This window comes from Nannobrachium achirus, assembly GCF_963921795.1.
Source record: "Nannobrachium achirus genome assembly, chromosome: 11".
Taxonomy (NCBI): domain Eukaryota; kingdom Metazoa; phylum Chordata; class Actinopteri; order Myctophiformes; family Myctophidae; genus Nannobrachium; species Nannobrachium achirus.
Genome location: NC_137820.1, coordinates 13,625,289 through 13,687,470, shown reverse-complemented (window position 1 = coordinate 13,687,470; position 62,182 = coordinate 13,625,289). Strand labels below are relative to the sequence as shown.

Here is a 62,182-nt window from a genome sequence, read left to right as displayed (position 1 = left end):
GAAACATGTCTTGCTGCGTGGTGATTGTGGGTTAATATGGACACGACAGGCTGATTATTATTTTAACCATGATGGATTCATCAAAAACATCCGTCTTTTTTCTGCCCTCCTAATACATGAGCTGGCCGTGTTTTTCGATAACTTTTTTCATTTATTTTAATAATCTTTTATTGTATTAATTTTTCTTTCCATTTTCCCCCAAAATAAAAAAATAAAAAATGAAAAAAGTTATCGAAAAAACACGGCCAGCTCACGTCTTAGGTAGAATGAGTCACCAGAAAGAGTGTCAGTAAAGAGTGTTGTTATCTGTTCTGTTGCTGCATGGAGAATGAGATGTGCTCACATGAGTCATGCTGCGAGAGAGACAAAGTCCGCCTTACTTTGTAACTAGCCAATCAGGGGCTACTCACGATTCTGGAGCGACATATTTGAAGAGCTAGCACTCGAAACTAGACCATCCCCACCTTGTTTTAACATGGGTGGATTGTTGTCTCCACCAGCCGAAGGCATGGGGGAGAGTATGTTTTCCTCTCTGTCCGTCCGTCCGTCCGTCCGTCCGTCCGTCCTTGTGTGTGTCCGTGCGTCCTCGCAGTTTGTTACCATCTAATCTCAGTCGCCGTTGGCCCGGTCGCTGCCAAAATGAGCACACACACTCCCTGCCCCAATTTTTTCAAATGGGCCTGTTGTAGCGCCACCATGAGGCCGATGTTTGCAAAACACATTTCTGTACACTACTCTTACAGATTTTGTCCACAAATCCTACAAATCGGTAGGCAGAATCTCGACAGTCATGTGATCGACACGGATCTGTCCGATTTTGCATATTCCATCCTGATTGGCTAAGATTGGCTTCCAAAGTTTGAGCCGTTTTGAACAAAATGCCTCAAATCACAAACGCAAAGTGCAATTATCATGAAATCGCACACACACGTTCCCACTAGGCCAAGGAAGAAATGCCACTTATTTTTATTTTTTAAATCAGCCTCATAGTGGCGCTATAACAGGCTGATTTGTGGTTTTACCTATAACTCCACCGATCAGTTTCAGACTTTGTACACGCACTCCCTAGAGGCCAAGGATAAACCTTTGCCCTGCATTTTTCACATCAGCCTTTTATAGCACCACCTTTGGGCCGACTTATGTAAAACACATTTTTGAATATTACTCCTTCAGATTTTCTCCAAAAATAACACAAATCAGTACACAGTATCTCTATAGTCATGTGATCAAGTCTGATCCGTCTAATATTTCATATTCCATCCTGATTGGCTAATATTAGCTTAGTTTTTGAACAAAATGCCTCAAATCATCAACGCAGCTTGCGATTATCGTGAAATTTGGAAGAGCACTGCTTCTAGTTTAGCTGTGCTAGGCTACCCTGGGGCGTGTCTGATAAAATAAATATCATATATCTAAATACTAAATCAAGGTTTTTTTTTTAAATATCCCTTTGTGTGATACTGAGAATTTACATTGGCCGTTCGGGAGTTTCCCCACATTTCCCAGTGACCGGCCCAGGCAACCAGGTCGATGCCACGTCACTTATGCACAATATGTATAACAAGGCCGTGTGGCAGGCTGTCTTGAGAGGAAAAACTATGTTAGACAGGCTGACACAGATCGGTGGGAGGGCAACAAAAACGCCAACAAAAACAATATTCATCAGGCAGCGGAGACATGCTGACTCCTAGAGGCAAGGGGTTTTCAAAGTGGGTGACGGGGCACCCTGGGGTGGCGGGGCACCCTGGGGTGCCGCGACGGCAGTCCAGGGGTGCCGCGAGATCATTGATAATATTTGGAATTTATTTGGACACTTGAAAAAATATTTAGTATCAGTACAAAGTTATTTTCAGTCAGTTCAAAAATTGCTGTTATCTCAATGTTTTCCTCGCTGTAATCTCAATGTTTTCCTTGCAACATAATCACTAAAATATCGTCACTGTCGGGCAGAAATCTCCGTATCTCCAAGTTTCAAATGTGTACGTCTTTTGGTAAAGCAAAGCCCTGCTTCATCATACAAGACTGTCGCACAAAACTGGTGAAAACAGCCGATCTACAAGCACACAACGCCTCGCATCACTGCTCAGGCTGTTTTTTAGTACATTTTATAGATGATAAATACAAAACGACCGGTTTTGGACATACCGGTACAAGGTTTCCACCCGACACGACGATATGCTATAAATATAAGGTGCTGGGAGTAAAAATTATAATGTAGGGGTGCCTCGGTTAAAAAAAATATTTATGGGGTGCCCTGAGACAAAAACGTTTGGGAACCCCTGCTATAGGCTACCCAATATGAGGTTACAAGCACATACACATGAAAATACTTTTTTTTTAATAAATCAGATTGATTGATTGATAAATACGTATGTAACACTCCCCTTCCCCCTCAATGACCACCATACATGAAGCTAGATAGCATTTTTAGGTTTTAGAAACGTTTTTTTTTTACTGATTAGGTGCACGGTCTACCTACAGTATGTCATATGTCATTGTTTTTCTAGATTGATATTCCTATGTATTGTTATATTGTTGTTGATGTACAGCCTTTCTTTCAACCCAGAGTTAAAACCAACAAAGGGTCAAACTCTTTTTTCTGCTATACCACCAAAATGTGGAAAGCCTTACCGAAGGCCATAAAGGAGTGTGGATCACTAGCATCCTTTAAAATTGCCCTGAAAAACCACTTACAGGCAGCAGCCGTTCGCAACTGGTAAAAAATTAACCTAGCCCAACCCTACCCTCCCCTGCCCCTTCTTTGTATATACTGTTTATTTTAGACTTACTGTATTTTTTTTGTTTTTCTTTACATATCTACTGCATAGTACTGTGTTCTATTTGTCTGTCATTCAATGTTATATGAGATACTTCAATGGTTTCCAGTGGAAATAAGCTTAGTCTTTTCATGGATCTCCTTTTAGTAGACCTTGTACCAGTGAACTGTACCGTCATGAAACTGTACCTTTTCCTATGCAAACTTCTAATAAAGTCTTCAATCAATCAATCAAAGCCATAGTATCTTGCTGATTATATTGATGTATTACCTGCTTATTGTAAGTAGCTTTGGATTAAAAGCGTCTGCTAAATGCCTAAACTGTAAATTGTAAATTGTACGTCTCAATCTATCAACAGGACTCCAAGATGTTCCTCCTGATCACTGCTACGCTGGACCTGGAGATGTGGCCTGTGATGTCTGCATTGGGAGGAGACTGAAAGCTGTGAAGACTTGTCTTCAGTGTCTGGTGTCTTACTGTGACCCTCACCTCCAGCCTCACTATCAGTCTCCTGCCTTTAAGAAACACAATCTGGTCAAAGCCTCCGGCCAGCTTCAGGAGAACATCTGCTCTCGCCACGACGAGGTGAAGAAGGTTTTCTGTCGTACTGATCGGCAGTGTATCTGTTGTCTGTGCTCCGTGGAAGAACACAAAGGTCACGATACCATCTTAGTTGCAGCAGAACGGACCGAGAGACAGAAAGAGCTCGATTCGAGTCTGCAGAACATCCAGAAGAGAATCCAGGAGAGAGAGAAAGACGTGAAGGTGCTTCAGCAGGAGGTGGAGTCCATCAAGCACTGTGCTGACAGAGCAGTGGAGGACAGTGACACCATCTTCACTGAGCTCATCTCTTCCATGGAGAGAAGAGGATCTGAGGTGAGGCAGCAGATCAGAGAGCAGCAGGAACGTCAAGTGAGCGGCGCTGAAGAAGTGAGGAGGCGAGTGGAGCAGGAGCTCTCTGAACTGAGGAGGAGACATGCTGAGCTGCAGCAGCTGTCACTCACAGAGGATCACATCCACTTTCTACAGCGTTTCACCTCCTCTCTCAAGGATCAGTGAATCTACACACCCAGTCAGCAGCCACGTCCGTCCTCTGAGATACTTTGAAGATGTGACCGCGGCCATGTCCAAGATGAGGGACAAGCTAGAGGACGTTCTTACAGAGGAAGGGACAAACGTCTCAGAGACAGTGAACAGGGATGTTTTACTGTCAACACCACCAGAGCCCAAGACCAGAGCTGAGTTCTTACAATATTCACGTCCAATCACACTGGATCGAAACACAGCTGATCAACGCCTGTCTCTGTCTAAAGATCACAGGAAAGTAACAAAGATGGACAAATCACAATCATATCCTGATCACCCAGAGAGATTCACTGGACGGAAGCAGGTTCTGAGTAGAGAGGCTCTGACTGGACGCTGTTACTGGGAGGCAGAGTGGAGTGGAGACTGTGTTGATATAGCAGTCTCATATAAAGATATCAGCAGAACAGGGTCTTATAATGAATGTGGATTTGGATCCAATGATAAATCATGGTCTTTACGGTGTTCCAAACAAGATTATCATTTCAGACACAGAGGCAGTGTAACTCCCCTCAAAGGCTGTGTCCCCTCCAGAGTAGGAGTGTACGTGGACCACGGTGCAGGTACTCTGTCCTTCTACAGAGTGTCTGCAGACACCGTGACTCTCCTTCACACAGAAGAACACAACACCTTCACACACAACCTCCATGCTGGATTTAGGCTTTATTTACCATATGGATCCACTGCTGAGTTGTGTGACCTAGAGGTCTTCACGGGTCCAAAAAAGCAAACGGAAATCGAAATGGACCGTCAAATTTCGTCCGATTCCGACCGGTTCCGAAATAATAATCACATTACAAAACCAAACCCGAGTAGCCCCGTAACAGTCTCGTCCGATTCCGTCCCGTTCCGACGTTCTTTCTTTTTTGACAGACCAAAATCATTCTTTGTCCGAGGTTCCGAGAGACTAGGGTTTTCCGATTAATCGATTTTTAATCGAAATCGGGATTTTTTCCTTTGGGCGATTTAAAAAATAAGAAATCGTAAAATCGATTTTCACTTTAATTAGGGTAATTCTTACTCATTGGAGCCTTGCACGGGGCAAAAAGTGCACAGTCCGGTCCTCCTAAAGCAGGACGACAAGGTCCGACACCGAATTAATACTACTTTATCTCTGATGTGTAATTTCTTTGATGCACGTGCAGCGCACGTCAGATTGGGCAGGGCTCACCACATTAGATTTTGCTATTTGGCTATATAAAAAAATTAAAAAATAAAACAATAAAAAAAAAAAAATCATGTCCTTGCATTTTTTAAATGAAAACAACATAGTTGAAACAATGTATTATTCTTTTACCAAAAAATCGAAATCGGAATCGAAAATCGACTTTTCTGAAAAATAAATCAAGATTTTATTTTTAGGCCACATCGAACAACCCTACGAGAGACCCGACCATTAAATCCCACAACTCATTTGCTGCCAAGCCCGAAAATCCCGGAAAAATCCCATTGTACCTCCCTGCCAAGCCCGTAAATCCCGGAAATTTAAAAAAGAAAAGAAAAAGAAAAAGAAATTCAATTTTTTTTTATTTTTTTTTTAAATTTTGACCCCAAAAAATGTTGTAGGCATGATAGCAATCGCGAAATTGCATGTTTAACCCCCATAGCAACCCCATCTTTCAAGCATGGCAGCCATCTTTGTTTACATTTTAGGAAAACATAATGGCTGTTATCTCATGAATGCCTGAACGGATTTCCATTCGGATTTTTTTGTTTGAAAGCTGTGAGCAATGTGGACACACGTGGTGCATGATCTAGGCATGGGTGTGCATGATCCGTGCACTATGAATTACATGGAAGTCTATGGAGACTTATGGCAGGTGGGAGTACGAAGGTATTGTTAAATGGCAGCAGATGAGTTAATTAGAATCGCCCCAAAAAATAGTGTGTATGTTTGTCCGTTTGTCCATCTGTAACTCCACGTTCAGCAGTTGTTCAATTGTCTAAAAAACATAATACAAAAATCAATAACGCATGTACCTTGCCCAACATCAACTTTATCACCTTCAGATGTGTCTCTACTTCTCATAATCCCCAAATGTTTAAAATATTTTCCCAAATTTTGGCCTGTAGGCGGCTGTCCTGTGATGCGATTTACATCACAAATGGGCGTCACCAAGCAGCACACTCCCAGTCCGGGGGCACTTCCAGAAAGAGCAACATCACAGTCTGTCTGCTTCACACCAAGGGGGACTAACAGGCACACACACAAAGGGGCCAGGCCCCCGCAGGGGGCTGTAGGCTAGTCATTATTAAAATCCCCTTTCATGTACCGAGATCCCTCACTCACGGCGGTTATACACATGATGATTACAGTCCCGTGTTCCGAAGTGTTTCGAGGGAAATGCGACCGTTTCCAACCCGGCTCCGAGTGATTATGATAAAACACTGACCGAACCGGCTCTCTCGGGTCCTCGGGTAATTTCGGGGTCGGGGCCCCCGTGAAGACCTCTAGTGTGACCTCAAGTAGATCACACTGCTGTTTAGTCTCTCATGTCAGGAGTCAGGAATCGTTTCTTTATTATTTCACTGTTTTTCTCACAGCCTGCTTTGTGAGCTTGTAGATCAGCTATTTTTGCTATGGGTCGTATGATGAAATATAATAGGGGCTTAATAATCTATTTTAATATTTTGTTGTCTTGTATTCATACACCTTCTTGATTTGTTGGATTTGATATTCCATGTGAAATATAGATTTTATTTTTCCATATTTTCTTATTCTCAAAACAAAATGGTTGTTTGTTTGTTTTCCTGTTGTTTTGAGTTATTTTGGGTTTATTTTCTATACAGAGGTTATAAATGTTTATTTACAGTTAAACACCCGGTTTATGTTATGCTAAAATATCATCATCCTTTTTAATTGCACTCAAAAGACTGCTCCACGCATTGGAAAGCGTTTCACTTCATACCATATCCCTCACTGGCAAGTCTTTGTTGTTCCACTGCCTTTACCAGTAGATTAAACATTAGTGTGTGTAAATAGTGTGTATTAATGTTTTATGAGTGTACTTTATGTCTTTATATCTGCACTGGACAGAGAGTCAGTGAATGACATGTGATTTATGCTCAGTGGTGTAAAGTAACTGAGTACATTTACTCAAGTACTGTGATTAATGGTAGAGGGTTGGTGATGATCTCTAAAACATTGATTCTCACTCTGTTCAGGCCACGCCCCCCCAAATTAATCATATTTGAACTGAGGACCCCCCAAATTAATCATATTTGAACTGAGGACCCCCCAAATTAATCATTTTTGAACTGAGGACCCCCCACCTTGACAATCACAGCATTTGTTTTGTTTTAATTTGGTGGTATTAAAAAGGCATTTAAAGCTAAAAAAATCAAACCTCTGTTCGAAGTGGAGCTGTGTGTGTGTGTGTGTGTGTGTGTGTGTGTGTGTGTGTGTGTGTGTGTGTGTGTGTGTGTGTGTGTGTGTGTGTGTGTGTGTGTGTGTGTATTGCAGTTGATGCTCAGGGCAGGCTAGACTCAACAGCACCTCTCTGGTCACCCAGGATCATGTGTACCGATTTTTGTGACATTTGAAGAAAATATGTAGGAAAAGGAGCAAAAAGTGTGTTTTGGAGAAAATTCAAGATGGCGGAAAATCTGGCCTATATAGGGAGATGCGTCTTGACCCAAGGAATCCAGGGAAAAAAGAATTTTAATTTTCCGATCTACGGTTCAAGAGTTACGGGGCAAAACGTAAAGTGGGCCGTTATAGCGCCACCATGAGGCCGAGTGATGTAATTATTTTTAGATTCATTCTTAAAATCATTATGGATCTCCTCTCCGAGGTTTGAAACTGTAGCTCCTATGGTTTACGAGAGAAAAATACTTGAAAGTGATTTCTTGCATTGTCCCATTATAAGTCAATGGGGACAATTAAGCGTCGTTTTTTTGCCGATTACGTCGGCATGGTAAGGCGGATCGGAACGAAAGGTAATAGAACACCATTCCCGGCCGAGCCGCACATTTTGATGTATATATTGCGCGAGTGGCGTAAATGGTGCGGCACTAGTTACGCGCCGAAGTTTAGGCTACATACAGACACGGACGGAGACAGACAGACAGACAGACCCACACACACGGCCACGTATAGAAAAACTATTTTGCACTAAGCTAATCATCTTGGGACCTCTGCCAAAATCATGTGGGACCCCCTGGGGGTCCTGACCCACAGTTTGTGAACCACTGCTCTAAGACAGTATAAATAATCATGTGAATAAAGTGAGATTAAATAATAATCTTGTGATTAAAGTGACATTAAATTATAATATTGTTAATAAAGTGACATTAAAGATGAACAAACCAAACATCTCTGATCACTGCTTTGTTTTTTATTCTAACAGTCTGTGTAGAAAGGTTGACTCAGCAACTTTTAGTCTCGTTAAATGAACGTACAAACAACACTTAAAGGATAATATTTTATTTGATAATCTTCATGGCTGCTTTGTCTAGGGTGCAGAGACACAAGTCCAGGACTGCTGCAGAATACTTTGATCACATTTTTTATCAAAAATACTTCAGTTTAACCTCTTAGACTAGATTCTCTAGACTTAGTAAAAGACCAGATTCTTTGTCAGTTTATACAACAAATCTCCATCAAAAATAGCAGATCTACAAGCTGTGTGAGCTTGTAGATCTGCTATTTTTGGTGAATGTTCCCCTCAGAACAGGGATGCTGGGGTTCAGGTGGTTAAAATGTCTAGAATAAAAGTTATTTCCAATCTGTCCTATTTTAATGGAAACTGATATTCTTGTAACAGCTTTTCTTGTAACATTTATTTTAACTTGGGGGAAAGAGTTACACGTTTACATGATTTGTACGTGAGAGCTGTAGCACATACAGTATGTGAATCAACTCAACACTACGACCACAGTGGAAAAGAAACATGGCATCTGTTGAGAACCAAGGAGGGCTGAACTGGACTAGTAAAATATGAGTTATATCAGTTGAGAGAAAGTGTTTCAAAGTGTCCAATTGTAACAATAACAACTACATTATTATAATAACACTCAACGATCATAATCCATGATCCATAATCCAAGTGTCCATAATATCCATTATAATATAGAGAATACTATAATATACTATCTGTCGCTATTATTGCGACCAAAGTTCGCAGTTTACTATGAAAAACGTCACAGCTCACACGGCCACTCAAAAGAAGGATTTATAATACAGAAATGTCACATTTCTGAAAGGTTATGTTAAGTTATGCACTCAGTCAGTACTTGGTCTGGAATACTGTTGAACACATTTCTTCATCGATGGGGCGTGGCATGAAGGTGGTCAGCCTGTGGTACTGCTGAGGTGTTATGGAAGCCCAGGTTTATATTATAAATATATTTATATTATAGTTATAATGGCATGAAGGTGGTCAGCCTGTGGTACTGCTGAGGTGTTATGGAAACCCAGGTTTATATTCTAAATATATTTATATTCTAGTTATGACGGCATGAAGGTGGTCAGCCTGTAGTACTGCTGAGGTGTTATGGAAACCCAGGTTTATATTATAAATATATTTATATTATAGTTATAATGTCATGAAGGTGGTCAGCCTGTGGTACTGCTGAGGTGTTATGGAAGCCCAGGTTTGCTTTGATCCAGGATATTCCACTTTCAAAAAAACTTTTGGTAATCGTATCGTCTAATCAGGCTTTTATGAACACCCTGAACAGATTTTGATTTAAACTCTGAGAGTGTACACATGGAACCAAATGGACCCTTACAGGTCTGTAACTCTGAGAGTGTACACATGGAACCAAATGGACCCTTACAGGTCTGTAACTCTGAGAGTGTATAAATGGAAGCAAAATTTGACCCTTACAGGTCTGTAACTCTGAGAGTGTACAAATGGAACCAAATGGACCCTTACAGCTCTGTAACTCTGAGTGTGTACAAATGGAACCAAATGGACCCTTACAGGTCTAACTCTGAGAGTGTACCAATGGAACCAAATGGACCCTTACAGGTCTGTAACTCTGAGAGTGTACAAATGGAACCAAATGGACCCTTACAGGTCTGTAACTCTGAGAGTGTACACATGGAACCAAATGGACCCTTACAGGTCTGTAACTCTGAGAGTGCACACATGGAACCAAATGGACCCTTACAGGTCTGTAACTCTGAGAGTGCACACATGGAACCAAATGGACCCTTACAGGTCTGTAACTCTGAGAATGTATAAATGGAACCAAAATTTGACCCTTACAGGTCTGTAAATCTGAGAGTGTACAAATGGAACCAAATGGACCCTTACAGCTCTGTAACTCTGAGAGTGTACAAATGGAACCAAATGGACCCTTACAGGTCTAACTCTGAGAGTGTACCAATGGAACCAAATGGACCCTTACAGGTCTGTAACTCTGAGAGTGTACAAATGGAACCAAATGGACCCTTACAGGTCTGTAACTCTGAGAGTGTACAAATGGAACCAAATGGACCCTTACAGCTCTGTAACTCTGAAAGTGTACATATGGAACCAAATGGACCCTTATACAGCTCTGTAACTCTGAGAGTGTACAAATGGAACCAAATGGACCCTTACAGCTCTGTAACTCTGAAAGTGTACATATGGAACCAAATGGACCCTTATACAGCTCTGTAACTCAGAGTGTACCAATGGAACCAAATGGACCCTTACAGGTCTGTAACTCTGAGAGTGTACACATGGAACCAAATGGACCCTTACAGGTCTGTAACTCTGAGAGTGCACACATGGAACCAAATGGACCCTTACAGGTCTGTAACTCTGAGAGTGCACACATGGAACCAAATGGACCCTTACAGGTCTGTAACTCTGAGAGTGTACACATGGAACCAAATGGACCCTTACAGGTCTGTAACTCTGAGAATGTATAAATGGAACCAAAATTTGACCCTTACAGGTCTGTAAATCTGAGAGTGTACAAATGGAACCAAATGGACCCTTACAGCTCTGTAACTCTGAGAGTGTACAAATGGAACCAAATGGACCCTTACAGGTCTAACTCTGAGAGTGTACCAATGGAACCAAATGGACCCTTACAGGTCTGTAACTCTGAGAGTGTACAAATGGAACCAAATGGACCCTTACAGGTCTGTAACTCTGAGAGTGTACAAATGGAACCAAATGGACCCTTACAGCTCTGTAACTCTGAAAGTGTACATATGGAACCAAATGGACCCTTATACAGCTCTGTAACTCAGAGTGTACAAATGGAACCAAATGGACACTTACAACTCTGTAACTCTGAGAGTGTACAAATGGAACCAAATGGACCCTTAGAGGTCTGTAACTCTGAGAGTACAAATGGAACCAAATAGTCCTTGAAATGAAACATATGACTATATTTGTGGCGGGACAGAAATAATATATTTTATAAAAATATGAAATCTGATCTGGTGAAATGTGTTGCTTGTTGAAACACATGAGGCCTCGTCTACTGGTCTACAGCAATGTTTCCCAAACAAGTATATATTGATTGATTGATTGATTGATTGATTGATTGATTGATTGAGTATTTATTAGACAATAGTGGAGAACAGTACAAGTATAGTCAATACATTAAAATAATGTAATACAGTACAAGTACAGTTAAACACCCTGCCTAAAAGGAACATCTCAAACTAGAAAATAGTGTTCCTTTGAAACAATTGTGGGCTTGCTTCAAGCCAGAAAACAATGGCTATAAAAGTACAAAATGTCAAGATCGCAGGCAGTGCTCTCTTTGGCGTCATGCATGATTTGAGGCATTTTGTTCCAAAAATGTGTTATGATCCAGTAGATGTGCATAAATGTCATTCACATATTCAGAACATTGCTCAGGCATGTCCGAGTCCCCTGCATCAATGTCTGGAACAGTGAAAGGAGCGACTCGAGGAGAGGCCTCAAATCTGTCCGACTGTGACTGGGCAACGGTCACTTTCAGGAGCTTTGCAGTGGTCTCGCACCGTACTGTGTCTACGTTGCAGGTGGCAAACCTCTTTCTCCTCCTAGGTGTGCCTGCTGCTGGCTCCCACTGTGTCAGTTTGCTCTTCGCCAGTCCTGGCGGGGTCCTCACGCAGTGTGCAGCCAGCCTCATCGTCCTTCGCTCTCTGGAATTGTTCCAGACCCCTGGTAGGACTCTGAAGTCGCCCACACAAGCGCCGACGGTCAGTTGTGGACCACAACTGACCGTTGGCGCTTGTGGTCTGTTGTTGTTAGCCGCCGTTGTTAATGCAGACATGTTCTCCATCTTAACTTTAAACTCCACCTACAATCGCCACTAGGGGGAGAAAATGACCGAAGAGTCGATTAATCCTTGAATTGTGACGCTGTCAGTGGTTATCCAGTGAAGTAGCTCAAGTATGTCTCAGGTAACTTGTCTCATCAACTCCAACACTGAATGACAGCGCACTGTTCAAACTCTGTTGAATTATACCCGACGCGCATCGTCGGCCATTGGCTGTTCCAAGCAACGCGCGTCCCAATGAGCACGTCGCGCGTGCATCCGTACACAAACACGCGTCCAATGAGCACGTTGTCCGTGTTGTTACGTCAGCAACGGGAATATTTGACCCGGCCACCGCGCCGAAGAGCGAACAGATGCTAAGCTAACCGTTATGCTAATGCTAAGCTAACCGTTACTTCGCTAAATGCTAACAGATGCTAACGGCTAACCGCTACTCCCGCTACACAATTACTGGCAGATCTGGTGTTGTTCTTTGCACAGGTGTGTGGTAGAATACTGGATAAGGGTCCATTTGGTTCCATTTGAGTAGGCCTACTCTATGTGAAATAAATGCTTTTACTTTGTAGATTGGTGTGCCAGAGAAAACGTGTATCAAGGGGATCAGTGGTCTAGTAGTGCAGTGGTTTTCAACTTGTGAGCCGGGACCCCCAAATTATTTTGGGGGGTCCCCAGATGATTAACTCAATTTGTTTTCTCACTGTAAAGTAAACAAGAGAGTATTTGACAAAATTACATATATTTCAATACTCCAAGTGGACCTGTGGTGGTTGTTATAATAACTTGAATAAACAACACACGGTATTCATTAAAAGAGTGTTTACTTTATTGTTTAGTACCAGTACATTATGTGGACAAAATGTGGAAATCACATTTGCGGTTGCCTGACAACCAATAGCCATTCACAGTGCTGTCCCTTCGGGCAATGGGATCTAGACTGTGTGATCCTTGCTGTGGGACAGATGCCAAACAGGGAAGTGACGTCGTTATAGCGACGAGACTGACCACAGCTGCCAGGGGCACGGTGTGTGTTTACAGCTTGGAAACCGCATGCATCTTTTAGCCCACCACCACGACCTACACACGGGCTTACGACCCCCAAACAGGAGAGAGCCATGACGCCCTTGTCGCTGTCCTTTTCCACCCTCTTAAAACACAAGGAGTGTCTGCAAACGCTGTCTGTCGTCTGTAATGTCCTACACCAGAGGCTCTTCAGCCACCCATCGTCCAGTACTCGACTATGGAAACGGGACTTTGGAGTGGGAAATGTGCGGGCACGACCCCAGCAGTCCGGTGCCAACACCGCAGTGCCATGTAGCAGCTCTTCAGGTGGCAGGAACATGAGCGACTGGCTGTGGTCTGTTTACCACCAGACCAAAAGAGAAACGGAGGGTAAGAAAGAAAGAACGTCACTAAATATCTCACTCATCTCATAGGGTCATCTCTACCTAAAATAGATTGCAGTAATAAACTTTAATTTTAGTAGTAGTAGTAGTAGTATAACAATAATAATAATGTAATAACATATAGTATATCATCGTCATCATGATCATAATTTGACCTTGTGGAATACTGTTGATAATTTGCAACTGGCAAGAGCTCACTCAGTTGAAAATGCTAATCCCACTCTGCCACTTTAATTCCTATTCAAGAGGGAAAATAAATGGATGTTGTATATACAGTATACACACCCCTTTCAGGTGTTGGTCTAGAGACACAAGACAGTGTGTGTTTAAATCCTGTGGTGATGTGTCATGGTGAATGGTGGGTTCATTGTTTGAGCCAGAAATGACTGCTGTACAGAACAACATATTCCAACTTATTTTGGCAACAGTTTATGGGAGCTTGCGAAACACAAATATATGGGGCACACGATTGACAGTATGTTGCGATTGGTGTGCCTGTGTAGCCGGACACTCAGCCTGAATTGACATTTCGTTTCACTCCATTAACACAAAATTTAAAGGGGTGGCTAGCGATTCAGGGTCTGGAACTAGGCTAGTGCTTATGTGCTCCTCAAAGGAAGTTTTCATTTGTTCAGTCCAACAATCATTTCTATGAGAATGTTTTCCTTGTGAAGTTTGTGGAAAAGTGGAGATATTTTACTAAGCACAAATGGATATGAAACTAGAGGCAGGCATTGACACTAAGGCTTGCCCACCTGCCCCCGGCAGGTAAATACAACTTTGGGGCAGGTGAAGTTTGCTTTCAGGTTGCCCGACCGGGCAAGTGCTCGTTTGAGAGGGGACGCAACTGTCTATAAACACAACAGGAGATATCTGTCTTCTAAACACCTGAACGTGGCCAGAGCGCTCTGTTTTCTGGCCTGCGGAATGTAAAATAAAAGCACTTTTTACTGTTGCTATGTAGGTATTTGGATAAAAATGTAGGTACTGTATGATTTTCTTTTTCTTTTTACATTAGCCCCAAAAAGTAAAAATAAAAAAAAGTGTTAAATTGAATGGTAATTCAAATCTTACCTATCATTTTATAATGGACATTTTACTTTTCGGGCAAGTGGGCATAACCTTTGGGCAAGTAGAACATGACCTGGACTTGCCCGAAGGGAAAGTGCTTCTGAGACCTTTAGTGTCAACGCCTGTAGAGGACAATATCTGACTCCAAATCACAGGAATAATTGTTGGAGTTTAATGCAGTGAGGATCAGGCTGCTACCTGGGCAAGCATAGGACCGATCTACACTATGGCCTATAGCTGTGTATTTGGAATAAATGAAATGTAGATGTGATATCCCGTCCATTGTAGGGCTACTGCAATAGCAAAGTAAGTAACCATAACTATCGCTCCCCTGTCCTCCCTTGTAGATTTGATTCCAGAAATATCAAAGAATTCGGTTAACCCCGACACCATCTTTGCCAACAATGAGATGAACCTGGACGACATTGAGATTTACGGCTTTGACTATGACTACACCCTGGCATTCTACTCCAGTCAACTCCACACACTGATCTTTAACATTGCCCGTGACATCCTCATCACAGAACACAGGGTGTGTTTGCACGCACGCACGCACGCACGCACGCACGCACGCACGCACATACACACACACACACACACACACACACACACACACACACTCACACACACACTATATGTTCGTGGGAGAGTGTTTTCTGCTGGTGTTTCAGTCCGAGTGTATCAAAATGTGCGTTCGGAAATGCGCACCGGGTGTGTGCTCAGTGTAGTGAGTGCCTAAATCTAACCCTAATCCTAACCCTAACCTCAGTAAAACTATGCCTAAACCCAACCCTAACCCTAACCTTAACCTCAGTAAAACTATGCCTAAAACTAACCCTAACCCTAACCAGACCCGGTGCGCATTTCCGAACGCACCCTTTGATACACTCGGACTGAATCACCAGCAGAAAACACTCTCGCATATGTTCGTGGGGTGAGGTGTAGGTGTGACTGTGTGTGCATTATGTTTGCATTATGGGTGGGTACTGTATGTTCTGCTACTGTATGTACTCTCACTTCTATTTTTACTCTGACACAACACACGCCTCAGCTCCAGGTTCCTGACAGAATCAGTCCTGTTAGCAAAACTGTGTGACATCAAATGTACTGTAAATGATCAAAGCACACTCACAGAACCCCCCCACCCCCAACCCAAGCATCTTTGACAGCATCTTTTTTTGTGTAACATATAATGAGTTTAGCCTAACTACATTATAACCTCAAACTGATTTTACAATCTAAGACGTGTTTGCTGTGTTTCTCCACTGCTTCCCTGCTGGATTTAATCTGCTGTTTATTTTTTTTGTTGGTGCTCATAATAATGTGATTTCATTTTTAATCTAGTACCCAGAGGGCCTTCGGGAGTATGAGTACATTCCTAACTTTGCTGTTAGGGGCCTGCACTATGACGTTCAGAAGGTGAGAATACATCTACACCATTCTCTGTTTCAGTGTTGTTTTTGACAGCAATTTTTGATTTAGTTTTAGTCATAGTCTTTGGAATAAAATGTCATTTAGTTTTAGTCATAATTTTACTCACCTGAAAAGTATTAGTTTTAGTCTAATTTTAGTCAACTAAATATCATAAGGTTTTAGTCGACTAAATCTTCAGTTGATTTAGTCAACTCAAGTATTTTGGCGGGCCTTGATGACATTGAAATGACTGATTTTACACTTGGTTGCGTGCTGAAAATAGCCGTTCTACAAGCAGCGCGATGCGTTGTGAGCTTGTAGATCTGCTATTTTCAGCACGCAAAACCTGAGAGCAACCAAACATAAAATGACTCTCTTCTCCACCAGTCCCTCCCTAACGTTTTAGTCTAGTTTTTATTTTGTTGACGAAATTGTCAATATATTTAGTCTTAGTTTTAGTCATCACAGCTTAGTTTTTACTTAGTTTTAGTCAGTGAAAAAAACACAGTCGACAAACATTTTTAGTCATAGTTTTAGTCGACGAAATCAACACTGCTCTGTTTTTGCTCGAAAAGTAAAACATGGACATTTAAATGGTTCCCGCATCTTCTTGGTAAGAGCGTAGCTCTGTCAGAAGACAGTCTTCCACAAAATCACAAAATTGAGCCATTAACCCATTCAATGACTTGCTCTAGGCTCTACTGATGAAGATTGATGCCTTTCACTACATCCAATTGGGAACAGTGTACAGGTACTATATTTATGCCTGGTACTGAATACAACAGATTGAGCATGCTGTTTGCCTGACATGGTAAAAATATATATATTATTCTTTATTATACTTATTCTGCAGGGGCCTCTATCCTGTACCCGACGAGGAAGTCATTGCCATGTATGAGGGCAGCCATGTCCCTCTAGAGATTATGAGTGATTTCTATGGCAAGGTACAACAACAATGGAACAACACATTGCATACTACTAAAGTGTCACTGAGATTACTAACATTGTTCTTTTATTATTATTGTTACCCTTATTATTATTACTGCAAGGTTAAGGTACTTTTCATTTATTGTGCCAATTCATGTCACAATAAACCATTTTAAACCAGACTAAATCACTGGGTGGACAGTGCTCAGAACCACACAAAATGTACAGATTGTAGCTTTAGACTTTAGAGTAGTGTACCAATAAATCTTGGCCAGCTGATGTATCAGTCACAAACACACATAGGCAAATAAAACTCCAGTATATAATACATTGTCTAATGCAGGGGTTTTCAAAGTGAGTGCCGGGGCACCCTGGGGTGCCATGACGGCAGTCCAGGGGCGCCGCGAAATCATTTTAAAATATTTGGAATTAATTTGGACAAAATATTTAGTATCATCAAGTACAAAGTTATTTTCAGTCAGTTCTAACCAAAATATGGCTATTATCTCAACGTTTTCCTCACAACATAATCACTAAAATATCGTCACTGTCGGGCAGAAACCTTGTATCTCCAAGTTTCAAATGTGTATGTCTTTTGCTAAAGAAAAGCCCTGCTTCATCATACAAGACTGTCGCACAAAACTCGCGAGGCGTTGTGTGCTTGTAGATCTGCTGTTTTCACTAGTTTAGAACATTTTATAGATGATAAATACAAAACAAACGGTTTTGGACATTCAAGGTTTCCACCCGACAATGACGATATGCTATAAATATAAGGTGCTGGGAGTGAAAATAATAATGTAGGGGTGCCTCGGATTAAAAAACATATTTATGCCCTGAGACAAAAAGTTTGGGAACCCCTGGTCTAATGCAGGGTTTCCTGCAGCACTTTACAGGCCAGGCGCCCCGCCCGGCCAGAAAAACCCCCCGCCCCCCCAAGGGTTTAAAAAAAAAAAAAAAAAAAACTTTTTGGACCTCCAACAATGTACTAGGCATGTTGGAGGTCCATACCAACCCTATCTTTCAAACATGGCAGCCATGTTTGTTTACATTTGAAGAAAACATAAGGGCTGGTATCTCCTGAATGCCTGAACGGATTTCCAAGCGGATTTTTTTGTTTGAAAGCTGTGAAAAGCATGTACATGCATAGTGCATCATCTGTGCACGAATTCGTACACCAGCGTGCACACTATTTTTTTAACCCTTTGGTGGCGAACCGGCAATATAAGAGGTCCCACTTTACATATGGCACCGAAGAAGTTGAAGAACAACTTCTTTTTTGTATGTATGTTAATGTATTAATGTATGTTTTGTAGTATAAACATTTATATCTCCAAAGTAACAAGTAACTAAAGTTAACTTTGTAAGAGTAGAAGTAAAATATTTGGATCCCAGATGTAGTGGAGTAAATAAGTACTGAAAACAGGAAATACTCAAGTAAAGTACAAATACCTGAAAATCTCCTTTGTACAGTATAAGTACAGTACTTAAGTAAATCTACTTAGTTACTTTACACCATGTTTTTTTTTTTTTACTGTGCTGTAGACTTCTATTTATATGGCACGAGTGCTGGTTGATTAACCTGGGGGAAAAAAACAGGTTACACTGTCCTGTGAAAAACATATTTATTCAATGTTGAATAAATGTGGATGATAGCATGTAGTTGTGTTTTCCGTCATCATGGGCACATTCATGTGTTTTTTTATAGGGCAAAAATAATAATTAATATTAAAAATTAAGTGAATTAATTACTAAAATTAATTAATTAATTATCAAAAAAAATCGGCCCACGCGCTTTGCGTGTGCGCCATGATATCCCCCCCTGGTCAAGACTTATTCCTGCAGGAAACCCTGTAATAGTATTTGAATGATGATGTTTCGCTTTTTCTGCAGAGTTCCCATGGCCACTCCATGAAGCAGTACATGGACATCTTCTCCCTGCCTGAGATGAACCTCCTGTCCTGCGTCAATGACTTCTTCATGAAACACAACATTGACTATGAGCCTGTCCATCTCTACAAAGATGTGAAGGTACAGTATTGATTATTTATTGTCCCAGTCCCACTCTGTTTAACCATTTCTGTGGGGACCTTGATTTTGTTAGATGTTTGGTTACAGTAGTACAAGGGATTCAGTCCTTCAAAGGTGGGATGTGCACAGCCACTAAATAATGATTTTATAACCGACTAAATGACAAGTCTAAAATTAAGTACTATAAACCAGCGCAAAACTAAGTGAACCACCTGTACAAATCAAAATCAGTTGTTCAAGTAACAACAATTAGACATTTTGGGGGAAAAAAAATAATGAATCAACATCTTTCTCACAAGGAAAACATGTCTGTACGTTGGGGACTGTCATGACTCAGAGCCTACTTGTATGTAGTCAATGACATTTAGCTGTGAAAAACAGGTGTCTAATTTTAGAGGTCTGGCTGGCCTGCTTTAGAGCTTCCCACCAATAGACTAGTTTGCAAATCCCGCCCCATTCTGCCCTGTTACTATGATGGGACATTTTCCCTGGGCAGATTGTTTTTATAGTGGCAGTGAATGGGATTTTTTTATGTTTTCATATAAAGTACCAAAAAAAACACATCTACGTGATATTAATAAAAAGGGAAGAAAAGGGTACAGTAATTACATAGCAAAACAGTAGTTTCCCCCCGAAAATATATGTTTTAATTAGTTTAATCCTCTGGATCAGAGAGAGAATAGAAATAGCAATAGAAAGCGCATTGAATCTTGGGTAGGAAGAGGAGAACTATAATCTGTTCTCCTCACATACACGTAATTCTGCCCATTTAAAATATATGTACCCAATCGTAACTAGTTAGACCATTGATAAGGTCCATGTGAACTAGTTTGTTGAAGCTTATTCATTATGATGAGCGAGATCGCCCCCTACTGCCGCGGCCGTACCAGGCATTGCCGTGCTCCGCACTGCGGACAGTTTTTGAAAGGCTGAAGCAACATTCTCCACTGCACAAACTCCACCCCCGATAGCAAAAAGTGAATGTTTTTTCTGGTTGGCCAGTCAGGGAGTCTCAGGGACCAATCAGAAGGCTGACAAAAGGTCTATTGCGGCTGGCTCTGTTTTTTCAGAGGGAGGGGAGGGGGGGACGGGGGGTCAGCACTCTGTTCTCACTCTGAGGGCAGCTGTCTGTCCAGTGCTTAATTTGCTATTTAATTTGAGCTCATGAACCCGTCAGTCTTGTCAGAGAACATACTAATATGAAATGTTTTACCATAAATGTTTTTATATTAACTCATTTGCTGCATTTTAAAAATCTTTTTGAAGTGCCAGGATGCCAACCAGTCTCCATAGACTTCCATGTAATTCATAGTGTACGGATCATGCACGCCCATGCATAGATCATGCACCACGTGTGTGCACGCCGTTCACAGCTTTCAAACAAACAAAAAATCAGCTTGGAAATCCGTTCAGGCATTCATGATCAGCAGCCTGTATGTTTTCTTCAAATGTAAACAAACATGGCTGCCATGTTTGGAAGATGGGGTTGGTATGGGGGTCAAACATGCAATGTTGCGATCGCGATCATGCCTAGTAGATAGGAGGAGGTGGCAGGGTACGGGAATAACTCGGGAAACTCGGGAGGGGGCAGCAAATGAGTTAATGTTATATTATCAATAAAATCGTAATGTTTTTCCAATTATGTATGTGGAGGGTTCAAATTGATTTAACCCATCCCATTCAGGCCGGGTACACATTAGTGTATGCGAGGGGCTTACAGTACATGTACAGTATGTATCAACATATTTGTTTTTGTAGGCTAATTTCTGATTTGGGCCTAACTATAGGTTAGGCCTAAATGGGTTAAAGATTTAGCACTTTTGTTGTCACACGCCGAGCAGCCTCTCAACTTGACAAGTTTACCATTAACCTCAGTTAACCTTATGTAAAACACGAGAGTGTGTCAGAGGAGGCCAGTTCATTTCTACCACACCGGCAGAACAATGGACTTCTGACAAGCCATCACAGACTTTGTCTCCATCTCTACAAAGTGATCAGACAATGGAGGCTGTCTCTCTGTCTGCTACTCGCATTTGTATTCAGAGATGCTACTCCTGTCACACAAACAATTTGCACTTCTTTGTGTTTGCAAACTCAGGCGTTTTCCTACAGAACAAAGTGCTGGTATTCTCCCCGCTGAATGCTAACATTGTCTATGAAGTCCTCATTCCCTGGCTGACGACTGCGTCTATTTTTCACTCTCTCTCACAGGAGGCCATCGGAGACGTTCACGTAAAGGGCATCATGTATCGAGCCGTGGAGGCGGATATCGGTAATAAATGCAATAGTACAGAACAATCCCTGAATGTCATTACTTTGTTTGAGCTGGTTATAAAAAGAGGATGAATATCTAATCTGCAGTATTTGACAAAAATGATCTTATGTTTGTGCCAAGAAGTTGTCTAAGGAATAACAAGGCTGGTATTATTTATTTCATCATTCATATTGTCTGCACAAGGTCATGTCTCTTTCCCTATTATGCTTTCTCTCTCTTTCTCCAGATAAATACATTTGCTATGGTGAACACAGTCAGGCGGTGTTGAATAAGCTGTCTGCACATGGAAAAAAGATGTTTCTCATTACAAACAGCCCATTTGACTTTGTGTAAGTCCATCTCACATCTGAAAAAGAGCAAAAATGTACATTTGCAGATTCAGAATTTATCATTTAAATTGTTTAATTTGGGTATGGATGTCCTTTCTCCCCTAATCGTATCCTCATACGTAAGTAGAGACGTTGAGGACTGTCAGTAGTCTTAATATTTCAAATACCAAGACTACTGTTGCCATGACTATCACTCACACTGTGGCTCTTTTGACATTATTTCAAATGCGAGAGCATTTCACAGTATCAAAACAAAAGAGATCCAACTTGCGTCCTTGGCTACACTCTGTCTTCATAGAAATACACTTTCTGAAAGGTTAAAAGCATTTTTCAGTTGTTAGCTTTGTTTATTCAAAACCAAGGAAACACCAATATATCATTTGATCCGTTTGTTGAACCTGAATTGATGATACTGGGAGAATTCAACTTACTATAAGTGTGATTTATTCCTCAGCGATGAAGTGTGGCGTTTTGTGTCACTTGACAAAAGTAATGTTTTTTTCAATGGAAAAAAAAGTGCATATACAGTATTTTATACTCCAGTCAACTCTACACACTGTCAGCATATATTTATTCAGATGTATCTAACAATCTCAAAGAACTTACCATGTCCTATATTGCGCTAGCCTGGGATCAATACCATTTTCGGGTTTCTGAGCCGGTCTGGAGTGGAAATAAACCATCCGGAACAGCTGGGAACACACAACTGGAACCTCCGGCGTCGAGCACCTCCAAAATGATTCCCCTAGTTTAACATTTGTTTCGTTTGGTATAATTATATTTTTGTTTCTTTTGGTGCAATAATCATTTGGAATGTACATCTTTTATTCTAACTTGTAGTATGTAGGGAACAAAAACAATGCGACCATAACACACCACTGGAACACGATTGTTTTTTTCCTTTTTGAGCGGTGCCTGCCACTCCCAACATTTAACCAAGTGTGTATGTCTCTATCTCTGTCCATATGTCTATCCGTATGAGCACTGCAACACCAGCTACAGCCACCCAGCAGTGCTGTTGAGCAGCCTGTACTACCCATTTCACACAGGGTGTGATTTTTCGAAACCGAATCACACAGCTAACTTTTAGAATGAATACCAAGCTTTGCTCTGAGGCGGAAAGCCTGGTGATGCAAGGATAATAATGCACTGATCAGAGCAATGGTCACCGAGTTATGGCCATTTGCAGTGTTGAACATTGCTCTAACCCTTTTTCCCCTGACCCACGGGTCCCATCCATGGGTTACCTGTCCCGACCCGCTCATAACTACAACGTGGCCCCTGGTGTGACCTTTTTCATGACAGACACCTGAACATTCTTTGTGCCAAGTTTGGTGCGGATCGGATCAACGTTCTGCCTCACATGTTCGGATGCTACATTTGTTACATACACCGTCCACGTCTGTCCATCCACCTTCTGGGCAATTTTAGTATAGGGAGGATGTTGTGGTCAAAATTAGGCTATTTATATGGAAACAAAAACTTCTTGACAAAGTTATGCAGACTAATCAAAGCAGCCTTTCTCCCAGTTATACAAGTTTGATATACAGTAGTACTGGCCATGAGCAGTAATTCCTTTACTTGGCTTTAAAGAAGCACTTGGCTTCAATTTCTTTGAATCGTCTTCCTCTGTCACCACAGCATGAGAAATTAAAATCAATTCATCATCTCACTTTAAATCAATGCTATTCCCTCGCTTTTGAAATGGCGAGGAGACTTGAAGTTCGACTTTCTTTTAAAACATTTTTTGAGTCCCTGAGGATTTTTAGCCAATTATTTTTATCCCTTTTTCACCCCAATTTAGTTGTTATACAAATTGATTCCTCCCCACACACATTTCTGTGTGTCACTGCTGTTGTATCCTACTGACTCACCTGCCAGTGAGGAGCCCCCACCAGGAGGACGTAGAGCCTTCCTCCTACTCCTCCCTCCCAACACTCCCTGCTGACAGGTGCCGCCCCAGTCCGTAGAAACACACGCTAGGGCATTCACCAAATATTCTAATATTCGAATATCAAAGTCACTATTCGACGTTGCTCACCGAAGTCGAATATTCGCTTATTTAATTTTTTTTATTGTTTTCTCTTTAAAACATGTATAGTTTATGAAGCTTGGCTAGATAGGAAGTCATAAGAATGAGTTGTCAATGCCCCTGGTGGATGAATTTGTTAATGCTCTATACCAGGGGTTCTCAAACCTTTTTAGGCCGTGACCCCCAAAATAAACATATTTGAACTGGGTACACCCACCCTGACAAGCACTTGGAATTGTAGGTCAGGAATTACATTTAATGTCACTCGGTTCCGCAGATAAATATTGTGAAAATAGCATGTAGATCGGCTATTTTCACAATGTTCGCCTCTTGCTATCTTGGCCAGTCCTGTCGAATATTCGAATACTTTGCGGTCAAAAATTCGAATACTAAAAATCACTATTCGTGAATGCCCTAACACACGCAATGACCAGTATCATCCTCCCCGTCCGGCTTCCCTCCCCCGAACACGGGCCAATTGTGTTCGCACAGATGCCCGACATAGCCGGTTGCACCACAAGGGATTCAAACCCACAACCTTCCGTGGTGGTGGGCAGGGACTTAACCACTGCGCCACCCGAGTGCCCTGAAGTTTGACCTTCTGCCCGTCGTTAACTCAGGCAGCACTTCCTTTGAGGATGGTAAATCCTGACTGCTTCGGTAGAATTGGCAATCTAAAATCCCAACCATGGCCCCAACCCTGAACTTAACTATCTCTGACATTAACCATTTGATAGGTGCAGCTTGTCAGGGTTGTTTCACAGCCTGGATTAGATATTAATCTTATTGTATTTAATTACAGTTGTTTGATATTAATATCACTGACCACTTGTACACTATCCATCGTAGCTGTAGCTGACGCAACACTTGAGCACAGAACCCGCATGAGGATTCTGCAGATATGACTGATGCTGAGCTGTTGTTTTTCCCAGGGACCGGGGAATGAACTACATTGTAGGAAAAGACTGGAGGGACCTGTTTGATGTGGTTATCGTGCAGGCTGACAAACCTGGTTTCTTCAATGACAGGAGAAAGTAAGTACAGAACCTGTGAGCACGTGCGTACATACGCTCATTGTGAGTGTGTGTGTGTGTGTGTGTGTGTGTGTGTGTGTGTGTGTGGTGTGTGTGTGTATGTGTGTGTGTGTGTGTGTGTGTGTGTGTGTGTGTGTGTGTGTGTGTGTGTGTGTGTGTGTGTGTGTGTGTGTGGTTGATATCTTCCCTCTAGCAACAGGTTTATAAGGTTATACCTTGTGCTGAACTTTTTCATTGATTCTTTAGAGTGTGTGTGTGTGTGTGTGTGTGTGTGTGTGTGTGTGTGTGTGTGTGTGTGTGTGTGTGTGTGTGTGTGTGTGTGTGTGTGTGTGTGTGTGTGTGTGTGTGTGTGTGTGTGTGTGTGTGTGTGTGTGTGTGTGTGTGTGCGTGTATGCGTGCGTGCGTGCCTGCGTGCGTGTTTTCACCTGCCATGTCTCCCTCCCTACACTAGTAATATTTAATACACTAGTTGGGCAATAGGTGGCAGCAGCGATCAATTGTCTCAGGTGCCACTGTGTCCTTTGTCAACACAACTCACCGGAGAGATAGATTCGTGCGTGCGTGCGCGAGCGAGCGTGCGTGCGCGAGCGAGCGCGTGTTTTTTCTTCTAAACTTTCTATAAGGTTATGTATGTTATAAACTTGTTTGAAATGCATTGGTATTGTTACTGCCTTGTGGGTAAGGAAAGCAAAAACACTTTGTAAGTTTGTGTATTTCACCCCCTCCCCATTGTAGACCTTTCAGACAAGTGACACCCAAAGGGACGCTGCTTTGGGACAGGATTCACCGCTTGGAGAAAGGACGGATCTATAAGCAGGTGTTGTGTATAACCAGGCCAACTCCACATTCCAGAGGCATTGCTGTTGGCTGATCACCCTCTCTATAACATGGCTCTGTTTGTATGTTTGTATCTCTGATTCAGGGAAACCTGTACGAGTTCCTGAGGCTGACTGGGTGGAGAGGTTCCAAGGTGCTCTATTTTGGAGATCACATCTACAGTGACCTGGCTGTAAGCAGCGCACACACATCTTCATAAAAACACAGTTTGCATTTTAAAAAAAGTTTCTGTTACCATTTATTTACTGTAAGAGTTTGACTGCTACAGTAGCGTGATAGACAGACACGCATGCATCCAGTGATAATGATAAGTTGGGCAGTCAAGATTATGACATTTTACATGACGATTAATCGTCACTCAAATAATTGCGATTAACGATTTAATTGAGTTTTTGTCGTTGACAATTACATTTCTGTTTGGCTTGTAGGCTTTGAAGTTGCACATGGCAGATATGACACAACCTAAATATAGAAAGAAATTACTGACAACTTTATACTTAAAAAAGAACATTGGTAGTGGAAATAGCCGATCTACAAGCTCACAACGCGTCGTAGATCTGCTATTTCCACCATTTTTTACTTTAAAATAAATCTAGGAACATTTTTCAACATGGAAACGATTATGACGATTACGAAAAATAATCGCGATTATGTCAAATAACTGCGATTAGACGATTATGTAATAATTGTGGCAGCCCTAATGATAAGGGTGATTGATTGACTCATGGTATGTACTTTGATATCAAATCCTATATGCGGTCTTCATTGCATATAGACGCAAACTGGTGTGTGTGTGTGTGTGTGTGTGTGTGTGTGTGTGTGTGTGTGTGTGTGTGTGTGTGTGTGTGTGTGTGTGTGTGTGTGTGTGTGTGTGTGTGTGTGTGTGTGTGTGTGTGTGTGTGTGTGTGTGTGTGTGTGTGTGTGTGTGTGTGTGCGCGACTTGATAAGCTACTGGTTAATATTTAACTATGGGAGACATTCAAATTAGCTCTTGCATATGTATGACTCACCCTGATACATCATATTATTTTTGGCAGGGTCCCACAAATGTGTGACATAATAGATACAACAGCTGGCTTAATAGATCCAATATTTGTATTCAGCAGGGGGGAGTAACGGCACTGCATAATGCCAGGCTTTGCAAACACAATGAGGAGCAAATTGCTTGTGTGACAGAAGTAGCACCCCGGAATACTAATTCAAGAAGCAAAAAGAAGCGTTTCGTTATTTTAGATGAAGACAACATTTCCAAGGATGCTAATGTGTGCAAGAACTATCGTTCGGTCTCACATTTATATGGCAAGTTAACTCGTTGCTAATTACTTTATTATATATTTTTTTGTCTAAAATTAGAGTGGACTGTCCACTCCAAATGGAGCAGCGGTAGAGCAGGGGTCTTCAACAGGGGGTCCGGGACCTCTAGTCTAGGGGGTCCTCAGAATTACTACAGGGGGTCCTCCAAATCTTCCAATCCTTTTTATATGAACAACTTGAACCCTAGTGTCCATATTCTGAGAACTGTAGCCAAAAATAGCAGATCTACAAGCTCACAACGCCTCGCGCTGCGAGGCGTTGTGAGCTTGTAGATCGGCTAATTTTCGGCAAAGAGGTTTGGTGTAGAGGAAAAAAAAAGAGCAGATTAAGTACAGAGTGAAAGGTCAAGTTTATTAGGTATTGACGGTTCAAGTGGTTAAATATCTGAAAACACAAATTGACATGATTCCAAAATACACTGATGATTGTGCTGTCAAACAATGAAACTCTATGGAATCTATGAACAGGTTGTGGGAGTCGCTGCTTCATCTCTCTCTCAAATAAGGGGTCCTTGGCCTGAAAACGTTGAAGACCCCTTCCGTAAGAGAGTGTTATTGGGCACAGAAGGAAGCTGATTTGAGCCTATGAACCACAGTATTACATGCAACCCCAGAGGCAATCATCTCAATCGCTTCCCTGTTCTGTCCTTGAAGTCTTTTTTTCTTTTAAAACAGTGATATTCCTGCTGATTGGGCATCGGGTGTGATAGGTGTCCTCTCTTGCTTCTGTGTCCTCTGCAGGATCTTACTCTGAAGCACGGCTGGAGGACGGGCGCCATCATCCCTGAGCTGAGGAAGGAGATAAAGATCATGAACACGCAGCAGTATGTCCACATGATGACCTGGCTGCAGGCACTGACCGGACTCATCGAACACATGCAGGTCAGATCGCAATCGGCAAATCATGCTTACAGGAGAATTTCGGGGGGGAAAACGATGTTCCTACCTTTTTAAAAGTATCTTTTAGAAGCTTCCAGGATGTTCCAGCAGTTGTTCCAAAGAAGAAATCCTAGTCCATTTTTGTCTGAGCCGTCCTACGCAAACGGGGCTTAAAACGGGAACTATTGGGTCAATAATACCTGAGACGAATACCTGAGACGAATAACAGTATAAGTTCATATTTGATTTTTTTTTTTATATATTTATTTTTGGATTTACCATACTGTAAACCACAAACTAGTCATTTTTAATCTGTTAAATTGTTAATGCAATCCCCCCTAATTTTGTTTAATGGTCGGTTTTAATGTTATCTGCTCCCTTTGTCTGCTGAATATTGCTTGTATGGACTTAGACTGTTGTTCCACAAACTGCTGGAGATATACTGTTTTTCCACTTTCCATAAGTATTATGTCTTATAATTCCCAATATATATGAGTTAAGTAAAAAAATCTAACTCAACAAAATGAGGGGGGAGTAAATTAAGACTTTAAGAAATTAAAAACTTCTAGTTTGTGATTTACAGTCTGGTAAATCAAAAAAATGTCTTTATACAAAATGTTTAAATACGGACTTAGACTGTTATTCGTCTCAGGTACTCCGTTTTCTTTATTTGTATTTTTTTTCTTGGCTTCCTGTCGCTGACACTATTAGCAACACTTACAAGCTATTACTTCTCCAGGGGTGCGCCATCGTTGTTGTTAAAACACTGAACTCTGAACTCAGTTGACGTCCCATCCACTTGCATTGGAGATGACAGAGAGAGGAGGGAGGGAGGGATTTCAACTTACCGGTAGTAAAAAAATGGACAGACAAAAGTGGACTATATTTCTTCTTTCTAACAAACAACTGCTGGAACATCCTGGAAGCTTCTAAAAGATGCTTTTAAAAGAAAGGAACATCGTTTTCCCCTATATAAAAACCCTATATAGTACAGTAGGTTGACCTTTGTGGGTCATTTTTTTCCTCAAATCTCTTCTGCTCACCCCATAATAGGGACACTAGGCCAGGGTTTGTGTGGTTCATTTATAATATATATGAATTTAGCTAGGTGGCCTCTGGGCTGAAACAACATGAATGAATGTTGACTGTGTTGACAACAGTATGTGCTGTAGAGCTCTGTGTGTTGTAACTTTAGTAGTAGTAGGTAATAGTGGTGTGTTAAAGTACTATATTGTACCTCCGTTGTTCTATTCACTCTCCCATTCAATTCAATTCAATTCAAAGGAGCTTTAAAAACATACGTTTACATTGCCAAAGCATGTTTCAAAACATAATAAAAACAGTTGAAAATGGGGAACATACTGTATATACAGTTGGAGGGGGTACAGCATTGTGAAAACAGAGCTATGCACATTGTCGTTTTGTACAGTATATACAGGGTATGAAGCTTTTTGGAACAGCATTTCTTTTTTTCTCAATGCGATTTCAATAGTATACAAAGAAAAGGAAAAAAAATCCTCAAATTTAAAACGTGTTTAAAGGTAGCAGCTCTGTTTATACTGTATGTGCAGTAAGCCATTCACTCTCTCCCATTCTGGTTCTCGCCCACTCTCTCCTCTTGTGTACTGTATTTATTTCTTCCAGCGCCCCCATTGAAAATACTGTACTGTAGCTGTAGTTGTAGCTGACAGCAGGTTGGGTTGTGAAAATAGCTGTGTTTGGCCCTAAAGAAAAGATTTACAAGTGTGTGCTTAGATCAGTTAATCTTCTCTGTTCAAATTCTGTCGTCAAACAGGTCCACAGGGATCCATCTTCCCAAGCTGTTGTCCAGGAGTGGATCAACGAGAGAGAGTCCATGAGGTAAAGAAGAGGGCACTTTTTGAGCTCTCATAAATATTTGCTGCTGCAAAGAAGCACAGGCAGAGTTGGTGCATTGGCCCACATACAAGGAATTAGACTTGGTAGGCTGCGGTCAGGGAGGCTCATTACAAATGTAAACGGTTAACCAGATAGCCCTGTATTAAATAATACATCGTCGTTGTCAGGTGAAAACCTTGTATGTCCAAGACCGTTCGTTTTGTATTTATCATTTTAAAAATGAACTTAACTAGTGAAAATAGCAGATCTACAAGCACACAACGCCTCGCATCGCGAGGCGTTGTGTGCTTGTAGATCGGCTGTTTTCACTACTTTTGTGCGACAGCCTTGTATGATGAAGCAGGGCTTTACTTGGTGAAAAAACATACAAATTTGAAACTTGGAGATACGAGGTTTCTGCCCGACAGTGGCGATATACTTATCAGCTTATTGGTTACGTTACATACCGTAATTAGTGTGGTTGCCCTAACAGGGCTTCACCGGCAATTGTGTGGTTGCATTTTGTTTAAATACATTTATTAGTGAATTTCTATGAATCTTTCCCATTGACTTTTGGGAAAATGCAAAAACTCACATTCAGGTATTCTTCTCTCAGAAACCGTAAGGGCTACAGTTTCAAAACTTAGAGGTGAGGTTCATAATAATTAGCCAGTAGCTATGCCCCTCCCAAAAAGCTTTTGTCCAATGCTAGCTTAGAATAACTTCCTGCTTGCTAAGGTTTGCCTTGGCAACAGCCTTGGCAAGCTGCCGTTTGCTAAGCTAGCATTGGACAAAAGCTTTTAGGGGAGGGGCATAGCTACTGGCTAATTGCAAGAAATAACTAAAATGATAATTACATCTGTCGGCCTCATGGTGGCGCTATAACAGGCCACTTTGCATTTTGCCATATAACTTTTGAACCATAGGTCGAAAAAACTAAATTAAAGTTTCCAAATAAAGTGTTCGTCTTTTGCTTTACCTAAACAGACCTGCTGGAGGCATTCAGCCTCTGACAGCACTTTGCAGGTGTCTTAACTCTTGGTCTCAGTATAAATGCATCAGGATCTTCTGGCATTTTTCGTGTGACTTCTATACGTATCGAAACTTGTCTTAAGAGTATAAGCTCCAGTTGGTACGCAGACACTATTTACAGAATTAAAAGTATGAGCAGAGTATTGTAGTACACTTTATCGAGTATTTCAAGTAAATTGACATAATTTACAACATATTGCAGGTATGCTGTAGATGGAGGATAGGTAGCCTTTACATTATGCACCATGTTGTATTGACAGGTCCCAGACCAAGGACATCTTCAACAAACAATTCGGAAGCCTCTTCCGGACGTACCACAACCCCACCTACTTCTCCCGCCGGTTGTCGCGCTTCGCCGACATCTACATGCCCTCCATCAGCTGCCTGCTCAACTATGACTTCCAGCACACCTTCTTCCCCCGCCGCACGCCCCTGCAGCACGAGTCGCCCTTCTGGCCCGAGCAGAAGCCTTTCGTAGCCACCGGTGACCTCCCCCAGCCCCACAGGACCACGGCGGACTCCGACTAGAGCAGGGGTCTTCAACGTTTTCAGGCCAAGGACCCCTTCACTGAGAGAGAGATGAAGCAGGGACCCCCAGATTCAATATAGTTACATCGTTTGACAGCACAATCATCAGTGTATTTTGGATTCATGTCAATTTTTGTTTTCAGATATTTAAACGCTTGAACCGTCAATACTTATAAAACTTGACCTTTCACTATGTACTTAGTCTGTTCTTTTTCCCCTCTAAACCAAAGCTCTTTGCCGAAAATAGCCGATCTACAAGCTCACAACGCCTCGCAGCGCGAGGCGTTGTGAGCTTGTAGATCTGCTATTTTTTGGCTAAAGTTCTCAGAATATGGACGCTAGGGTTCAAGTGGTTAATGTAAAAAAGGAGAAAAAAAAGTTTCTATCACTCAAAGATTTGGAGGACCCCCTGTAGTAACTCTGGGGACCCCCTAGGGGTCCCGGACCCCCTGTTGAAGACCCCTGGACTAGAGGGTTGGAGGCTATGAGCTGAAAGGTGTTCCCTGACTTTTTACTGGTTCTTCATGTTCTTCATACAAGTGACTGCTAGATTTCTACTTTTTCTTTTTTTTTTTTCGCATTCTTTCAGTGCTATCGTAATACAGTTCCCTGGTGGGGAATGGCTTTGGAAAATGCTGCTTTCCTTTTGGCTTATACTCTCTACACGTACGTAAAGCTCTGAATACATGACATGCACATGCATTTCATCTCACTGTCGACGCAGAACCTGTAAATTAGGTTTAGTCATGTTAATAACATAAGCTGGAAATTCTGGGCCTTTTAATGTGTTAGAGAAGCAAATTAGCACTAGTAAGCCAACCGTCTTGAATCCTTTGATTCAAAATATACAGTAATTAAGGCGTGCATGGGAGGTTTTTATCCAGAAATAATTCTGGCATTTCTTTTGCTTTTTACCCCCAATTGATTCCTCCCCACATACATTACGATTACATACATTTCTGTGTGGTGTTACTGCTGTTGTATCTACTGGCTCACCTGCCAGTGAATAAGAAACTGACATTTGATACATCAAATTAACAATTAACGGTCACAATTTGCGGAATACAGAAATGTTTTAAATTGCACATATGTGTTGATAATAAGCTCACTGCTCACGAGCAGTGAGCACAAAAAGAGGACATGTCCATGTTTACTGTAGCTACAGAGACATTTATTTGGAGATCGTCTTTATTTGGAGATTTGTTTTGTTTTCATTCTTATTATAGGCCTAATATGTTTGGTGAACAATCAATTGCTGAATGTGAGTGTTATGTTGAGATTGAATGGATTTTGATTGCAAAAAGATTTGTGGTTGTTTGGATTAGGCATCTTGTGGGTTCACAATATGCGCTGTGCCTGCACTGGTGTCAATGCGCTGGTGCAACAAATTAGATGAGCTCATGCGTGCGTGCGTGCGTGCGTGCGTGCGTGCGTGCGTGCGTGCGTGCGTGCGTGCGTGTGCCTGGCCTGGCCTGGCCTGAAAACAGCGCCCCTCCCTTAACATGTGTGGTCATAAAAGGTACTGTAGGGCAGGCTACAGACAGACAGACACGGACGGAGACAGACATACCCACACACACGGCCACGTATAGGAGCGTTGTGACCACCGCTCAAAAATGTATAACATCTATTTTGTAACTTAAAGGAAAGAATATGAAGCAAAAGACTATTATTCTTGGTAAAAACTAGCTTTAAAGTTTTCTTTTTTAGTTACTGATGACACTGCACTTTGTATTTGTTACTTGAATTGTTCCCCATGGGGGAATCTGTTCTATGCATTTGACCCCTCCTATTAGAAGCAGTGGCTACAGTATGGGTGCTTGGGGAGCAGTTGCTGTAGTGTTCAGTGTCTTGCTCCAGGACACTTAAGCCAGGAGGAGCCGGGGATTGACGGTAGGGGTGGGCGATATGGTGATAATTATCGTTGAGACGATACAATGTCTCCACGATATGCCTTTTCAGAGGTATCGTATATATCGTGATACAATTGAGGGAGCCTTTAAAAAAAATCCTGTTTAATCGTTAATACAGAGATTCATTGCAGAATTCAATTTAAACCAAATTTTGGTCTAAATCAGTAGTTCTCAAACTTTAAAATGTCAAGGTCTCCACTTAACTCTGACAGTATACAAATGATTTTGTATACTGTCAGAGTTACATACTTGTAAAGTTCAATTTAGACCTCCAAAAAGGAACCCAGAGAGTCTAGTTTTTGTCAAGTAACTTGAAAAATAACCCCAAAAAACAACATGAAAAAGAATCGTGATAAAATCGTGTATCGTGATACAGCTTGGGAAAATATTGTGATATTGTATTTTTCCATATCGCCCACTTCAATTGACGGCTCCTCTGACCTGGTCTACTTCCTAAGCCAGTTGCCACCCATACATTTGTAAACAAAAGTCTATGATGGTGACGGAGTATTATTATTTACCAGTATGGCAGTAAATATAGCATTGGTTGGTGTGCTTGAGGGTTTGATAATCTTTCACCAAATGTTTGATATGATGGATGGCACATTCTCAAATGAGTATTGTAATACTGTATGGATTGTATACTTTTTGGAAAAGGGAAATGCTTGAATACCTTTGGCCACCTTTAGCAAGAGCATGTGGCTCTTGTGTTACTGGATTTTTCCAGTTTAGTTCTTTTGCAGAAGTGTATTCTTATTTTGCTATTTATTAAAATTGTAGTGGTCCAACATAGCACTTGTGTCTTGTGTGATGTGCTAAGATTGCTCTTGTTATTTAGTTGTGGAGAATGTAATGGACTTTGAAACTGCTTATTGGTTTTCAAATGGACAGGTGAACTATCTGGGATCAGACCAATAAGAAATCCTTGAATTTTCATAGAATTCCCTTATCCTTACAGTATATATTTGCTATTAAAAACAATAATGCCCAAAATAGTAATGCCAGGTTTAAAGTGGTTAAACTGGCGCAACAATCTTCTGAATTTAAATATATTTTAGGATTTTATTTCGTTTTTATTATTTCCAACTGGGCCCCCTGAAAACCATTGACCAGGTGAGCAGGAAAAATATCAACTAGAACACGCTAGTACAGGCCCATGTGAAAAATGTGGGTCAGAGGTTTACTGTCAATATTCCAGGATGACCTCCCACTTGGGTAATGACGCCCCCTGGCGATCATTCAGAGAAACTACTTCAGCTCCCGTACTAACGTAGGTAGGAAGGGCCTGTCACTCAAACCGGAGTGACCCGCCTCCAGGCTATATAAGCCCCCGGAGGCGGAAGTAACATCCTCTTTTCACTCTCTGCGATATCACATTCAGATAAGTTGAAACTCAGCCTTGTATTATTATTCTTCGCGCATTAGCCTAAAGCGGTGGCATTGGAGTCGCCCACTGGCGAGTGTTGAATTAACCCGTACTTAAGAATACTTATTCTTGTTCCGTCCTAAATCGACGGTTATTTCCTTTTATAACAAAGGATTATTACTGCTTGTTCAGGCCTCCGCCGAAGCAAGCGTGGCATAGCATTAGCCGTTAGCTTGTTAGCTCGTCTGCTATTGTTAACGTTAGCTACACTGCTTACCGCTTGTTCAGGCCCTGCCCGAATCAAGCGTGGCCTAGCCTTAGCCGTTAGCTTGTTAGCTCGTCTGCTTCTGGTTAACTCTATCTACAGTGCTTCGCCATGGATCCTCTGGCCTTCCTGCCGAGGCAATGTCCAGGCTGTCCAGGACTCATCGACGGACAGGATCTTCACCATCTCTGTGTCGGCTGCATGGGCGTTGCACACGCCTTCTCTGCACTGAGTCCTCAGGGGAGAGCAGGACCTTTCTGTGACTGCTGCGTGGCCTACGACCGCGATGTACTGATACACCGGTTCTACCTAGCCAGGGCAGGCCTCGGGGCCTGCGCTCCACCAGGTGGGTCCACTGCTCTCAACCCCACAGCCCAGTCTTTCCTTCCCCAGGCGGACCGCACCGTTGGTCAAGGTGCGGCGCTGCCTTCCGGAGATCCGCTTGGCAACCAGCGCGCCATTCCAAGTCAAGATGGCGCCGTGCTACATGAGACACCGCCTGCCGCGCAACCGACCGCAGCTAGCTCCACTGTCACTGGAGCTGGCGGGTCTGGTGAAGTCGCCGCTAAGAAGGCGACCAAGAAGGCTAACATCCAGACGAAATCTCCGGTAGCCTTTCCCCTTCGGGCGCGGTGCCCAAAAAGAAACGCTTGGATGTGACCGTCGGGGACGTCCCCCTCGACGTGAGCATCACCAAAACAGTCCAGACCTTCAGGCGAGAGTCGGACCTGAGCTCCTGTCAGAGCGAGGGTTCTGGTTCTGAATACTCTGGATACACGGCCGAGGAGGAGGAGGACTCCGTCGATGACGAGGGTTCTCGACTCACGGTCACTGTGAAAGGTAATGCCCCTGCGGCTCCAGCACGTCAACTGGACGCCGCAGGGAGCTCCCAGGCCTCCTCAGGCACCACTGCCCCTCCACCCGCCAGTCAAGCGAGTGAAGCGGGAGCAGAGGACGTCGATTCTGCAGCAGAAATGCTGGATCATCTCACAGTCTACATGAGAGCTCTGGCCAGAGTTGGAGAGGAGTTGCCACCTCCTCTCCCCTCTGAAGAGGCCGAGGATGATGATGAAATGTCCGGGCAGGAGCCTTCGGTTCCCGCCCCGTATGTCCTCTCCAGGCTGCCGCTGGTGAAAGGTTTCACCAAGGCCCTCCATTCCTCATGGAAGACACATAAAGACCCCAGGAAGCTGCCTTTTTCTGTGTTGGATTTGGTGGGCGGTGCGGAGGCAGGCATGTCCACCTGCCCTAACCTGGACCACCTGTTGGCACAATCTTTTCTGAGTTCTGTCAGACCCCAGTACAAAGATGTAGGCACGGCTAAAAACGGGCCGTTTGTTGGCCCCGTCGGCACCAACCCGCCGGGGTTCACTGTCCTGGAGGACAAGCTACAGTCGGACAGGGCTCGTAACGCCTACCGGTCCGCTGCTCTGGCCGCTAAGGACCTAAATCTGATCCAGCTCTTGCTCGCTTCCACCAAGGACCTGGTCAAAGGTCTGCCCACGGGGGAGCACACAGCTGAACTGAACACTCTATTTGACATCATGCTGAAGGTCAATTGGCATGCGGTTAAGTGGATGGGCAGGTCCATGGACTACAACCTCCAGTCTGAGAGAGCCCGCTGGCTCGACTATGTCGACCTCGAGCCTAAGAGGGACGTGGGCGAGAAGCCTCTAGGTCCTCGCGGGGAGATGTACAAGTCTCTCATAAACATGGAGAACAGTCCCACCACCCTCATGGGTGGGGGCTTGGAGCTGCTGCAGGGTAGAGTTACCTTCTTCAAGGCGGCTAAGGACATCGTCGAGTCCACCACAGTGCCACAGGATGAACCGCAGCAAGCTAGGAGGACGTCCCGCTCCTCCCGCGCCAAGGAAAGGGGCCGCTCTGCTTCTTTTAAGAAGCACTCGTCTTCCTCCAGGGGAGCCTCTGCAGCCAGGGCGCCTGACAGGCCCCGCAGCAAGGCTGTGGTTCCCGAGCGCGCTCAGCCGCGCCGCCCGTCCAAGGATGGCAGGCAGCAGTCTTCATACCGCGGTGGCCGCGGTAGGGGACAGCGCAAATGACACTCTGAAGAGGGGAATTGTGCTGGGGCGGGGGTCCGAGGTGTCTCTCGGTCCCCCTCCCCCCAAACGAGGGCGTTTTTTCGGTACCCCGTGTCGGGGAAATGAAAATGTTAATTTTGATGCCTCCTGTGTCGACAATAAACATGTTGAAAGAACAAAGTCTGTCTCTGTCCAACTCTCTCGCACTAGCACAGACGACCCCATCGTGCATGCCTCCTGTAGTAATGATGAAGTCCTGTCAGGACTCGATAATCAATCACAGGTTTTATCAGAAACCAGTAATGTTAATGTCAAACAATTATGTGGTTCCTCAAGCGCGCGAGTGGGATATCCCTCGCGTCGACAATATGAATCCTTTATGCATGCCTCCTGTAAGAATGATGGAGTCCCGTCAGGACTCTTTAATCAGTCAGAGGTTTTATCAGCAACCAGTAATGTTAACGTCAAACAATTATATGGTTCCTCATGCGCGCGAGTGGATTTTCCCTCGCGTGAGCGATGCTATGAATTTAACCTTGAGTCAGAAATTCTGTCGGCCTACTATGAGCCCGGGTCAAGGGACAAGCATAAAGGCCTTAGAGCAGGTATTAAACGTAAAAGTTCCTCTCCTGTCAGGGGAGAATGCTTTAGTTGTGGGCGAGTCTGTTTATCAGTCGAATCGCTTTGCTCTTCCTGTCGCTCTATCGAGCCAAAACCGAACGCTTCCGGTTTCACCGGATACGGATTCGCTAGCTCCCCGCTTCCGGTCCGGCCGCAAAAGAGCTCCGCTAGTCAAGCGGTACAATCGGAAGGTGTTCCCACCTTGCGGCCTATTGAACCCCTGCGCTCCGCATCCGGGTGTCCCGGATACGGATACGCAGGTTCCCCACTTCCGGTCCCGCCGCAAAATAGCTCCGCTAGTCAAGCGGTACAACCAGAAGGTGTTTCCGCCATGCGGCCTATTGAACCCTTGCGCTCCGCATCCGGTCGTTCCGGATACGGATACGCAGGTTCCCCACTTCCGGTCCGGCCGCCAAAAAGCTCCGCCGTCACGGAAGCACAGTGGTGGGGTTTCTCTCGCTCAAAACACGCTAGCACGCTGTGCGCGCCAGTGGAAGTTATGCAACCCGAGCCATTGGGTATTTCGAACGATAACCAGGGGTTACAGGTTACAGTTCGCAGATATACCCCCGCTTTCGAGCAGGGTTATTCATACCAGAGCACGTGGTTTAAAAGCAAGTCTTTTGAGAGAAGAGATCAGCTCATTGCTAAGCAAGGGTGCTATAGTGGAGCTGGACAGGACCCAATCCCGCATGGGATTTTGGAGCCGTTATTTCCTGGTGCCCAAAAAGGGGGGGGGGGCTACGTCCCATCCTGGACCTAAAGGCACTAAACGTGTACCTGAAGAAATACGTTTTCAGGATGCTAACAGTACCCACCATGTTACGGTCGGTCAGGCAAGGGGATTTCCACTGTTCAGTGGATCTGAAGGATGCTTATCAGCACGTCCAGATTTATCCCCCACACAGGAAATTCCTTCGGTTCGCCTTCGAGGGTCGCCTGTACGAGTATACAGTACTCCCTTTCGGTCTGTCACTGAGCCCGAGGGTTTTCGTGAAAGTGACCGAAGCAGCCATCGCCCCGCTGAGACAGCAGGGCGTCAGGTTGGCGACGTACATCGACGATTGGATGATTTCAGCGAGCTCCGCCCACGAAGTGGCGCGTCACACACAAGTGGTTTTGGCTCACCTGAAGGCCTTGGGTTTCATAGTCAACCACGGCAAGAGCATGCTGACTCCAGCAAGTCGTCTTACATTCATTGGGGTCCTTCTGGACTCATCCGACATGTCGGCCCGTCTCTCAGAGGAGAGGGTGGACAGGTTTCGGGAATGTCTCGACTCCTTTCAAGTGGGCCAGGAGGTCACTTACAGGAGTTGCATGGTACTGACGGGAATGATGGCTTCCGCAGTACATCTGTTGCGTTTGGGCAGGTTTCATATGAGACCTTTTCAAAGATGGATGTTATCCCTCGGGATCCCGCCCTCCTTGAAGTACAAGAAGGTTACGGTTTCCCCTTCCTGCGCGATCGCCCTGTCTCCGTGGCTGGTGGAGGGGTTCCTCACCAGCGGAGTCTCGATTGGCGAGGTGGTTTCCCACAAGTCGAACACGACAGACGCCAGTCTCAGTGGATGGGGAGCCACTTTCGAGGGGCGCACAGCGCAGGGGCTTTGGCCTCTGGAGATGAGGGGTCGTCACATCAACTATTTGGAGTTGATGGCTATACTCCTGGCGCTCAAGCATTTCGAGCCTTGGATTTTGCATTGTCACGTCCTGGTCAGGACAGACAATACGACGGCCATGTTTTATGTCAACAAACAGGGGGGCCTGTCGTCGTTGCCACTGGACCGTCTGGCTCGAGAATTGACGGTTTGGTGCTTGTCGCGCCTCAAGTCGATCAGGGCCTCACACGTCCCAGGTCTCCTCAACAGCGGAGCAGATCTCCTGTCCAGGGGAGGTCCTCGCTACGAGGATTGGTCTCTCCACCCCAGGGTGGTGAGCCAGATTTTTCGCAAGTTTGGTCAGCCAGTGGCGGACCTGTTTGCGTCAGCGGAGAATACGAAGTGTCCGTTGTTCTTCGCGGTGAAGGGCAGTCCCCCCTTGGGGTTGGACGCCTTAGCGCACACGTGGCCGAGAGGTCTACTGTACGCGTTTCCCCCCTTCGACTTAATCCGACCCACTCTGGAGAGAGTCAGGAGGTTCGGTCTGGAGATGCTCCTGGTGGCTCCCTACAAGGGCACGTGGAGATCGGCGATCGCCCCTCTCCTTTGCGAACCGGGGTGGCAGCTGCCTCAGTGCAGGGACCTGTTGAGTCAGGCCAGGGGGGAGATCTTCCACCAAGACCTGCAGGTCCTAGACCTGTGGGTTTGGCACGTGAAAGGTTAAACCTGCTGGCAGCCGGTTTTTCTTCTGAAGTGGTTGATACCATTCAGAGTGCTAAGGCGCCCTCTACGAGGGCGTCTTATGATGGAAGGTGGAATGCCTTTGAGGACTGGTGTGAGTCGCGTGTTCCACCTGTGGTGGCTCATGTGGCGTCAGCCCAGGAAATTCTGGAATTTATGCAGAACCGCTTGAGAAGTGGTCTAGCATTTTCTACCCTTAGGGGGTATTTGGCGGCTATTAATGCCTGTCACCTGGGGGTGGCGGGCAAGGCACCTTCTAAAGTCCCGGAGGTCATCAAGTTCATGCAAGGAGTTGAACGTTTGAGGCCGGTGACTAGGTCTTTGTTCCCAGTTTGGGATCTGCAGGTGGTTCTAGGGGGCCTATGTCGGGCTCCCTTTGAGCCGCTTGTAGGGATGCCTTTGAAACTTTTGAGTTTCAAGACGGCTCTTTTGCTGGCTTTGGCCACGGCTAAAAGAGTTGGTGACCTGCAAGCTCTCTCGGTGTCTGCGGAGTGCATGCAGTTTATGAACAATGATCTCAAGGTGTTGCTCAAGCCTCATCTTAAGTTTGTTCCTAAGAACATGGTGGTTCCTAAGGAGCCTGTTGTTCTTCTGGCTTTTCATCCTCCTCCGTTTGTCTCGGTGGAGGATGAACGGCTGAATTGCCTTTGTCCTGTCAGGGCATTGAAGGCCTACTGTGACAGGACTGCTGGTTCTAGAGATTCTTCTCAGCTCTTTGTAGAAATGGGCAATGTTCTTGTCAGAAAGCCGGTGTCTAGACCCACTCTTTCGAGGTGGATTGTGGATGCTATTAGGCTGGCTTACTCTAGTGCGGGTGTGGAAGTGCCGGCGGCACTTAAAGCCCATAGCACTAGGGGTGTGGCTACTTCGTGGGCACTGGCAAAGGGAGTCTCCGTTCAGGAGATTTGTGTTTCGGCGAATTGGTCTTCGCCTTCTACCTTTGCAGCCTACTATCACCTGGATATCGAATCCTCTTCGCTAGCGCATTCGGTTCTGGGTGCAGTTGCCTCCTCTACGTCATAGAGGAGTCGGATCTTCCCCTCCCACAGGTGGGCATGTAGCCACCTGGGGTATTTTGGGGGGACCCTGTGTTTTCCTTATATAGTGTGTCTTACTTATAAGGCGGACTTGTCCTTTTCATTTAGTTGAATGAGGCGGACTTCGGTCTGTCAGGGTCTCTCTTTATTTTCTCATGCCTTCACACCCAGGTCCGGTGGGCCTGGGACCTTCTGGGTGATGGGTCACGCCCGTTTGGGCTGTGCTCACCCGTATGAGGGGTGTGTGGGGGTATGAGAGTAGGTTGTGGCTTAGAGGGGAGTTTAAGAATCCCAAGTGGGAGGTCATCCTGGAATATTGACAGTAAACGGTAGGTTCCGTACGGAACCATTGTTTACTTAGATATGGAAGGATGACCTCCCACGTAATGCCCCTCTGTTTCACTGAATGTGGCAGAGAGTGGTATTAAGAGGATGTTACTTCCGCCTCCGGGGGCTTATATAGCCTGGAGGCGGGTCACTCCGGTTTGAGTGACAGGCCCTTCCTACCTACGTTAGTACGGGAGCTGAAGTAGTTTCTCTGAATGATCGCCAGGGGGCGTCATTACCCAAGTGGGAGGTCATCCTTCCATATCTAAGTAAACAATGGTTCCGTACGGAACCTACCGTTCTGAATTGGCATCCAGGTGTATGCACAGTTTGGCATCGACCGGGCCAACGATGCTGGAGATTAGCACAGACGGACGCAAACACACACAGACGGGGTGCAAAACATAGTCTCGGCCATGCCTTTCATTTAGTTAGTATCATGACCATGCCTTTCATTTAGTTAGTATCATTAACATAAGATGAGTAGCTAGAGATAAATGGTCAGAGAGAAATAGATAAATCTAGTCAGTAGGGGTAGTTGGAGATGAGAATAGTTTAGGTATGGAGCCAAATAAACTAAAAGAGTTGATGGACTTTCTGCCTCCTCCTATAGAGTTAAGGGTAAGCAATTGTGTACAATACAATATCAACCCCAGCCTTATCCCATGTGTTCTCTTCAACTCATGCATGAGCTTTACCCTCTGACCAGATGGAGAGCTGTACTATTTGTGCAGAAGGAGGCAGCTTGGAAATGAGCACTGGGCCAAGGTTGTCACAAACGCAAAGACTCAATCTTCCAGGAATTCCGCTGCAGAGATATTGGGGCCCACTGTGGTGTAGTAAAAAAACACCATGCCATTATCGCTCGCTGTTACTGGCCCAGGATGCAAGCTGATATCCAAAAATGGATAGGGAACTAAAGTCAACTCATATGCTGCAGTCACTGCTGTTTGTAATGTTGCCCTATTTCACTTTTATGGACTATAGGCTATTTTCTTTCTGAACTTTATGCATACAATGATTCTGTGAACTCTCTTCCTTCAGATTCAACAGTGCCCTGTCAGAGGTCCAATTTAAAGGGGAAAATGTAGTACAACCCAATACAGGTGCTATATTCTGTGACACTAAGTGCTCATGTCAACAACCAAAAAGATAACCTCATTCATGAAACAAGTGGCTGAACCGTATGAGTTGGTGGCTATGGACATTCTTAAATGAACAAAAACAGGGTAATAATCTATCTTTGTGTCATAATGGATTTCACAAAGTGGGCAGAGACCTACCCTCTTAAGTGTAAAAAAGCAGAAGAGGTCACTGATTGCATTATTGATTTACTGTATATACAAATTTGGTGTACCACAAAGACTGCTTACAGACCAAATTCAAGATCAAGGTAAATAAGCAAACATTTTTTAGTGGTTCTATGTCTAGCTTTGTGTGTATGTACTGTATGAGTGTCCGTATGAGCACAGTATGTCCGCATGGGCACGGAACTCCATGTATGGAGATAACGTCACAGACAGAATGGCCCATACAAGGAGATACTGTATGCACGTTTAATATAGGTTTTTTCACATGGGCCTTTTATAGTGCCACCATGAGGCCGATTTTTGTCAAGACGAATCTGTCCAATATATCATATTCCATCCTGATTGGCTAAGATTGGCCTCCAAACTTTGCACGATTGGTCAGTTTTGAACAAAATCAATCAAATCATGAATGCAGCTTGCACTTTCCGTGAAACTTTGCATGCACGTTCCCACTATACTAGGTCAAGGAACAAATGCCAGCGGCCGTGAAAGGCCAAAGATCACCATTTTCACCAGGAGACAAGAATAACCTTCCTGACCTGGTGGAGACCTGTGCTCGGAAGAGCACTGCTTCTAGTTTGATTTAGATTTTATTTGGATCTCTTTTAGCCATCGGCTAATCTTCCAAGTGTCCAGCAAACAATATATTACATTACAGCATACAATAATGATAAAAACAAAAATTACAGCATAAACATCAAGGTACAACTCTGCTTACACTCTCACACACACACACACACACACACACACACACACACACACACACACACACACACACACACACACACACATGTATGCATACCGCATACATTTATTAGAAAAACTGAAAAAATAAAACAAAATAATACTAAATCACTCAATAAAAAGGCATCCTAGTTATCGTCGCAACAAGTTCCACAATTTAACTGCTCTAAAAATAAAAGTTCTACTTCCCATAACAGTTTTTATTTGGGGGAAAACATAGTGATCTTGATCTTGTGTTGACCCGATGTCCATCACGTAGGCTACTAATGCCAATCTATTCTTTATACTAGCTGGTTTGTTAGACAGATGAATTTTGAAATGAATGCAAGAGACTGCTGTCTAACACATTCAAATACTGTGGGCCATCCCATCATGCTGTGCAGTTCACTTGTACCTATTTCATATCCACATCTTAAAATCATTCTTGCTGCCTTGTTCAGTGTAATCTGTTGTCTCTTCATGTCTCTTTGAGCTGCATTGCCCCAGACTGCACAGCAATAGTTTATGTGACTGTAAATTAGGCTATGGGATATTACTTTCAAAGTATCCTTAGATAGAAGCCCTGCAATTCGCCCAACCATTCCTGCCATTTTCAACAATGTTTTTGAGAGATCTGTGGTATGAGCTGTCCACGAAAGATTATTCTGTGTTTCAACACCCAATAACTTGACCTCTGAAACCTCACGATTTGAATCCCACCATACGCTAGACTCCATGGCCCCAACATCCTTCTCTTTCTATTCGTACATGGATGACCTTTTCAGGGTCGGGGACTTCCACTCAGTGGAAGTGTGTGACCTCCGAGCATCCTCACTACCACTTGCAAAGTAAGATTATCACAATTTCCAATTTAATAGACATACAGTAACCTGGAACACCTATTCGTTATACTTTTCAATCCAGGAACCCCTTTTTTGTGTGGTAGCGGAGTGTCATTTGGGCTCTGCTGTGGGTTGAAATGAAGGGGGCTCATCATGGGAGCAGTGCCAGGGTTTATTCAATGGCAGGTGTTTGTGTTTGTGACTGACAAGGTTTTGTTTGTCTCTATTTAGCAGAGCGTACCCACAGACTGAAGAGACACTGAAGAGAGCTGAAAGTGCAACAAACCATCTGAACTGAAATCCACGTGGCAATGTTCCCAGCACGGCTGGGCTGACTTTATTTTGCTCTAAGAGTTTTTTGATTGATTGATTGATTGATTGATTGATTGATTGAAGTATTTATTAGAAGTTTGCATATGGAAAGGTTTCATGACAGTACAGTTCACTGATACAAGGTCAACTAAAAGGAAACTCAGGGAAGACAAGGCTTATTTCCATTGAGATCCTTCTCTTTATCTCATATAACATTGAATGACAGAGAGATAGAACACAGGACTATGCAGTAGATATCATCAGAAAAAACAGTTGTAAACAAAGCAAAATAAAAGGTATTTACAAAGAAGGGTCAGGGGGAGGGTAAGGTTAGGCTCAGTTTATTTGTTACCAGTTTTGAGTAGCTGCCGCCTGTAAGTGTTTTTTCAGAGCGGTTTTAAAGGAAGTTAGGGATTTACACGTTCTCCTGCAATACCACTAAAATGTGGAATGCCCTACCGAAGGCCTTAAAGGAGTGTAATTTACACTCCTTTAAGGCCTTCGGTAGGGCATTCCACATTTTAGTGGTATTGCAGGAGAACGAATTTGACCCTTTGTTTGAGTCGAATCTGGATTGGACATGCTCTGTGGTCTGTAATTGTGGACATCCTTGACGTTTTGGAAGTATTTTGTCAGGTACATGGGTATCTTAGTGGTGTAGTGTATCTTGTACACCAGGCCCATTGCAAGATGCTGTACTGTAAGCCTTGTTTTCAGGGCCTTTGGGGCGCCGCGATACCATACGTGGACTCCATAGTCATAGAGGGGCAGAATGATTGCACCCGCTAGAGTCTTCTGAGTATTGTTATTGACCATCGGAGCAATCCTCTGTAAGAAACAAGTTTGTTGGTTGATTTTTTTGATTACTTTTGTTGTCATCTTTTCGCTGGATAGATTAGCCTCAAGGATGCAACCCAAGTAGGTACCAATTTCATTTTGTTGTGTTATTACATTGTCACCCACTTGTTTGACTGTGAAGTTATCGAGCTTGCTGAGGTTATGATTCGATCCAAAGAGGATGGATTCGGTTTTGCCCAGGTCTATTGATAATTTGTTGTCATATTTATGTCGTTTTTATGTTATGTTTAACCAAGTGTCTGTGTGGAGCCAATAAATGACCAGTTAACACTTCCACCGCCATAGACGTCTTATATTTCTACCTGCCATCATGCCAAGGACTAGGCGTTTTTTAAATCGATAGAAAAAGTACTTTTTTGGCTGAACTATCCCTTTAAGTTACCTTCACTTCAGGAAGTTGACTGCCGCAATGATGAAGTCAAATGCGTCTTCTGTGACACAGTGACTTCCATTTTAAAATGAAAATGAAATATTTCAAGTATGAATATTATGTGAATGAAATTAGTGGAGGTACTATGTTTGCCTACTGGCAGCAGGCACATCAAATTGTTTCAGTCGAGCGGCTTGCAAGATGAGCTCCAGACAAATGCATGTGACAAATGCATGTCCCAATTAACAACCATGCCGGTATCAAGAAAAAGTAGTATGGTAACTTTCTCTCATTTTCATTTTGACCTTAGATTGAAATGGTTTAGTTTATCTATTTTAGATTTAGACCGGTCTATAACTCAATTTAATCAAATAGATTGTGCCTATGTTCTTTTTTCGGCTATTTATCTGGAGTTAACTCCTTTCTTTCTCTTTTTCTCAGGTAAAAATGCTCTGTTCCTAATCTCTCAAGACAGATTCAGACAGCTCCGCAGCTGATACTGTCATGATACTGACATGATACTTGCCATGAAATTGACATGATACTGACATGTTACTTGCCTTGAAACTGACATGATACTGACAATGATACTGACATATGATACAGTACTTGCCATGAAACTGACATCATACTGACATTACATTTAGTTTATTACATTATGAATAGGGGCCGGACGAATAAGTAAGTAAGTAATTACATTATGAACTGTTACATTATGAGTTGCTACACACGTACACTATGTGAACAACAAACTATGTCATCTGGAGACTGGAAGATACTAAAACTTAAAAACATAAGAACTCTGCCCCCAAGAGCCGGTGAAGTTCTACAAATTCAGAACACCCTTCAGGCTCAAAGCAACTTCTTTCTTTCAGTCATTTTAATTACTTCTGACATTCTTCCTTCTGCCTCTCCAGCACAGCTTCAATATGGCAGCTCCCACACTGAACAATAGACAGGGAATGCAAGCAGGTCCTGCTTGTCTCTGGGGAAACATCTTTTCTACAGGTATTGTTACTTTTTACTGTTGCCTCTAAATCTATACCAAACTATTTTCAACTTTCAATACCCTTATCATATATTATAGTCATGAAATACTTGTGCATTTTAATTATTTATAGTCATGAAATACTTGTGCATTTTAAAGATTTATTTCTGTACTGGTATTTCATATCATTATTAAATTCATGTTATACGTTCATTTTGTTCTCTCTATAGTTGCTAGTTTGTACAACCTATATACATATTGGATAATCATTAACACATATATACCGCAGTTAGTTAGCTGCAGTAGTATATAGTGTGTATAAGTAGTACACCACGGGTATTCAACTAGATTAGGCAGGGGGCCACAATTGTAAAATGACTTGAAGTCGATGACAACAGAAATTAACAAACAGTGTTCACCGTTTGACCCTTTGTTGTGTGCTATACAGTATGTGTGTGGTAATATGGTAACTTATTAGGGCCTCATACTGCATTCATGCATTTAGTTTTTTTCAGTGACAGTCCTTTATAGAGCATAGGCTTAGATGTTGATGTAAAGAAAAGAGGAAGTAGATATTTCAGTAAGTTCTGCAAGGGTCATTGGCATGGAAGCGTCTTTGCGGGAAGAGTATTTCAGGCAGGCTGGCAAGGTGAAGTGTTTACATTTTCATAGGAATGAAAGGTTTTTGCTTTTGTTTTGAGCACCCGGCTGATAAGAGCACAAGCTTACATTTAACTGCATTTGGGTCTTTCATTTTGGGACCCTGAGTTAACATTCCTCCATTCTAAATAGCAGTCTACATGTTATTCTTATCGGTTGGTTATGAAAAACATTCAAAATGGTCATCCTGTACAACCAACCATCCAATAGTAATTTTGTTTTAAACATTTTCCCATTGAAATATGGAATATTCTCCAGGGGCCACAAGAAAACACAGCTGGGGCCGAATTTGGCACGCTGGCCGCCAGTTGAATATAGTACACCTTTCTTTCTTGCTGTAAGCAAGAGGCTGTAGGCTTCCCAGGGCAAGACAAAAATGGGGCATCTCAGTAAAAGAAAATATCTTCAGTAGCTGAAGATGGGTATATACAAAATAGGTGTATAAACCGCAACATTAATACGCTACTTCCAAAACACAGCATTTTCACTCTACTTTACCATATAAATTACTTCCGGGATCCTTGTTCACGTGTGCCCGGAGGCTACATTGACAGTTTTTACCCTATGACTAAATAAACCATATTTATTCCTATCACTATGGTGATGCCCATGTAAGCATGATGACACTAGCACAAGTTTGCTCTCTCAACTCTTATGTCAGACCTTTATGTTTCATTACTGTTGCCTGTTGAAAAGAAGAAAAGAAAAAAGATCCACATACTATTTCTTATAAGAAAGTGGAGGGTTTTTCAACACAGGGGTGAGTTTACAGCTATGGGGCTTCATACAGTACTTCCATTATCTTGATGGCTTCCAATTTTCTGAGCAAAGAGCATTTATAATAAATAGGATTAGAATATTTGCTGTAATCCACTGGCATGGTTGATCATGCTTCCCTATCCATATCAAGAAAACGTGAGTCCTCTGGTACGCTATGGTTAAGGTTCATTAACTTTGTGAGATGCTGTAAATGGAGAGAATGACAGCTTTGTGCATTCAGAGATTAATTTCACGTTGTTGCTCTTGGACAGAAACCTATTTATTTTCATACCAGACATTTTCTTCATAAACAAATGCCCTATTTCAGGGTTCCCCAATAAGCGCCCCGCGGGCCGCTACTGTCTGGCCCACACCAACCCCAGTAATAATGGTGGTATAAGAGCAGCAACAACACTAGTATATCGTCGTTGTCGGCTGGAAATCTCGTATCTCCAAATTTGTACGTTCTTTCGCAAATCATACAAGGCCGTCGCACAAAAGTAGTGAAAACAGCAGATCTACAAGCACACAACGCCTCGCACCGCGAGGCGTTGTGTGCTTGTAGATCGGCTGTTTTCACTAGTTTAAATAATTTAAAAAATTATAAATTCAAAACGAACGGTTTTGGACATAAAAGAGTTTCACCCAACAACGACGATATGTGAACTGTCGCTGGAGTAGCAGGAACGCCGCCGTCGCCCCCTGCAATGTTGTGGCCCTCGGCTTGGTACCCTAGACATAATTCGGCCCTTGGGGAAAACTAATTGGGGAACCCTGCCCTATTTTATATACTTTGCCACAAAAGTAGCTAAATAGGGAGATCTACAAGCTCACAACATGTCACATGCATTGTAAGCTTAGAGATTGTAAGTTAGCCTCGCATAGCCAGACAATATCACTGCGTGGATATTGTTGTGTTAAAATTATTTTTTTTTTTTACAAAAAGATTCAAACTACTATTAAGACGCCTCAGGGCGACAAGCGACCTTAAAGGGCGAGGTCGCTCCATGTCTTGGCCATCTGGCCAGTGGTATATCGGACCAGTTACCCATATATGGAGACCCCTGATACCCATATGGAGATCCATGTACTGTTTATGGATATGCTGTGAGAACCCAAACATGCTTACTCAGTTATTCGTTATGTGAAAGTCCTATGATGTCTATGACATGACATCTGACATCATATTCTTTTATACCCATACATGGAGATGTCTGTCTGTAGAACCAGCCACACAGATATGGGCTGTCTTGGCCATCTGTTTTGGCCATATATGGATTCTGTTAGTGCGGTATGTGGCCGATGTAGCCTCCATATATGGGCATTCCCATATGAAGTCCTGTTAGATGTGGGCTTAATATTGATGACCAGGGAACTCCATATATGGGCATAAAAGGGATTCTGTTAGTGTGACATCACAGTGAAGCCAGAGCGAACGTGTACACGTCCGTCCGGACGGACGTCTACGGACAAGCTGTGGCGGTTCTGATAGTAAACTGTGACCTACGGTCGTAATCAAACAGACTCTAATGGTCGTACAACCAATCAGAGTAGCAAAAGGTGATTTACATTTGCATTCTGGGCCCCTGGTTGGTTCCTCCCGACTTGTGAGCCGTGAAATATTTGAATAACTGAGCGGGGCCAGACCTAATCTGTCAAGGGCAATTTTTCTTTGCAATGGCAGATTCGTCTGGCTACGCAAGGCTAATTGTAAGTGGAAGACAACTACCGTATTTTCCAGACTATAAGGCGCACTTAAAAGCCTTTAATTTTCTCAAAAAACGACAGTGCGCCTTATAGTCCAGTGCGCCTTATATATGGATCATTCATTGACATTGACATTCCCTTTAGCACAGCTCCATCTGTTTGATGCATAACGCAACGGTAGCGTCTATTATGTGCGCCTTATAGTCAGGTGCGCCTTATATATGAAAACAGTTTGAAAATAGACCATTCATTGACAGTGCGCCTTATAGTCAGGTGCGCCTTATAGTCCAGAAAATACTGTACATTTTGCCTATGATGACATGCCCAAATTAGGCATGCCAGACTGAAAGTAGTTGTGTCTGTCTGTGGGGTTTATAGATATTTAACCTAAAAGTAGAGCCTATAGCTAAATAATAACTACATTGAATCCATTGGAACACAGGTTATTTTTTTCCATTTCGTGAAAAGTAACCAAACAACCTTACTTCTTCGTAAGGTTTCCGCCCAACAGAGAAAATATAATGTATGTAATGCAATTTGTTTGGCCTATCCACCTGTTTCCGTGAGAATTTACTGTAGAATTATTTGCGGGACACTTCCGGTTGACAGCAGACATACTGTACAAGCTCACGTCGCGTCGCAGATGCAACCGCTGTGAGCTTGAAGATCACACTCGGCTGCGACGCCGGAAATGCCGCTCGCCTTCTGCGCAATGCACGATGGGATGTTGGAAACTTGTGGATATGTAATTTCACTAATGTGTGACATAAGGAACAAGAATAACCCAAAATAATTAAATTAATCACCACCATTTTGTGCAATCATCTCTGCTGTGCAGGGTCGACTCCACAGCCTGGTGTTAATGAAGATGCAGAGCATTGAGGGCTCCCAGGTGACCTGTTCAAAGTGTGGGGTGTTGATGAAAAGGCCAGGACGTCACTTAACATCAGTGGTATAATGGCAAGGGATCAAACTCTGATCTCATTTACTCCTCCGCCTCGGCTCAAGTGCCTGTTAGAGAAAGGCTTGGCTGTACAGATGCTCGGTGGACAGTTGGACACGAGACGACCAGACGCATAAGCCAGGAAATGACTCCTTGAAGTTGGAGATGAAAAGTGGTTTAAACGTTACAGCGGGTTCTTGGAATGATACAATCTGGGAGGAGTTTGTTGACATTGCGTTCCTTGTGGCAAACTGCTTCGTTCTGCTCATCACTTCCATTGTTGGTATCATGGCTAACTTTTTTGTCATCTGGGCAGTGTATCACCAAAAATCACTACAAACATGGAATAATGCACTGCTGGTGAATCTTGCGATTATAGACATCCTTCGCTGTGCTGTCGACTGCCCCATTCTCTTCGCCATTGTCACAACGGTGCATCAAAGAGGACGGGTGGATGAATTGACCTGCAATGCACAGGTGGTTACTTTCTCCTTTGGCTGCTGCATCCAGCTGCTGACGTTGGCGTGCATAAGTGCAGAGAGATACCAGGCCATTGCACACCCCTTCAAATCTGCTCAAAGGAGAAAACGTGTTATGGTATTGCTTCCTCTGATTTGGACCTTGGCTGTTCTAGTTGCTGTCCTTTGTCTAACATTTGTGAAGGACTCGCCCGTCTATGTGAAATGCAATGGAACACACTTGGGAGCGATGCAATCCTACGACACCTTTGGACAGTACATTTTGGCTCCATTGTGGATAGCCTGCTTTGTTTTGATCACTGGATTCTACGCTCGCATATTTACAATAGTACGAGCACACAGCCGTAAAATATTTGACAAAGGGTCTGTCCATCTTTCTAAAAAAGAAACAAAGGACACAACGGATGAAGAAAAGAAAAATGAGGAAAATGGTGAGGAGAAAGGACAAAGTGAATCAGAGCAAAACCAAACCCAGAGGCAAACGGTTGCACAGGTGGAGCAGGTAATACAAGCTGAACCAAATGCATCAAATAAAGATTCTTTGATTGTTATACTGGGCTCAACAAAACCATCGGAGAGTAAAATTGAGCTCAAAGCTACAGTGAGGTTACCCGAGTCAACCCATGAAAAATCTCATCCCAAAGTGCAGCAAGCTGAACCAAACGCAACAACGGTGACAAAAGGTAGCTTCAACAACACAGACAGCAGAAATTACACCAAAGCTCCAGTAAAAATGGAGGCGTTGTTCCCTGAAATAGAACAAGCCATTCCTCATGTGAAGCAAGCGGAACCAAGTACATCCAGTAAAGATTTGACCGTTTCCCTGCTCGACGTGACTGAAAAGCGAAAAGGCATCTTAACAATTTCAGACACTAAAATCAAACACACGGCTGAAGAGCACAGAGATGAAGCATCTGGGAAGAAAGGATCTCAACTTCGGGTGATGCAAGGACAACCAAAGTCATCCGGGAAAGAGACACAAAGCAGCTTTAAAACATTGGATGATAAAAATGGGTTAAAACAAAAAGGGATAACACCATTTGACCTGCAACAGCCTCTTGTGGTGCAACTAGTGCCAAAGTCATCCAAACAAGTTACTGTGGCTGATTTAATGAGCCCAGTAACAGAGGGACAAAGCATCTTCGAAAAGGAGTCTGGAGATAAAGTGCATATCGAAAAGGAGCTGTACGAAACAAAAGAACCCCGTCCTGATGATTCATCTGCACCACAGGCAAATGGGACTGAAATCTCGTCAGTTTCTCTGATAAGCACGGAGCAAGTCAAAGACAAGATCGGCAGGGAAGTGTTTGTCCTTAAAGATGACAAAGTTTGTGCATTTCCCCAAGCTCAAGCAAATCACACAAGTGAAGTGTCGAGTGCAGAGGTAGTTGGTGCTGTTTGTATGATGCCTTCCTCAGGCGATAAAGAGAGAGTCACCAAAAACAAGGAAAGTAAAATGGCTAAGCGCTCCGGCTACATCATTTTCACCTTTCTCCTCTTCTGGTTGCCTCTGATTACAACTATTCTGGTGAATGTTTTGGGTCATCAGAAGAGAAGATCAGGGGTAGGTGTTTTCAACGCTTGATCTTCTTGACCCCATATCGTCTCTTTAAAAACGTTTTCTTTATTTAACCCTTAGAAGCAGACCCACCCGTCTCTGTCCTATGCAATATTCAACAAAATGTAAAATGCAATTATACTTCAATAAAAAGGAAGGGGGGAGAAATATGAAGAAACAATACATCATCTATATTTTTTGGAAAATTCCAGTAGCTCCCATTATTATGTATAACTCACATAGAACATACTCATATTTGACTAACAGATTTCTCAGCTGCCACATTTTCCACAGAGAAAAATAAGAAGAAGAAGAAAATAAAAATTGGGCTGGGTCAAAAGGACAGAATCAAATTGCAATAACTTTGACCAAATACATAGGTATTTTTAAACCAGGAAAAAGCAACACTTAAAATATTACTATATATCAACCATCCCAGACGATAGTCTCACATCAAGATATTAATATGACCATGCAGCCTCAATAAGGAATCAGTAGGCCATACAAAATATATTTGTTTAATTATTAAAGTTGTACCGTTATTACAGATTTCCAGTTTATTAAACTGTAAACAGTAAAACATTCCTTAACAACACAATTTAGTTGACCTGGATGTACTGGCTAATATATTAATAATTTCCCCTCAATCACTTGTATTATTATTATTATGTAGCATGTACTCAAAACTATGGCTGTAGGCCTAGCTGTTAAAAGTATCTTGCTCAGTTTTATAATTTGGACTTTTTGGGGCTGCATCTAAGGATTAAACAGTTATTATAAGATTATAATTATGAAATGTGTTCTTTCTTCTGGCTTTTAGATGAAGATGGTGTTGAATGTGGAGGTCCTGTCCGTCTCAGTTGCCTGCATGACGTCCCTTAGTGATCCCATAATATATGCAGCAGGGAACCCTCAGTTTCGGACAGAGTTTTACAGGCTCAGGAACAAGTGGAAATCATTTAAAAAAATGTGATTGCAACTGTTTTCCACTCTTGAATGGCATGACACCAGGGACGTGCTGGCCATTGGGAAAAGCGGGACAACTCCCGAATGGCCGGTCCATTCCCGGCCGCTCCAGGCCAGCCATTAAGAAAAAAATTAAAATAAAATGACGGCCTTCGTTCCATTTTGGGGGCTGGGCGGCCAACAAAGTAAATCGTCACTGTCGGGCAGAAACCTCGTATCTCCAAGTTTCAAATTTGTAATTTTTTTCGCAAAGCAAAGCCCTGCTTCATCATGCAAGGCCGTTGCACAAAAGTAGTGAAAACAGCAGATCTACAAGCACACAACGCCTCGCACCGGTGTGCTTGTAGATCGGCTGTTTTCACTAGTTTAAATAATTTTTAAAATGATAAATACAAAACAAACAGTTTTGGACATACAAGGTTTCCACCCGACAATTAGCCAGTAGCTATGCCCCTCCCCTAAAAGCTTTTGTCCAATGCTAGCTTAGCAACCGGCAGCTTGCCAAGGCTGTTGCCAAGGCAACCCTTGGCAAGCAGGACATTATTCTAAGCTAGCATTGGACAAAAGCTTTTTGGGAGGGGCATAGCTACTGGCTAATTCAGTAGCGAAGGGTGAAATGTCGCCCTCTACGGGGTTCATGCTGGTATTGTTTTGTATTCAAATCGCCATTGGGGATTTTGCGTTCACCGCATATAAGAACTGTGTTAAAAATATAAACACACCATGCTCTCGGATTGACCCAAATGGATATGAAGCATCGACTAAGGTGGAAATGTACAGATTTACCCAAAGAGTAACACAATAAACGCTAGAAACGAGTTACAACAGGCTATATCAGATATGAATGAATATCATAAACTATGCAGAACCCCCCCGCTGACAGAAACGCGCACATGGTGTGTTTATATTTTTAACACAGTTCTTACATGCGGCGAACGCAGAATCTCCAATGGCGATTTGAATACAAAACAATACCAGCATGAACCCCCCAGAGGGCGACATTACGCACAAATGACGACATGGCTTCTTTCTCTATTGGCCCACTGGCTTGTCACTTGTCATGATATGAAATGGCAAATCTTTGAGTAGCAGCAGCGCTATAGAGAGAGATCTCTCTCTATAGCACGCAATGAGGGCCTCTACAACTCTTTTTCCCAGGCTGAATCAGGGGCCCAGCACGTCCCTGCATGACACTATAGGATCAGATGATCACAGCAAAATGCAGCTGATTGCTCAAGTGCTCAACACAAATACATTCATTTCATAATGTATTCACGGAGCGCTTCGAAATGTCAACTGAAAATTGAAATCTGAAAGGTTAGGTTTCCATGTGTATTTCCCTATTATGATGCTGCCTCTGGGGGGTTTGTTGTCCCTGTCATGGAGACAATTCAACACAATCTTCCAGTGGGCTTAAAGTCGTCACACATCCTTTGCAGTTAATAAACACTTCAGGGGTTACATGCTGAGAGGGGACCTGAGCCAAGGCAATCACCTGCTCAGGGAAAGTCAGAACAAACACTGCTGCACAGCATTGCTGTGTTTAGCTCTCCAAACAGGGACGTGCTGGCCATTGGGAAAAGCTCCCGAACGGCGGGTTCATTTCCGGCCGGTCCAGGCCGGCCATTAGGAAAAAAATAAAAATAAAATGTCAGCCTTCGTTCCATTTTGGGGGCTGGGCGGCCAACAAAGTAAATCGTCACTGTCAGGCAGAAACCTCGTATCTCCAAGTTTCAAATTTGTACATTTTTTCGCAAAGCAAAGCCCTGCTTCATCATACAAGGCCGTCGCACAAAAGTAGTGAAAACAGCAGATCTACAAGCACACAACGCCTCGCACGTGCTTGTAGATCGGCTATTTTCACTATAAATCATTTTTAAAATGATAAATACAAAACAAACGGTTTTGGACATACAAGGTTTCCACCCGACAACGACGAAATATAACTCATGTATTTGGCCCACTGCTGGCTTGTCACTTTGTCACAAATCTTTGAGTAGCAGCAGCGCTATAGAGAGAGATCTCTCTCTATAGCGCGCAATGAGGGCCTCTCCAACTCTTTTTCCCGGGCTGAATCAGGGGCCCAGCACGTCCCTGTCTCCAAAGGCTCTGTACTCAGGACCTACCACTGGGCCAGTCAGGTTCACACATGTTTGCACACAGGGAGGCTTGGGATCTTGTCATCAGCACACTGTTATTCTCAGAGGAGGAGCACTTTCACCGAATTTCACTCAATGATTACCAAAACATAGTGAAATGGACGGCTATTATACGCCTGATTTATATTTACTTGCGCGTCGGTGTCGCACAGCACTGAACATAGCCGATCTACAAGCTCGCAACATGTAGCAGTGTGAAACGTTTTGAGCTTGTACATTGACTGATTTAGGTATGCATATAACTTAGGCTTTAGGCTACCACTATCTTATGTCAAATAGCAAAAATAGGTCAAATGACATGGTAAAACTGTAATTTTTGTTATCCTATGACTCATAATCAATAAATTATTGTTAACTCTGCCAATGGGGTTTGTGCCCTATTTGTCTGTTAACGAAATAAGAATAAGTCTGCAGATTTTTATGAAATTTGGCGTGAATGATTAGTAGACTACCCCCAAAAGATGAGTAACCTTTGGGTAGAAAAGGGCAAGGTAAAAATGAAGGTCAAGGTCAAAGCTGAGAACATGATGGGCATTGTTCTTGTTTTAGCATTTCTGCTTTTTTTTCTTCTTTTTTATAGAGAGCAGAAAGATGGACGATTGATTGCATGACATGCAGCAAAGAGGCTAGAGTCAGATTCACACTTGTGTTAGCTACGGGAAGGATTTTTGTGGCGCGTGCGTTTACCAGGTGAGCCACCTGTGTGCCCCCCAATGAGCAGCTTTTCATCAAATAATCTTTTGGCTGCCCTGAAGAGATGATTCAAGGTCACAATCCAGGTCATTGGTCAGAATTTTTATTGGTCAGAATTTTATTGAGAGGATCGCCCCTTAAGAAGATGCAGGATCTCATTTTAGAGGGGGTCCTAAAATTGTCAAAATTCATAATTATTCATCTCTAAGGTGGAAATGGCACATTGTGACAAATGCATCTTTCACATCATAGAATAGCAGTCTCATTGTGTCTTTCATTCAACCTGCGTAATATTTTTTATAACTCATAAACATCCAATAAATAGAAATATCATAATTTGAATAAAACAGAATTCTGCAATGACAGCATGCAAATCCTTTATTCAACCAGTCAACAGACAGAAATAGAATCCTATGTGAAGAACTTAACTAAACCTAGAAATCAGAGGAGCCAGCTTCGTGGGTGTTTGACAAAGTTATAACCGAGATATTTACAAAGGTATTATCAGTATAATATTTATGAAAAATATACAAAATGGGCCTATCAAGTTTAGTTTTTTTTTAACATTATCAGAATGGTCTTTATCGAATTGATGCTTAATCTCATGCCCAAAACCGTACAGTGTCCCAGGTCTACAGCATGTGTCCAAGGGTTTAATATTAGCTTAACATTAATGAAAACATTTGATTGTATTCCTACCTTGTGACCTATCTAACATATACCCTGTATATTTCTGCATTATCAACCATCGACTATTTCTTATTATGGCTTTCATACAGATCAGAATGTACTGTTAAGTCAACACAGATCTTTTGTAATTTGGACTCAGCACTTGCACATTTCACAAACATTTGGGGGATGCGGAGCACTTTTTTTTCTTTTTTTACTCATCAAGCAGTGACATCAACCAGTTAAATGAATATTCACAACGGTTATCCATTCCAGCAGATGTATGGTTTTATCGTTTTTATATCAACGGGAAGTATTAGTCATCAGTTTATTAAAGGGTTCAAAGACAAACAATGACGTGAAATTGTGGTTGAGTGGCTTTCAATGGGTGCAGTGTGTGAACAGGCTAATACAATATTCACAAAAATAGCCTTCGTTTTGATGATTAAGTGTGTGCTTTGTCGCCGGAGGCCATCGATAACCCATTCAACTTAAATCCTCCTTTCCCAACCTCGAGTCATGAGACAACACATACATATACTACAGATATTCAAAAATAAAGTTTTTTTCGTCGGTACATCTTCTTTTTTCTCTCTCTCTTTTTTCTTTTCTTTTTTTCTCTTCTTTTAGGCAACAGCGATAACCAAGTCATCCTAACGTCTCCTTACTTTACTGTGCTTTAAGGAGCAACATTTCAGGGCTTGCTTCCTTGCTATTGTTTTTTTTGTATTTATTTCTCTTTTTAATCCCAAGGCAGTCATCCACAGCTTTCTAACACCATGCAGAGTTCCCCTTCAGGTAACAGTGCTGGTTCAAACCCTGACCTCTGCAACACATACAATCCCTTTTAAATTATGGCAGGTTGGATGCTCAGTGGTCCCTCTCTCACTCACAGCGTCTGGTAACTTACTAGGACCAGATGATGGCCTATAATCAGACCTCTATAACGCAGACACGCGCACAATGTTGCTCTGAGAGTAGGCGATGGTGCTGGAGGAGCCGTCTCTGCCCGGTGTGCTCCCCGGCGGCGGGGCGGACAGAGTGACCAGGGAGGGCGTGATGATGGAGTAAGCTTCATCGCTCTTCAAGGGCACCGTCTCGCCCAGTTTGGCATTCAGGCTGGAGCGGCTGTGTGACAGAGATCACTGAGAATGAGACAAGGTGAGAGGACTGGGCCCAGGGGCAGGTGGGCCATAACCAAGCACATTTAGGCCACTGTTTCTCAAACTTTTACATTTCAAGGTCTCCACTTAACTCTAACAGTGTTACAAATGGAACCAAATGGACCTGTTATGGTCCATTTGGTTCAATTTGTATACTGTTAGAGTTTACAGATTTGTATGGGTCCATTTAGAGTCCTCTAAAGGAACCCACAGTCCCTAGAATCCACTTTGAGAATCACTGATTTAGGCTACTCGAATACTTTACTGAAGTACATAGTTTATGTATACACTTTAATTAATTAGTATTTTTGGATATGGTTTTCACTCCACTAATCAAGGACTAGGAGATAAGGGTTGAAGATTTTGACTGAAAATGTACATAATTAACTGATTCACAGCCAAATCGCCAAAAATCGCCATTTTTGGGGAGGGCTGAGGCAGCCAGATCGCCAAACGTCGCCTTTCTGATCATTTTCAGATTTTTTGGGTATTTTTTTGACATTTTCAGAGCTATAAATGACCATTCTAGCTTCATATAAGCTTCAGCAATGATATTGCGATGGAAATGACGTCATCGCCGGAAACCGGAAATCGAGCGTGTCTCCCATGTACACAAGCATATTTTTTTACATTGGAAGCCATTACAGCAACTCCGCTCTATCTCACGATCAAATGTCGGATTTTGATCCGGTTTGAAGTCTCTGTGCGTCTATTGGGCATCTAAGGCACATATTCGATAATTTTTTAAGACCATCAGGCGCGCATATGGCGTGCACGGGTCCCGCGCCGTTCCATGCTAACGCTAATGCTAACAGGATGGACTGGTTGCTAATTTGAGGCCTTCTAGCAATCGCCAGAGACCTTAATCGTTGGCGACATCTAGTGTACACTATATAGACTACAGCCTACCAAAATGTCATGCATATGAGGGAGATCTACTGTGACTCTGAAAAATTAATAATATTCCTGGCAGTATAGGCGCAAAAGCATATTGTAAATGGCTGTGAGTGTTAAATAACCACTTTAGCCTCATTTCAAATGACAAAAGCCATTTCTTTCACAATTATTGACATATTCATTTTTATTTAATGAAAATCTTTTGCGTTTTGATAAAGAAAATGTACTTTGTAATTTGTGTTTTAGAATACTTGATATGCCAGAACTCAAGTACAACTTTGACAGGGCAACATTCACTTGTAGATGTAATATTTGACCAGGTGTATCTATCACTCTAGCGGCCTGTTGCTAAGCTGAACGTGGGAGTTACAAAGATGTTCGCCAGACGTGGATCACAAATATCAACCTAAAGGACTTTGTTCCCGGTAGGTTTCAGGAACTTTTGGTTAGCTACACACTCTTAATGTTAGCATGCAGCCTCGGGAAGTTTTGTTTTGGTTTCCCTGGTTCTAGGCAGGGTCAACGCCGCAGTAATGGCGGCCCCCTCTATTAGGGCGATGCTCAAGAAAAATATATACTTTCACTCAAGTACGGTTGAGTATACTTTGCCCACTACTGGTAAGAGAGGTCTGGGCCCTGATACAGTACCTATTGATAAAGACACAGCCTGCATGTGACTGTGCATAAAAGGTCTTTACAGGAACATTTATTTCCAATAGGCATTATACAGGGATACTGCATGCAGGACCGGTTTCTGCTATAAGCAATATAAGTGGTCGCTTAGGGCCACAACCACTAGGGGAGGCCACATCACAGGGGGAGGGGGATAATCTTTGGTTGTGGTTGCGCTGGAGTGTTAGGTATAAGTGTGCCAAAATGCATGCATTTCGGGGGGTTTGGGGGGTTTGACCCCCATAAATAAATTCAGGCGGTGTCCCTGATTTTCATCTCTGGGAGTTCTGGCAAGAACTTCAAGCCACTTTCACCCCTGGTTTTGGGGGGCCACCAAAATAAATCTTGCTTATAGGGCCACCAGAATCCTAGAACTGGCCCTGACTGCATAGCATTTTGAATATTTTAATATTGCAATATTTGTTCTTCTTGCATAAGAGGAATTCAACTGATGTGTCCAGCACATTAAAAGTACAGGCTCTGGTTCTATAACTGTCTTGAGTTGGTTGTGAAACATCTCTGACACTATGTTCTATGATTGTATAAAAGGCAGCAGTCATAGTCATAATACATTATTTAAACTGTGGTACTTACGTGCATGTGTGTGTGTGTGCGTGCGTGCGTGCGTGCGTGCGTGCGTGCATGCGTGCGTGTGTATGTGTGTGTGTGTGTGTGTGTGAGAGAGAGAGAGGGGGGGGAGGGAGAGAGAGAGAGAGATGACACACATCTCCATTACTCTTTCTTGTAAAATTACAGCCAGGCAGATCTTGGTCTCCTAGATTTCTAAATGGGATTTGCTGCTGCAGAAATGTTCATGCATAATGCAGCCTCACTGATCTGCTACATCCAGTTTGTGTCTGAAATGAGACACATACGGTTCCATTTGGTTTTAAGAAAGAGCAGGAGAGAGAGAGAGAGAGAGAGAGAGAGAGAGAGAGAGATGGTGGTACATTCTGGGACAAGAGTCCAAGAGGGAGAGAGCAAAGGAGAGAAAGAAAAAGGTTGTGAGAGAAAAATCAAGAGAAGAAGAGTCAGACTCAGATTGAGAGAGGCTACCTGTTGGTAAACAAACTGCATGGGTATCTGCACATTTCTAAAGTGACAATTTAAGGGCTTTTTAATTAGCCTGGCGTTGCTCATACTAATTCCTCACTGCGTATCAAGGGCAATTTTTTTTGGCCCAGGCGGATTGGTCTGGTTCCAGGCTACTTTTTAATACCTCTAAAATGACAAATTAAACATTGGCCAAATTGTCAACTATTAGGAGAGACAGCCGCTGTGACAATTAGAGGCAGAAATTGTGAAAATAGCCGATCGGCTATTTTCACAACAGAACCGTGTTGTACAAAATGTAATGCCTCAACTCTTAGTGTCCGTCAGGGTGGGGGGGGGGGGTCCCCTAGTTAATATATGATAATTTTTTGAAGGAAAAATCAAGAGAAGAGAGTCAGAGTGGGACTGAGAGATCGGAGGTTACCTGTTGGTCATGACAGGTCTCTCTCTGATCTGTATGGTGCTGAGCTCCTGGTTGTTGGAGTTGGGCAGGCTGAGGTTGCTCTTCTTGCGGTGGCGTCGGGAGCAGCAGGAGGACAGGCCGTGCGGCGACGAGGACATGGAGGAGGAGCGAGATCCCTGCTTGTTGGTCAGGCTGATCTCCATGCAGTTGGACTGGAACGTCTGCTCGTCCACAAACTCGTGGTTCTGGACATGCAAGGAGACAAGGGCTTGAGATCAACACTGTGCTGTAGCCAGCGAGTGGACCAGGGACGTGCTGGGCCCCTGATTCAGCCCGGGAAAAAGAGTTGGAGAGGCCCTCATTGCGCGCTATAGAGAGAGAGATCTCTCTCTATAGCGCTGCTGCTACTCAAAGATTTGTGACAAAGTGACAAGCCAGTGGGCCAATTACATGAGTTATATTTGGTCGTTGTCGGGGGGAAACCTTTGTATTGTTGTTCGTTTTGTATTTATCATTTTAAAAATGAACAAAACTAGTGAAGGTGCGAGGCGTTGTGTGCTTGTAGATCTGCTGCTTCACTACCTTTGTGCGAAGGCTTTGTATGACAAAGCTGGGCTTTACTTTGCAAAAAAACATACACATTTGAAACTTGGAGATAGGCTACGAGGTTTCTGCCCGACAGTGACGATATGCTACATGCACCGCAAGGTCACAGAGCGAATTGTGACAACATGGGTTCGAATATATATCTCTATATTCCACAGCTTGATCTCCTCTCTACCTCCTGTATTTCTCTTACTCCACAAACACATAAATCATATCTTAGAAATATTCAATAAAGAGTAAAATGAAATGTTATACTTTCAAAAGCATCCAAGAATCATACCATTAGGCTGCATAATATAATAATAATTTAAATTAGATATAAACTTAAATTTATAGCACTTTCAAAACCCAAGGACGCAAAAATATACTGTATCAATACTTGACAGACTGTCTCCACTTTAAAATCATGTTTCGCCATAAAGACCGGGCAAGCTATACCGTAAACAA

At 43.0% G+C, this 62,182-nt stretch overlaps 4 protein-coding genes across 4 annotated transcripts in view; 3 read left to right on the top strand and 1 right to left on the bottom strand.

The window, feature by feature from the left end:
• Nucleotides 1-1,598: 1,598 nt before the first annotated feature.
• LOC308294146 (tripartite motif-containing protein 16-like) lies at nt 1,599-12,442 on the top strand (the record flags this gene model as incomplete). The annotated part of the gene is made up of 5 exons (XM_080736870.1): nt 1,599-1,623; nt 3,136-3,832; nt 3,867-4,576; nt 11,843-11,962; nt 12,387-12,442. 5 exons carry the CDS (start codon nt 1,599-1,601, stop codon nt 12,440-12,442), a joined length of 1,608 nt encoding a protein of 535 aa, XP_080592996.1.
• A 657-nt stretch (nt 12,443-13,099) lies between these two features.
• On the top strand, nt 13,100-31,282 carry nt5dc3 (5'-nucleotidase domain containing 3). The gene is made up of 14 exons (XM_080737677.1): nt 13,100-13,466; nt 14,899-15,083; nt 15,896-15,970; nt 16,660-16,715; nt 16,818-16,908; nt 18,785-18,922; nt 21,134-21,194; nt 21,424-21,526; nt 24,491-24,592; nt 25,328-25,409; nt 25,515-25,601; nt 27,484-27,624; nt 29,417-29,481; nt 30,771-31,282. Exons 1-14 carry the CDS (start codon nt 13,190-13,192, stop codon nt 31,036-31,038), a joined length of 1,731 nt encoding a protein of 576 aa, XP_080593803.1. The 5' UTR covers nt 13,100-13,189; the 3' UTR covers nt 31,039-31,282.
• Nucleotides 31,283-50,326: 19,044 nt separating this feature from the next.
• Nucleotides 50,327-53,278, top strand: LOC308294145 (melanopsin-B-like; the record flags this gene model as incomplete). The annotated part of the gene is made up of 2 exons (XM_080736869.1): nt 50,327-51,259; nt 53,275-53,278. Exons 1-2 carry the CDS (start codon nt 50,583-50,585, stop codon nt 53,276-53,278), a joined length of 681 nt encoding a protein of 226 aa, XP_080592995.1. The 5' UTR covers nt 50,327-50,582.
• Nucleotides 53,279-57,882: 4,604 nt separating this feature from the next.
• The window catches only part of LOC308293501 (A-type voltage-gated potassium channel KCND2-like), a gene marked incomplete at both ends in the record, with an annotated part of 81,909 nt that continues 77,609 nt past the window's right edge, over nt 57,883-62,182 (bottom strand). Inside the window, 2 exons of the mRNA XM_080736064.1 lie at nt 57,883-58,069; nt 61,151-61,374. Coding sequence (XP_080592190.1) covers nt 57,883-58,069; nt 61,151-61,374 — 411 coding nt within the window. The remainder of the gene's footprint in view (nt 58,070-61,150; nt 61,375-62,182) is intronic.

Excerpts from the sequence above, each read along its gene's own strand:
- nt5dc3 (XM_080737677.1), top strand. The coding sequence starts at position 13,190 with ATGACGCCCTTGTCGCTGTCCTTTTCCACCCTCTTAAAACACAAGGAG. Across the intron at positions 15,971-16,659 it reads TGCACTATGACGTTCAGAAG|GCTCTACTGATGAAGATTGA; the intron begins GTGAGAATACAT and ends GACTTGCTCTAG. Across the intron at positions 27,625-29,416 it reads GACTCATCGAACACATGCAG|GTCCACAGGGATCCATCTTC; the intron begins GTCAGATCGCAA and ends GTCGTCAAACAG.